This window comes from Filicampus tigris, chromosome 16 (assembly GCF_054856515.1).
Source record: "Filicampus tigris isolate MCC_2025a chromosome 16, RoL_Ftig_1.0, whole genome shotgun sequence".
NCBI classification, from domain to species: domain Eukaryota; kingdom Metazoa; phylum Chordata; class Actinopteri; order Syngnathiformes; family Syngnathidae; genus Filicampus; species Filicampus tigris.
Genome location: NC_141232.1, coordinates 16,392,549 through 16,464,637, shown reverse-complemented (window position 1 = coordinate 16,464,637; position 72,089 = coordinate 16,392,549). Strand labels below are relative to the sequence as shown.

General features: G+C 40.8%; 2 protein-coding genes across 4 annotated transcripts in view; one reads left to right on the top strand and one right to left on the bottom strand.

Annotated features, from left to right (window-relative positions):
* The window catches only part of LOC147135006 (oxysterol-binding protein-related protein 7-like), a 51,697-nt gene extending 15,890 nt beyond the window's left edge, over positions 1-35,807 (top strand). The window contains exons 1-25 of one of the 3 annotated variants that reach the window (XM_086054767.1): positions 818-854; positions 4,114-4,221; positions 4,339-4,395; positions 7,441-7,641; positions 8,000-8,143; positions 8,246-8,299; positions 9,801-9,914; positions 10,500-10,667; positions 11,218-11,359; positions 13,637-13,755; positions 16,599-16,688; positions 16,864-17,005; positions 17,366-17,499; positions 22,248-22,340; positions 24,112-24,289; positions 25,644-25,715; positions 26,017-26,231; positions 26,301-26,438; positions 26,523-26,586; positions 26,665-26,743; positions 31,451-31,595; positions 31,667-31,817; positions 31,899-32,025; positions 34,552-34,674; positions 34,824-35,807. In XM_086054767.1, the coding sequence (XP_085910893.1) occupies positions 4,189-4,221; positions 4,339-4,395; positions 7,441-7,641; positions 8,000-8,143; positions 8,246-8,299; positions 9,801-9,914; positions 10,500-10,667; positions 11,218-11,359; positions 13,637-13,755; positions 16,599-16,688; positions 16,864-17,005; positions 17,366-17,499; positions 22,248-22,340; positions 24,112-24,289; positions 25,644-25,715; positions 26,017-26,231; positions 26,301-26,438; positions 26,523-26,586; positions 26,665-26,743; positions 31,451-31,595; positions 31,667-31,817; positions 31,899-32,025; positions 34,552-34,674; positions 34,824-34,932 (2,892 nt within the window). In that variant the 5' untranslated portion in view covers positions 818-854; positions 4,114-4,188 and the 3' untranslated portion in view covers positions 34,933-35,807. Of the gene's footprint in view, positions 1-817; positions 855-4,113; positions 4,222-4,338; positions 4,396-7,440; positions 7,642-7,999; positions 8,144-8,245; positions 8,300-9,800; positions 9,915-10,499; positions 10,668-11,217; positions 11,360-13,636; positions 13,756-16,598; positions 16,689-16,863; positions 17,006-17,365; positions 17,500-22,247; positions 22,341-24,111; positions 24,290-25,643; positions 25,716-26,016; positions 26,232-26,300; positions 26,439-26,522; positions 26,587-26,664; positions 26,744-31,450; positions 31,596-31,666; positions 31,818-31,898; positions 32,026-34,551; positions 34,675-34,823 lie in introns of those variants that run through there. The other 2 variants (XM_086054766.1, XM_086054768.1) reach the window with 2 other exon arrangements.
* A 3,548-nt stretch (positions 35,808-39,355) lies between these two features.
* Positions 39,356-69,364, bottom strand: LOC147135005 (TANK-binding kinase 1-binding protein 1-like). The gene is made up of 13 exons (XM_086056538.1): positions 69,179-69,364; positions 57,458-57,698; positions 57,202-57,330; positions 55,403-55,507; positions 55,170-55,320; positions 54,613-54,812; positions 52,529-52,590; positions 52,351-52,457; positions 48,862-49,046; positions 48,513-48,788; positions 48,355-48,435; positions 48,059-48,271; positions 39,356-42,259 (listed from the first exon to the last, which is right to left on the bottom strand). The coding sequence occupies exons 2-13, from the start codon at positions 57,686-57,688 to the stop codon at positions 42,131-42,133; spliced, it is 1,869 nt and encodes a 622-aa protein (XP_085912664.1). The 5' UTR covers positions 57,689-57,698; positions 69,179-69,364; the 3' UTR covers positions 39,356-42,130.
* Between the last annotated feature and the right edge of the window lie 2,725 nt (positions 69,365-72,089).

The following is a 72,089-nucleotide window of genomic DNA, read 5'->3' as shown; positions in this document are numbered from 1 at the left end:
CATCGTTATGTAATGTAATGTGCAGTTTGTCCTCCACCAGTGCATTGTAAATGCTTACTTGCATTATGTGCTACCCCAAAGCAGTATTGTTGATACTCATATATTAGCCTTCATTCAATGTGCATACAAGGTAAATAAACTAATACTCTCTTGCAGTGCATACATTATCATTGACCAACCACCGTAGGACTACTTTATCTTTTTAGCAGACTCATTGCCACAGTTCATTTATATTTTGGGGTGCTGTCTGTCACGGGTTCGTTTGTAAAACATAATGGAAATGATGGCACAGTCGAAAAAATGAAGTTGAGTGGTTTTTGATTACCCCAAAAGTTCCCAACACGTGAAAAAGATATTTACAGTGATGACCAAAGTGACAAAACAACAAAAATAAAGCAAGCCAAAACAAAGAAAAAAAATATTTACAAATTCCAAAGAAAACAATTTCAAAGTTTTGACAAATTCAACGTTAACTTGTTTTGCTTACGCTCTGCCCCAACGTCACTAAGCTCAACTGCCCCACAAATGGATGTGAAACCCCTTAAATATGCTTAGCCCCTCCCTCCGGGCAAACCATTTAAGAGCATACTGGGTATCAATAGTCCAGATTCAATGTCAGTTAACTAACTAGTAAAAAAAAAACTCACATAAATGATATCTGCAATATATATAAAAGTCTTCATGTCATATCGGTTACATTTTTTAATCAGAATACAAAACATTGTAACAACATGCTAAAAATGGTTCAGCCCCATAGTCAGGTGACGTCCTCCTCCGCCACCAATCGCTATTTAAGGCACAATAAGGAACTGTCTTGGTTTGGTTCAGTGTCCAACCGAGGCGGCAGCATGCAGGTGAGTGTCTGACGTGTATGAGCGTGTGTGTGTGTGTGTGTGTGTGTGTGTGTGGTGGGGGGGGTCGAGCGATTGTCGAGTGTGCACCCCCGACACCAGCCGTGAGGGTAAACAAAAGTCCAGGCAACGGTGAAAGTCTTTCTAATAAGAATGACCGCGAGACTCCTGCACGGGTCGCAGGGAGCAGTCACAATGGAGCGTGGCTCCGTGGAAACAAAACGGCTGATGCACGTTCATGTCAGCTGCACCCCCCAGCTAACGACAGCGCACCTGTGAGGGAGTGTCGGGGTTTAACGGCGCTCCTTCACACTGTCTAATAAAATGCTACAACAAAAATCACAAATCCAATGTGTATTTTAGTAGCAGTGCCAATGGTAACAATGCTTTACTATGGTAACTATGGTAACATGCAACAGACACCACCGAACAAATATAAAGTGCATGAATCGACATTTTTATGTAACTTTTATGTAATTAGCAGCGTCTTCCTGAAATGGGCCAACACAGAACAGAAAAAATATAAAGTGCATGAAAATATATAATTCACCATGACGCTAAATCAAGAGCCTGAAATCTGATGGTAAGGGCTGCGGAGTGTGCCCACTGTTAAGTGTTCCCACGAGTGCACACTAGGGATAGACCAATATGCTTTTTTCAGGGCCGATACCGATTATTAGTCAAGGAGGCCGATATTTGAAGCCGATATTTATTTGTTGAGGAAAGGGGTAAAATGGTGTCAAATTTCTGAAAAATAAAAACTCCCAACACTTGACTTAGTTTAAATGCCTAAAGCCTATGTTTATTAAACAACTTTAGTGATGTGCAAGATGTTAAAGCTTTTCTAGATCTTAAAAAATAGACAACTTTGTTTTAAGTCTCACAAAAAAGTGCAGGGAGCTCCCGGGCTCAGCTGCATGTCTTTATAGTTTAATGAAAACAAACATCTCCTTACAGTAAATCGTTTTCTAAAAATCCACTATAACTGAAATGTTTATCTTTCACACATCTTTGTTTTAAAGTTCAAAAACACAAAAGTGAATCCTCAACGCAGCTACTAGCTAGAAAAATAAGCATGTTTCCAAGACCGGACTTTCACATGCAGTACCTTGCCGTCAATCTTTGCACCATGTACAGCACTTGGAGCAGTGGTTATTTTAAAGGGCTCTATAACTAAAGTTGAGTTTAGCTTTTCATTATGTGGCTTACACACAGACACGCACTCACTCACGTCTTACTTTTATCACCATTTCCCAATATTATCAGCAACTTCTCTCAGGAGCCATGTCATTCACAAAGCAAATGAACTGTTGTAACATTGAGGGAGTGGTTAGCTTGAGCCTCAAGGCAGCTTACTGTGGCGAGCAGAACTGCCCCGTGTGTTTATATGACATAGAAATGTTACAAGTAAATTATAGGAGACTGACATTTACTAAAATTTCGGCAAAGTCTATTGCATTACCCTGAACTACTAACTCGCCGACTCCCGTCGTGTATGTGCCTAGCTCGTCCAGGAGACCGAGAGAGGGAACGAACAGGGAGCAAGCAAGCAAGCTTTACGCTGATTGGCTGTTACGCACTGCGCAAGGAACCAATCAGATGGTGCTTTGGGCAGGCCAATCTCCCTATGGAGGCAGGGCCAGTCATGCAGCAAACAGAGAGAGAGAAGCACGCTGTATATCCGAATAATGCAGTTTTTAATTTATCGGCTTTAAAATGAGAAAAAAAAAAGGCAGATGCCGATAATCGCCGAATTGCAAAATATCGGCCCGACCGATAATCAGTCTATCCCTAGTGCACAGCAAATGATTGACACCTTGTCAGTCACGCCGTCAAACTCTGACTTTTTGTTTTACCTCAAGCTTGGTGGTTTTATTTATTTATTTATTTATTTTTAATTATTGAACGTACAAGATGTGGCCAGAGAGGGCTGCTTTTTTGGTGTGTGTAATATATGAATTTACTAACGTACTGATGTCAGGTGATAATGACAGTTTTAACAAATTTGGTTAACAAACTAAAATGATTCTTTGAACAATTCCAAACACCCCTTTAATCGTCATACTTTGCTGTTATTAGCAGCAAGATGTCTGTCTGGTGTTCTGTGTGAGATTAATCTTCTGTCAACTGTTCAGGTTGTGTTCAAGAGCAGCTTGGTAGAATGTGTTTCGACATGTTGGGTGGGTATGTGGAGGAGACGGAATTTGGAAACGAAGTGGTGTGTGGGAAAGTTGAATATAATTGCTGTGATATATTTGTTAAACATGTTATCGATCTGATTCATTGCTCCCTCTCATTTATTTTCTCATAACCACATGCTTGTCGTATTCCCGCATTGAACGGATGCTGTCTTAAGCAAAGTGGAGCATGAAGCAGTGGCTGCCACCTCAATGTAGTTTATAGATGGGCTGGCCTAGCCCTTTTGCTTATTTTGTTTTTCTCAAGACATCCCAACCCAAACACATTTTTTTCAAGAATATGTTCCCAGCAGGCCCCCTCTTTGAAACACTGCATTCTGATTAATATTGCATTTGTGGAATATGAGTTGAGCAGAAAAATCCACCCCTTTTTAGCCATATCAGGGGCAGCCATTTGTCAGTTCTTTCGACTGAAAATGAAATCAAAACTGCTCAGGGCTCAGATAACGACCAATCACAGCTCAGCTTCAGAAAACAGGTCATCCGCGATTGGACGTTACCTGAGCCCTGAGACAGTGATGTCATTTTCAGTCGACGGAAGTGACAAAATGGCCGCCCCCAGAGATGGTTAAAAACAGGTGGATTTTGCTGCTTAACTTATGTTCCATAAACGCAATATTTATCAGAATTTTTTGTTTCACCTAATGGGCTTGCATAGAACATATTCTTGAAAAAAATATGTTTGGGTTGACTTCCCCTTTCAAACACTCACTCTGCTTTTAGCTGGTTTATTGAAACCTTGTAAAAAGTAGATGTCACAGATTGTTCTGAGGTTAATAATGCTGTTCACTGGTCAATGCTTCATTTAAAGTCAACACAAATATGATTGTAGTCACATTCTTGTGACCTGTAAGAGAAAAGAGCAATCATGCGTACACTGGCACATATTTCGTTACTTGGACTTATAGCAATATAGTGTATGCGGGAATGAAATGTGTGTGATTGGTAATTAAAACACTGTAACTGTTATTTTAGTAATACCCAATTTTGCTGGAATTCCAATATGTCATTCTTAATTCATTTGTATGTTGTGGTGCTAACTTATTTTGTTCCCCTGATGACAGAGCTGGCAGGCCTGTTGGGTAAGGTGAAGAAGTTGTCGACTTTCAGCCCCACCCAGATACTTGCTCCTCTGTGATATGCACCTGTCTGGCAAGCACATACCCACTCAGGTGTGGCTTTGCTCTTTATGTTGCATTAATGATCATTGTCAAAGAACTATGCTGTAGAAAAGTTCATGGAGGTATTGTTTTTCTGGTTTTCTGCTCTACATTTATCCTGGGGAAAAGCTGAAGGCCTTTTGTTTGGACTGTTTGGAGCACAGATCATCACACAGACTTAAAAAGGTTTGTTTTAATTACATATAGCAGTCTATGAGTTAATTTTAAGTTGACCTCAATTTGATCATTGTATGGTTCAGTTTTAGTGTACTTGCTAAATGTAGTTTAAATGTTGTGGGGTGGGTACGTCCCAGTATTTGTCATAGTTTAAACCGTACTTTCTGTATGACATTTATAGAATCCAAACTTTGACAACAGATGCATAAATCAGAAATGTGTCAGTAGAAAATCTTCGCTTGATATATATACCACCATTTATACAGATTTGTGTATCTATTCTTTATATATCTTAAAGTGGAAAGCATGCATTTTAAATAATTTGGTTTGTTCGTAGCATTTGGAAAGGAAGCCTAAATGATACTTAGATCTAAAGGATAGGACCTAGGGTGAATCTAAATAGATGACGTTAAGGCATGTACTGCTATGAACGCCTGCCTAGTAAAATTCGCTTACTTTAGTGTTTCTCCCCTTTGGAACGTAGCCTCAGGTATTTGTTGGAATTTTTTTTTTAAATCAATACCCCTCTGTCTCTTTCAAGTATATTTTGTACTCTTAAAGCAAAAGCTCTGACTAATTAAGGAGTAGTTATTGGTATCAAGGTGTGGAGTTTGCATGTGGAGTTTCTCCCGTGCCTGTGTTTGTTTTGTTTGGGTACTCCGGTTGCCTCCCACATTCCAAAAACATGCTTGGTGTGATAAATGAACGCTCTTAATTGTCCCAAAGTGAGGAGAAGCGGTTCAGATAATGGATGGTGGTATATGTTGCAGTGATGCAGCTCAATTGTTTAAGATACTTGTATGTTGGGGAGGAGTCTAGCCTGGGTTGTTAATGGAAGTTATGCAGGGTCTTTGCAGCATTTGTTTTTGCTTTGCTGAGTCGATGTTAAAAAGCTAATTTGTAAGATGTTTATTTTTAAAGGGGAAGGCAACCCAAAAATGTTATTTACAATATGATCTATTCACCTCCACTGGTCTCAACACGGCATTTTGATTAACAGAAGACATCACAGTTACTCATGGCTAACAACCAATCATGGCTCACCTGTTTTATGAAGCTGAGACACAAAACACCTGACTGCTGAGCAACAGTGATGTCGTTTTCAGTTAACAGCAAGTGACTAAATGGCCACCCCCTGAAATGAACAAAAACGGGTGGATTTTACTACTTCACTTATAGGCCCAATCCCAGTACCCACACTTTCACCATTGTGCCCCTCAATTGCACGAGTGTGTAGGGTGTCCCAATTCTGTCCAAGTCCTCTGTCCCTTTTGTGCCCTTGTTCCACACTTCAGCTGAGCCCGCATCCACGGCCCCTCAGCCAAAGCGTATTACCCACAATTCATTGCGGTTTTGACCAAAATAGCGGGGAAACTGTCGACATTCTGTGGAATTCCCATGCTGGTGCCGAAAGTCCCTTCAAGTGTAACTATTGAAATATTACATAGTTTATCATTTGTATATGTGTAATTTCAATCGATGTTATAGTCACCAATGTATTTTCCGTACTTGCCGACCTTCTGCGCATACGGCGCATAAAGTGCAGGTGCAACAAGTAGTACTAATAATGGAGCCATAGCGCCCATCGACCTGAAGACTGAGCCGAGTTTCACTTTACTCCTACGTTCTTGAAGTTTTAATTCAATTTCAAACAGCAAAATTGAAAAAACAACAACCCGTGCCACCATGCTCGATGACACAGCGGCAAAAGTCGATGACGTCACACGCACTGTCCCAATTCTGTAAAAAAAAAAAAACACTACGTACACTTCCACAGGGTGTAGTGTAGTTTGGGTATTGGGATTGGGCCATATTCCACAAACACAATATCAATCAGAATGCCTTGTTTAGATAAGTGGGGCTGCATAGATATTATTCTAAAGAAAATTGTGGGATTGAGTTTCCCTTTAACCCATTAAGACCTAAAAAGCACCTGGCGAAACTGGTGACTTTGGAATCACCCTCAAAGTTTTTCCGGAAATTCAACACCTACAAAATAATTATCTTATTGATATCTTAGCCCCTTAGCAGTTAGAAACAGAATTCAAAAAGAGTTTGAGACATTAGACCTGGCTTTCACATAGGCCAGAGTTTAATCTTTACTGTTTGAAGCAAAGATGTAAAAATAGTGTTGGTTCAACAGAAGCACATTTTTTATTAAAAAAAAAAAAAAAAAAAAAAATCCTCCGTCCTCTATTCTGCTACAAAAACGTCTATCGATATTGTTTACGAATACGAACTTGTCTTAAAAAACACGTCCGACTGTTTTCACTGGTTCAAAGTCCACAAGCACGTCGTCTATGACAACCGCCACTTATTTCAGAGCTCCCGTGATTGTTTGCGTCCACTATTACTGCTCAAAAGAATTCCGGAACATCCTCTGAGGGCTCATGACACAGTTACATGTATATTCTGATGCATTTCATTGGCAAAGAGAACGAGAATCGGTTAAAAAAAAAAAAAAAAAATTACATGTACTGCTCTAAAGGTAGAAAGACGCAACAGCGCTCCCGGCTCTAGAAGTAGAAACGCAGTTTTGCGCTCCCGGCCTAAATGGAATAAGGGAAATGTTGTAAGATAAGTTTTTGTTTGGTATTCTAGTTTGTGGTAGATTTAGCTAGCTATACAGGCAGTCCTCATATTACGATGTACGCGACCTACGACATTTCGACTTTTCGACGCCGGTGCCTCCCCTTCCATTTTGTCCCCAGCACCATAGTGACACATGGAGTCAATATTTGGGTTAAAGTCAAAATTCTGATTTCTGAATCATTCTGAATATCCCGTTTACATGATTGAGCGGACAGACTTGCTGTGGCATTTGATTTGTGTGGTATCACAACCATCACTTTTTATTGTAGGCAACTTATTTTGAGTTAGAGTAGACTTATTTGTCTAGTCTCCATGTATGGCATGTCTATTTATTTAAATGATTGAATATCTCATGGTTTCAGAAAGAATATTTAATGTATCAGTATATGTAATGAAAATCTGATATTTTGTCTACTAGTTGTAATTCTCATCTGTTGCCTTTTTTTTTTTTACCCTCCACAGTGCCGCTTACTGTGCTGTGACACACAGCAAGTCCTCAGTCCTGTCACACTAGACATTACAGCCATGGACCCTCAGGTGTGCCCACCCCCGCTTAGTAGCAACCAGTCATTGATATCAGGCCTCGACAAATCCCCAGCCAGCGTATTCAAACCTGGCCACTCCAGGAGCAGCAGTACTGCCTCCTCCAAACAATCAAAGCAGGTAACTCGACTGCAAAATCTGGTTGGTAATTCACTGAGAGATTTAAGACCCCTGATGACACTTTCAAGGTGTGGCGTTTCTCCCTCTCTCTGAGTAAGGTGATTAAAATGTAAATGTACTAGTAGGGATGTCACTATCGGCAATATTGCGATATTAAAATTGCCACAATATATTGTCGTCACCATATTAATAGCAGCAAATTTGTTTAAAAGGCGAAGTTTTCCATTTGTGCAGTTCCAGTATCGTGAGCTTTTTACACATTGCCAACCTCCCCACGATATCATGATTAATTATTGTATCGTGATATCGTATCGTGACATTTGGATATCGTGACATCTCTTATATCCACTGTATGCAGTCTCGTAACTGGGAAGTGATGGAGGACTTGCAACAACTGGAGCAGAATTCTGTACCTGGCTCCTCTCTGGATCAAAGTATTCCTGGGATATGTGAGGGCTTTTTGATGAAGAGGAGGAAATACCCACTAAAGGGCTGGCACAAGGTATGTATAGCTCTATGAAACCTTTTCTTGGCTCTAAACCCACTTCAACATTGGCTAAAAATTAGGGGATTTATTTTGAAGATGGGGTCTCTTATATTTCAGAGATACTTCATGTTGGAGAAGGGAATTCTGAAGTATTCAAAGACACAGCAAGATGTAAGTAATTAATACTGTTAGTCCCTGTATGAAGAGAGCCAGCCACAAACTCTTTTTCACTAAGGACAATGGAACTTGTGGTGTGTTGTTGCACTATATACTGTATCCCTCGGCTTTTTGCTTTTATATGCTTTTTAGTAGGGAATGGACTTTTCCTCGTCCACTTCAGGTCTGATGTGGCCTCACCTTTCTTTCTGTTCACACTTGGTCCATTCCGTGCTTGTCTTTTACATTGGTTTACAAATGATTGAAACAACTGCTTAGTTGCATGAGCGAAGCTGTTTTCAGACTGTCACTGAATGCAACATCATATGGAGACAGGTCAGGGATGGGTGACTTAAATGCTGGAGAGGCCATCATTTTTCATCAGTGCTACTAGGGGGCCCACATCGGACCACCCATTTCCTAACCAGATGTATGACAAAATGTAATTTTAAATATGGACAAAATACATGCATACGTGCAAAATATGTGCAAAATATGTGCAATATCACTTAATGTATACTTTTTTTAAAATAGTTGTATTCGTAAAAGCACATGCAGCAAGTTTCAGTCAGTCATCAGCAAAACGGGAGTCGGTCGGTACTGACCCGGTTAGTGATGATTACGGTGACAAATGAAAACGCACTTCAGTCTTCGCCTTGCCACTTATTCGAAGTTTCCTGCCATTCGTCTTTGGCCAGCAAACTGGACGTCCCTCAGTAACGGACTGACGGACTTTGCATCAGTACTGACGGATTGCCCACCTCTGGTAAAAAGAACCTGCAGTGCTTCATGCTCATACTTCACAGGTTGAAGCACACCACATTTTGGACTGAACTGAGACCACCTTGCAATCAAATGCTGACTACTATTTACAATAGTCAAGACCAGCGGTCACCAACTCCGGTCCTCGAGCGCACCTGTCCTGCAGGTTTTCCTTCTCTCCTCTCTAAATGGTCAGCTCATCAGCAAGCTCTTGAGAAGCCTGATTACGATCCTGATCATTTTAACAGGTGTGTTACAGCAGGGAGAGATGGAAAACCTGCAGGACAGGTGCCCTCGAGGACCGGAGTTGGTGATCCCTGGTCAAGACGATCCATGTGCAGCTTCATTAGAGCCAGAAAGCATAATTGATGGCGCAACAGTTTATTTTGTTTCATCCATGGGTTGTCAATATAAAGAGCTACTTCTTGGGCACTGATTGCTAGTGGTTTGATACACACTCCTGAAACAACAAATTTGCTCAAAATACCTTGAATAATGTTATAGTTGTACATTATTATTAATGATCATTTCTGTGAAGACACTGATCATGTTAATGATTTCTCACAATAATTAGGTCATGCATAAATAACTCTCTGCCAGTGTTCACATTTTTCAGATGATGGCTATTTTTATTAACGGCTCGTGGGCAAGTCATGTGCTTCTTGGGGACTACCTGGTACCTGCGGGGAACATGTTGTTTTCTCCTGGTAAAATGGGTAGTTCGATTCTTAATTCTGTTTCTCACTTTTTATAGATTCAAAGAGGAAAACTTCATGGCTCGATGGATGTTAGTGTTGCTGTTATGTCCGTTAATAAAAAGTCTAAACGTATAGACTTGGATGCTGGAGACAATCTCTACCACCTGATGGTAATTTTCAAAGAGCAGCAGATTGTCACATGAATTCAGAGGAAATAATATCACCACCTGAGACCAGAGAAAGCTGTTTAAATCTTTTTAACTCTGTAATACATGTAGAGTTCCAATGATTAATTATGAAAGTAATCCATAGATTAATTGTTTAAATACTTTCTTAATTTAAGATTGCCCAAATCTTTGGAATTTCATCCTCTCAACAGACTGTTGTCTGACTTCCATAAAAGAATGTATTTGCAAACCTCTGCTTTTATTTTGAAACAATTTTCTGACATGCTATAGACCAAACAACTGAATCATGATCAATTTATTGATGCATTTTCTCCACTGTCAATTTGAAATGTCCTATTTTTGTATAATGGGATGAAAATTAAAATGTTTTCCGGAATCCAATTAATTGACAAAATTGACTTATGAATTGAAGTTTTTTTTTACGATAGGATACTGTACATAAGAATAATCTAAACAAATAAGACCTAAATAAATGTATTTAAATCCAGTTCTATTACACTTGTTTTCTTTCTTTTTTTTCTTTTTTTTATATAATGACATAATACCTGTTTTCTTTCATTCTGTTAGGCCAAGACCCATGAACTATTTTACATTTGGTTGACTAAGCTGTGTGCCCATCGTGTATTTCGAAAAAACGAAGCTATGAGCGTCCATCGTGGAGTGCTTCACGCAATCTCTCTTGGCCACAGTTCTCTGCCAGCTTTAAACAGTCTGGCCCAGAAAAAAAGAACCTCGGTGAGTAAAAATCTTGAAGTGTGTGAGTGCCTGCATGCATGTGCCTGCGTGTGAACGTGGTACACACAGTTAAATGCCCTCCATCACAGGTTCAAGGTTCGCGGTCCTGGTATTTAGTTTTTGTTGGTGTTTTTTGGGTAAATGTTAATGTTGTATTTCTGCCTGCATTTTGCGGCATTGTTTTTAGTTTTGATCCCTGTGTCACAATAAAATACGCGTATCTACTAATTCAGTCAATTGGGGCGTCACCATGGTTTCAGCAGCTGATTGGCGATTGTGTTGTGTCAGTAGACTTATAACGCACTGATAAACATGTTTAACACTGATAAACGGATCACCGTTATTTTTGGATCCTATGGAATGATGAGACAAACATTAAACTTTGGAAAAAAGCTTAGAGAAAAGGATTTGCTTATTATCCCAAACACAAAGTAATGTATGAATCTCGGTGTAAGTCACTTTCTTATTTTTGACAAGTCACGTTCTACTTTTTACTAGCTTATTTTTTTATTACAGTACGTCACACCTGTGATTGTGATATTTTTTTTAGTTGCCCATCTTTGCCAGCTCGGCATCAGTGTTCCAAACAGAGATGGAAAGCCGCTCCCAGACCACTGCCTCCCATCCATGCGTGACCAACAAGGTATCAGCCTGGCTGCAGCAGACCAATGACATCGATGCAAGTTCCAATGGTGAGAAACTTTCTGTATGCTTTACATCCGTGACACAATGTGATGCACATACAGTTCATCACCTGCAGATTCGCCCATTAAATGAGTTTATTGTAGAAATCCATATCAGAGGTTTATCAGTTTTTTCAATAATTTTTAAGGTATAAAAAAAAAAAAAAATTGTTTCAATTTATTAATAATGCCCATCAATTAATTATATGTGGATTTTCGCTATTGACAGGCCGGCCCGGTCCCTGTCCCCTGCGAATATTGGGGTTCCACTTAATAGTTTTTTCCACCTACTGTTTGGTTTGCTGATCAGCAGTTTTGTGCCATCCCTGATTGCATATTTTTTTATTTTTTTTTAAATGCAAGCCCCCTTGCTTAGAACCCTTTGTTGTTGAATAGTGGATCTTTTATATAATGAGGAATCTATTATAAAAATCTGAAATGTGTTAAGAGCATGTATTTTGTCCATATTAACCAATTAAGGCCTAAAGCACCTGGCGAAACATCTCTCTAAGGCCTAGATAGACCAAAACGACGTTGGCCAACGGTGACATTTGCTTATCCCCGGCTGGCTGTCGGCACGTCAAGCTGGAAAAATACACTGCAACAACAGACAGCAGCGCTGACCATTAAAGTACCTTCTGCGCATGCATAAGATGTAATACCATTCCATACCACCGGTTTATTATACTATATTCACTCGAATATGTAAAAATAAAATGTCATTGTAAGAGAAGCACTATTTTTTTTTTTATTTATTTATTTTTTTTTTAGAAAATGAAGTGGTAACTACCATCCTCTATTCTGTTTCAAAGCTGTCCATCGACCTTGTCTACCAACATATGTCTTAAGTCCACCACATATCACGATCAACTAGTTCCACTGGTTCAAAGTCCACAAGCGCGTCGTCTATATCATTACACTTGTCATTATCACTTATTTCAGAGTTCCCGCGATCGTCTGTGTCCGCCATTACTGCCCATGAAAATTCCGGGATATCCTATGACGGCTCACGACACAGTCAGATGTCACATACAGATGAATTCTGATGCGTTTCATTGGTTAAGAGACAGAGAATTGGTTTTTAAAAAAAAAAGAAAATGACGTATCTGCTTTCCCAGCTGTATAGGTAGATAGACGCAACAGCTCTCTCGGCTTTAGTGGTAGAAACGCAGTCATGCACTCCCGGTCTAAATGGGTTAGAAAATCTATCACACATCTGATTAAGAAGTGTGTGTGTGTGTGTGTGTGTGTCTGTGATGGAAAAAATGGTGGCCCCTCCATCATTTAAGTTGCCCATTTCTGATCTAAGCAGTACTATTTATTTATTAATTACTAATTTATTTTTTCAATCCAACTGCCGCACCTTTTTGAAGACATCGTCTTAAAGCTGGTTGCTACCTACGAAACAGTAAATGAACAGTTGGTCTCACTATTCAGACTAGTGCTGCTTTTCCATTAGTCCCAAATGGCCCCGCACCGCTCCGAGCTCACTGTCATTCATTTGGCTCCCTCTCTGAGTCAACGGCTCGTCGTCTTCACTCTGTGACATCCAAAGCCGTCATCCTGGAGGCGAGAGCCACAACTGTTGGGCTGTTGCTTAGAGAGGAGGAATGAACAGGAATTGTCAGAGATGAGGGAATGGAGGAAAACACCACTTTGGGGGTGTTTTTGGTGCAGAATTTGCATCTTAATATGGCTAAAAGCTCAAAGTACATTTAGCATGATATAGCCCTTTAAAAAAAAAAAACCTAAACTGATGGAAAACCAGTGTCACTGTTCACAGTGAACTGAGTTTCTGTACGTTACCATGGGGTCACGAGGCTGCTGACAAAGAGACCCTTGTTCCGAAATCAACACCTTCAAGGTCAATTCAATTAAGGGCATCTAGAAAACCATTTAAATGAACTTGATGGTTTCTGGCAATAAATACATTTCAAGCCAGGATAATGGCTGAAGCTTGTTGATTGGTACAAAAGTCTTGTCAAGGTGAAATGGACATTTAACTATCAGTGAGAGTATTTGAGTCTTTGTGTAATTTTGACCCTGAGTGTTTTCGAGAAAATTCAAGATTGTTTTGCCAAATCATTGAAGTTGCATGTTATAAAATCATCAAGCCAAGGAAGAAGTGTTTCAAATGAGCGAAGTTCACAATGAATGCAAGTAAAATTGAAATGCCAGTAAGCAATTACGTAGCCCAATGCCGCAAAAGCTTTCAAACTGATTAGCAATTAAAATATTTGCGAATATAGTAAAGTTGATCTTATAAAATTGACCCTTTTCCATCAGACTTGACTCGTTGTCAGGGAGACCTGACAGAACTGGCCCTTCTCATCCAGCGACTCCATTGGCTCGAAGGTGGCTTTCCGATCACAGACACGGACCTGGAGATGCGCATCAGCATGCAGGTGAAGCCTCTTTTTGCCCTTACTCACATAATGTGCTTTTTAAATTTATGCACATGTACATAATGTATTGCGTTTTTTATTATTAAATTATAATATTAAATATTACCATATTTATGGTGTGTGAGTTATACAGTGTTTAAGCAATCTATAGACGGTATACGGTAGAATGTTGATTAAATGGACTAATAGGGCGGAGATGTCATCCTTTAGAGCAGGGGTGCTCACACTTTTTCAGCATGCAAGCTACTTATAAAATGACCAAGTCAAAATGATGTACCTTCCGGGTAGAGTATGTTTTGCATATTTGTAGTGGGTAGGTCCTACACACTACAAAAATGCAAAACGTATATTTATTTTCAAATATATTGAGGATTCTTTATTTACAATGTATATTGATGTACCTTCCATAACCGCATGAACCAATGTTGCACAACACACCATAATTTACGATAAATATCTTTTTTTTTTTTTTTAATGTTATGCCTTCAATTGATTGGATGTGAGACTCCAGTTCCTTATATAGATGTTTATTGCTCAGCAAAACACCGTAAAACAGCAACACATCGTAAAATTAAAAGTTCACACATACAACATTTTACATTTATGACAAAGATAGCTTCTCTTAGCGTCAAAGCTATTCACGATAGACAATGCAAAATGGTACAGACCACGTAGGCCTGCTTTCAACCAACGGCAGTCTTCTCCCAGAGATAATCATTACTGTCAAAAATGTGCTGCTTCACCAAACTTGTTATATTAACTTAGTATATTCACTCGTCTTTGGCAAAACAACGAGGAAAAAGTAAGCAACACGCATTGTGAATGTCGCTACGGCAAGTTATTCTCAGTCTCTGCGTAAAGCATATGGAGAGTCTGTAGGATGCAACTTCCGGTATGACATTTTCAAAATAAGAGCATCGTATTTCAAAATACAAATGGCAGCCATTACAAATGTCATGCGATCTACCAGTACTACCTTTTCGATCGACTGGTAGATCGCGATCGACGTATTTAGCACCCCTGCTTTAGAGCCTATTGTCCGTTAAATTGAAGCACTTTTTGTGGCCTAAAAACACCCAATACAGTATAAAGTAATGGTTTAACGGTACGTTAAATCATGTTTCGGTTCGGTTTGTTTTTTGGGGAAACTTCAGTTCGGCATATTTTCGGTACTAAAAAACGGATTTAAAAGAATATATATTTTTTTAAATATTTATTTAGAAAAGATGACAAGTAAACTGTACTTTTTTTCGAAAAAAAATAAAAGCGAACCATTCGGTTGATATTCTAAGAAATGACACCATAATGAAAAAATAAACTAACACTAAAGATCTCTTAATTTTGTAAATTATTAAGACACTGAAATCTTTAAACACTCAGCAGCAACAGAAAACTGTTTGCCACAAGTAAAAACTGTTTGGGAACACTTTGCAACCTTTTAGGAACCCTGACGGAAACCCAACATGAGCTACATTCCCAAGCATTTGCAAGCATTCGCAGCTTAGTGAGACATAGGCTTAAGGTCTTGACAAAAAACACTTAGATCGTACCAAAAATAGTATGTTCAAGAAATCTGTATACGTACTATATGACGAGAGCTCACTCCGTTAAATGGCCATAAAAATGAATGAATACGATGCGCTCCTTATGAGCTGCATGCCTACAGCAATGTTAAGCTAATGGCCATTGTTTCTGTTACATTTTCTGGCATAGCCGTCCCTGGCAACATGGCTGCAACGTATATCGATTCATTGCCTTTGGTGGGAACGTTGCCCCTGCCAACATGGCAGGCATGTTTTACTGCTCTAGTCTTACTGTATATCTGTGACTACAGCGGCACAACCCGGAAATACATATGCCAGTCTGTTTATATACTGCAGGGGTGCCCACACTTTTTCAGCATGCGAGCTACTTATGAAATGACCAAGTCCAAATGATCGGCCTACTTTATTTAAAAATGAACGTTGAATTCTTTGTATGTTCAATATATTATTGGTGTAACTGCATTAACCATATTGCACAATACAACTACTGTACATTTTCTGTCATTATTTTACTCTCATGACTTGCACTGATTGGAATCAGCCAGGAAAGAAGTCAGAAGAGGAGCCCCCGTTCGCGAGCCTTTAACACAACTCCCAATGAACATCAGTCATGTTGGAACGGTACTTGCATCAATTTTTTTTTTCAAAGCCCCAAAAACGCTGCTCCTCATTCCCTCCTTTGACCGACCAGCATGACACACTGGTCAGCTGACGTCTCAGTCGCCACCACCACTACCACACCAGCAACCATTGGAAGGCCTCGCGTCGGTGTTCTGGTGGACAGCTCTTCTGTCCTACGGGTCATTCTCCTGCACTGGGGAAACCGCGAGCTTGTGCCCGAGCCCATCACCCCCTTCCTCCTGGCCAGGCTGGGAGTCTACTTTTTTTTTGTTGTTTTTTTTTAACTCATTTACTGCCATTGATACGCAGCATATCAATAACATAAAACTGGGTGTGCTGGCTGTAATTGAGTTGAAGCCATGCAGTCGACCGACACCCCCTTTGTGAGCTACTGGTTGATCGTGACCGACGCAATGGGCACCCCTGATATACAGCATCAGTAAACAAAAACGGACAATCCTGGCTTTAACAGACTTTTACTAATACTGTACAAAGGGCCATTTTGAGTGGACTGAACACCATTTTCGCAGTTAAATACAGAGTTCATTATTTCAGGGTCTGCAAATTGAGTTTCCACTCTAGATGTGCTTACCTGTTATAAGACCTTTTGGGTGAAAACAAAGTTAACACAATTTTAACAGTTGGGTTTTTTTTCTGTCTTTCTTTAATTCCACCCAGAATCTTTCTTTGGAGAAACCCAAGAAGAAGACTGGAAAACCATTTGGCCACTCTAGGACCTTGTCCCGTGTGGAAGCTATGGGAGGAGTTGTAAGTTTTAAAATAAGTTTATTTTCTTTATCTGCTGTCCAAAAGTCTGTTCTCAAGTGGAATGAATTCCCCATTAAAAAAGAAAAAAGGAAAGGAACAGGCAATCAGTCCCATTAAAAGAGATGAATACAGTTGTGATATGTTTTGGCTGCCTTTGACTCTTTGTTTTCTCCAGTTCACTTCCAGCCACCTTCGTACCAACTTCAGTTCTGTTCAATCTATTCCGGACTATGTGTACTCGCAGCTGTCTAATCCTCAAGTCACTTCACCAGAGGCCAAGAAACTCCAACAAGACATCTGCATAGTTTCGCAAAGGGGTGTGTGTCTGTTCTTGATGAATTTCTATGAAATATTAAATACCATTAAAAATCTTTTTATTTTTTATTTCTTGCATTAAAATGACAATGTATTTTTCTTTATTTATATCACTTTTCTGTTTTTCAAATGGGTGAGGTGCTCTTTCGCACATCAACTGAGGTGTGAAGGCTTAGGAAAGGATAATTATTTGGGCGTTGCATGCAGCAAATACAATAATACCCATTGTTGGCACCGGTTTCTCAACTTCATTTAGCATTCTAAATAAGCAGTTCCAGATTTAAAATGTTTTGTCCGTACCTGCTATTTTGAAGTTTTAACTTTTGCAATTTTTTTTAATGAAAAGGCTCTGTATGTTGCAGTTTTTACCGCTCTCAAGTCCGTTCACGATGTTTTGACCTTGGAGAGAGAACGCCTTAGACAGGCCTGGACTGGCCCAGATCTGAGGCAGGACACCTCGGAACAGCTCGCTACTCTGTGCAGCACACTGTCAGAGGTAATAGTTACCCACACAATCCCGAGCCAGTTAAATGTTGTACAGTACACACATACAAACACGTGTATAAGGCACATGCACTCACACACATATAGTATATACTGTACATGCACACACTTGTATATGCACATACATGGACAACAATACACGACTCACACAGTCACTTAATTTGACCTTTCCTGAACTTTTTTGGAAGGCACATGTTCAATGTTTCAGTACAAGTTTGCACAACTGACTGTTCTTTAACAGATAATCAACTATAAACGTGTCAAACTCGTGACACACAGGCCACACCCAGCCGAGGTTGCAATCACACCCAGCCGTTAACATTTTTAGGCCTTAGTCATATGGTGTCTTTGCTTTTCTCACTGACACATTTTCTATATTTGAAACACACACATATATTAAGCTAGGTTCACACTGCAGGTAAATGCGACCCAGATCGGATTTTTTTTTCCCCCTATGCGAGCTTTATCTGAATTTTCTTTAGTTTTTTGTTTGTTTGTTCGGATACATCGGATACATATCAGATTTTTTCAATGCGACCCTAGTCTGAACCGCCAGGTCGCATATATCCGCCATTGACGTCATCTGGAGCCCAAAATGCGCTCCGCTCGGGCGGAGGGAAAGTGCTGGCCGTGGGGAGATCGAATCTGCGAAGTTGTTTTGAGTAACAGTATTGACTTTATGTAACTTTAATTTAATCCTGTAAATCAGGGTGCCAGAATTACCGTGGTAATAAACTTTACACAGCTAGAAGCATCATCACTTTAACTATTACACAATGTCCGAACAAAATTACGCATTTAAGAAATATCATAACAGTCAGTGATAATTGTGAATACAACTATGCATGCTGGGAAAGGCCCCGATTCCCCAAATTGTCCTAATATAATTTTACATGTGTGAGGTGTCATTGTCAATCATAAACAGCTGATCATTTGACAATGACATCGTCGCCTCACATAAGTAAAAATATATTACTACAAATTCCATAATGCAGCGCAATAGCTACCTTACACAGTGATTGGCTACCTGGGTCATTCTGTAACTCCACCTACATGCGGGCTCAAATGGTGTCTCTTCAGTTGCACACATACAGTATCTGTATGAGCAGCTGTTCTGTGATGAAAACATCACATCCAAGGTACCTCACTGAACACCTCCAGTCCATCCTCAGGATTTCTACAAAACAGAACTTTTACCCCAAACAGTTTTGTCCCCAAAAATGCCAAATATCAAGTTCTGACAAAATAGTATAGGAGCAAAGAAACTTAAGTTTGGATTTATGAATTGTTTTACCTTTTCCTTTTTTTCCCCAACATGTTCATATCTTGACAGATATTTTCATACAAAGCAACATATTTTACATTTAAGTTTAATAATATAGTATCCTGTCTGTTTTGGTTCACATTTATGCGGGGAAATGCTTATCTTTAGTCTGTTCAATAGATGTGTATCCTAGATATCCCAGATATAGACCAAAAGTGTGCTTTCTGTTTTGACCCCCTATGTGATTGAGTTTAATACCCTTTATTATACAGTATCTCACAAAAGTTGGTACATCCCTCACATTTTTGTAAATATTGTATTTTGTTTTTGTGGCAATGCTAAAGAAATGACACTTGGCTGCAGTGTAAAGTAGTCCGTATTCAACTTTTCTTAAGTGTAAATTTACTGTCCCCCTCAAAGTAACTCAAAGGAGCCATTGTCTAAACTACTGCAAACAAAACGTGAGTACACCTGTCCAAATTAGGCCCAATTAGCCATTTGCAGGAGGCTGATAATGATCATGATAATGAAATCATCATCAGTACTTGGTGATGAACTGATCATTTGAATCAGGTGTGTTGGAGGAGGGAAACATCTAAAACATGCAGGATAGCAGCCCATGAGGACTGGAATTTGACACCTGGGCTTTGTAGCATCTGTGAGGTATCCTCAATCTGAAAATGGAGCGCCACAAGGTCTCCAACATCCACCAGCTTCGTGATGTCATCATGAATGAGTGGAACTAGATTCCCGTGGCAATCTGTGTAGCTCTGGTGTACTCCATGCCCAAGACAGTTAAGGCATGGCTAGAAAATGATTGTCAGACAAAATTTGGAAAGGAATTCGGGGTGTACTCATTTTTGTTGCCAGTGGTTTAGGCATTAATGGCTGTGAGAGGACCGTAAAACCACCGTTATTAAAGTTGTGTACAAGCTGTACACTAACTACTTAACGATGTAGCAAATTTAGCAAAATTTCTTCAGTGTTGTCCGGTGAAAATGTATGTTTTTGAGGCGGCAAAATGTTAAATGTTCACCAAAGTCGTCTTCCTGTAGCACTTAATTTGATTGACTTTCACATTATTTTAACCAACATTGTATAGTATCATAGTACTATGTTAAATGTTGCCCACTCGGCATACATTGCAGCCTGATCATCCTGGAAGGGGGATTACCCATCTCTGGTCCCTTCTCAAGGTTTCTCATTTTTCCCTGGGTGTTTTTTTTTTTAATTATTCTTTTCCCATTTGGGGGTTGAGATCAGGGAATGTCACTAATATGTTGTCAACTATGAGCATGTGAAGCCCATTGAGACTTTCTTGTGATTAATGGCTATAAATAAATCTGACTTAATGAGCAAGTCAACCCTAACATATTTTTTTCAAGAATATGTTCTATGCAAGCCCACTACTTGAAAGAAATAAAGACATTCTGATAAATCTTGCATTTGTGGAATAAGAGTTAATCTACTCGTTTTTAGCCATCTCTAGGGGTGGCCATTTTGTCACTTCTGTCGACTGAAAATGACATCACAACTACTCAGGCGTAGGTTACGACCAATCACAGCTGACCTGTTTTCTGACGCTGAGCCGTGATTGGCCGTTACTTGAGCGCTGAGTAGTTGTGATGTCATTTTCAGTTGACAGAAATGACAAAATGGCTCTCCCCTGAGACGGCTAAAAAGGGGTGGGTTTTGCTGCTTAACTCATATTCCACAACTGCAATATTACAATTAGAATGCCTTGTTTCAACTAGTGGGCCTGCTGGGAACGTATTCTTGAAAAAAATATATGTTTTGGTCGATTTCTTCTTTAAAGAAATGAAAGCCAATATCCTTACGAAACAAAAGCTGAAACATATTACAATCTGTAAGTACACTGAGAAGGACCTATCCCTTCCATCAGTTGGTCTAAGCTGTTAAGGTGCAGTGTGAAACTATCAAGCCAGTTTGGCCTGTTTTTTTGGGGGGGGTGGGGGGGGAGTTGTACCAGTCATCACAGTGGTTGCCTTTTTGCACAACCTGGTCGAGCACTCAATTCTTTCATCACAAATATGCACAGAGTGGACAGTTATATGTGGGTTTATTTAGCTGTTTTCTCTTCACCCTTCCTGTCAGGTTTTCCACAAGGTTTCTTCTGGGCTTGGTAGCGGTCTTACATTGAAGTGGAAGTCAAATCAAGAATATGTTCTATGCAGTCCCACTAGTTGATAAATATTGCGTTTGTGAAATAAGAGTTAATCCACCCGTTTTTAGCCATGTCTGGGGGTGGGCCTTTTATCACTTGTGTTGACTGAAATTGACATCACAGTTGCTCAAGGCTTAGGTAACAACCAATCACAGCTCATCTGTTTTCTGAAGCTGAGCCATGTTTGGCCGTTATCTGAGCCATGAGCAACTGTGATGTCAATTTCAGTTGACATAAGTGACAAAATGGCCGCCCCCTGAGAAGGCTAAAAACGGGTGGATTTTACTGCTTAACCCATATTCCACAAACACTGTATTAATCAGAATGCTGTATTTCAACTAGTAGACCTGCATAGAATACATTCTTGAAAAAACGTATGTTTGGGTTTTTTTTTTCACTTTAATGGCAGAGTTTATGTGTAGCTGTTTTTAGGGCAGTAATTGGTCTTCTTTCCAAGATTGTAATTTGATTATTGCATAGTGTTGTGATGCTGCTTGTCATATAACTAGCAGCAAGCGTGGCTGGCGCCATGAATAGTGCTAGCCCATCTGTAAGGAAAAAAGCCAAGCGTAATCTCTGCTCATGTTTAACCTTCTATTTAATGTCACAGTTACACCCTGTATTCTTCGTGTGAGCTGCATCTTGCACAGTCACACCTCTTTTCATGGCACAAAGATCCAAACTGTTTTTACACAGTATTTAAAAATAGTGTATTCCACTAATGATAACCTCAAGTGGAATCTGACGGTTGAGTTTAGTGCCATGAAAAAGTATTTTCCTTTTCTCCATTTTTTTTTTTTTTGTAGACTTAAGCCCACTTTAATGTTCAAGGTGATCAAACAAACTATAATAACGAACTATCAAACGGAGATAACTCAAGTAAACAAATGCAATTTTTAAAATGTGATTTTATTTATTGAAAGAAAACTATTCAAAGAAACCTGGCCCTGTGGAAAAAAATACTTCTTATTTTTTAACATTAAAGTGAGTATACTATGCAAGAAAAAAAACGGAAGAGGGCAAATGCTTTTTAATGACACTGTATGATAGTTTTAGGATTTTTTTTTTTTCTCAAATTAAGCAGTTCCTTAATATTTACTAAATGGGACTGGAATGGCTCTTAAATTGAATAGGGGAAGAATATTGGTGATAAATACTCATTACATACAGCACATACAATAGTGATATTGTTGGTGTTGCAAGTAATAAGACATTTTTTCATCTCTAGATTAATTTTTTTCCTCCTCACTTTCTCTCTTTTTCCTGTGTTGGGACTGTGCTTGTGTGTTAGTTTGACATACAGTCTCATCTGACCAAAGTCCATTCACTTTCCTTGTCCTCGGAATCTACTGAGGAATCCTTCTGCACTGTCCAAGCAGACCAGGTGTGTACGCTCCCCGAGTTGTGCATGTGTCTGAAGGACAGTAATTGATTTTGCTATACTCATGTCAATTATCCATTGTTGTGTTCTCTCCAAAGTGTAAAATTCATAGCTGACTTTTAAACCTTTTACTGACCTTTATAAACAAAGTACAAGGGTCAAATCTTTCTACCATTTGTCCACATTGCACGTCAGTAATCACTTCTTAAACTGTACATAGTTTACAGTAAATATTCAGCCCTCTCACAATCAGCTGGTTGTATATGCACAGTATAGTATGTAATGTTGTACCCATGGATGCACAACAATTTTGCCCTGGATCTGCACCTGAAGTTGTTACTTGGTGTTCATTATTTTCCTGACCCACCAACCTCACTGATTGTGGCGATTCTAAGATTTATTTTTAGAGGGGGTCAATACTGCACTATAAATGGATGCAGTCTACAGCAATATTTAGGTGTTCTTTACTTGTATTCACATTGCATAACTTAATATAGATCTTACCTTTTGAAATCGATGCAACAAAATAAACAAACTGGAAAAGGTTTCTGCTCAGATCATACTCGTAAAAAATCGAACATACACTAATTGCTACTAGCAAAACCAACTCATGACATTCAAATCGATTCATAAATAATTTGTCTCCATTGAACTCTGAATAGTTGCTAGTGAATCCATATCTTAAAGAATAGAAAATAATGGCTAACCAAATGCGTAAACGATAGAAAGGGCTTTATATTTCCTTGTCTGTCCAAAGAATTTGGAGTGTTGTTGGGCCTTAATTATAAAGTGTACCTAGTATTGTTACCAAAGGCAGGTTTTGATGGACAAAAATAGAATATAGGCTATTTTAAAGTAATGGTATCTTTGCTGTAAGAAAGGGAATAGGGCTGTCTAAAAGTAAAACTTTTGAATACTATTGTTTACCTTTGTTAGTATTTACAAATCTTAGACAACCTGCATGATTTACAACAGCTTGTCTCTGCTGCTTCGATGCTGAGTGGTAAATTGTGACAATTTCCTCACGGAAACATTAAAACAGGATCTCCTTGACGGTTTTCTGCCATCTAGTTGTCATGTTTCTTTAGCATTGCTACCTAATTTTAATATCAACTGTTAGCAAAATGCTAAATGATGAACTAGAGAGAACTGGGAATAAAGTTAATTAGAAAGTTGTGTTCCACCTATTGCACACTTGAATTTGTCATCCAGAGTGTCAGTGCAAAGCGGAAGCAAGGGTAGAGGTATGCTTCCAGCTGCTCCCGCTCCAAACCCTACCACAATACCGTTTCCCCCTCAACATACGTTCATGAAGATACTCTGTAAGAACCGGCTTGCAATCCTCTGAGGGACAGCTCAACTAAAAAAAGCTCAACTAAACTGAGAAAGGAACAAATCAGTTCACTCGAAAGATTCCTTCATTTGAATGAGTTGTACACAACTTGAGCCACCAGCAAAATACTTTGTATTCAAATGCGCAGTGACACACTTGAATCAGGTGACTTAACATTTTCAAAACTCATGCGAACCTCTGATGTGTACCCCGGCTAATAATTGATCACCTGTCACTCATGAGTGATAACAGTACTTGTTGAGGAGTGATTTCTTTCCTGTTATGCAAGCAACAAAATTATGCGCTACAGTTGATGATGGCCATGTTGGTTTCTCCCATAATATTTTGACTACCTCCACGCCACGAATTATACAGAACACCGTATTTGGAAATTTGGAACCACACTTCTCAAAATCAATTTTGTTTTTCTCGTCTGGGCAGAGGACACCATCTTTTAGTCAAAGTCAACGTGCACCCTCTGTGGCTGATTCCATGGCAGAGTATTTTGATGCCAGTGAAGTGATTGTATGTGAGACGTCCTCTGAAGCAGAGGCTTCAGATGAATCAGGTCTGAGTGACATCACCACCACGAGCACATCAGAGCCTGACGAAGGACATGGTGAGTGTTTCCTATCCTCCCGAAGGGAGTAACACCAATAACTCCACGCCCGATAACTTCACTCGTTTAGTTTGAGTGTGAATGCAGGGCCGTCAATCTCCAGTCAACACTGAATACAACACCCTGGTCATAATGTTATTCACACTATTTTTTTGTTTGTGATCATGTAATTGATATAATGAAATGAAAATCAGCACCTCCAAATCTGAGACCATAGTCCTCAGTCGGAAAAGGGTGGAGTGCCCTATCCAGGTCGCGGATGAGATACTGCCCCAAGTGGAGGAATTCAAGTATCTTGGAGTCTTGTGCGCGAGTGAGGGTAGGATGGAATGGGAGATCGACAGACGGATCGGTGCAACGTCTGCTGTGACGCAGACTCTGTATCAGTCTGTGGTCGTCAAGAAGGAGCTGAACCGAAAGATAAAGCTCTCGATTTACCGGTCGATCTACGTTCCTACCCTCACATATGGTCATGACCGAAAGGACAAGGTCTCGGATACAAGTGGCCGAAATGGGTTTCCTCCTCAGGGTGACGGGGCTCTCCCTTAGAGATGGGGTGAAAAGTTCGGCCATCCGGGAGGGACTCTGAGTCGAGCCGCTGCTCCTCCACCTTGAGAGGAGCCAGTTGAGGTGGCTCGGGCATCTGATTAGGATGCGTCCTGGACGCCTCCATGGTGAGGCGTTCCGGACATGTCCCACCAGCAGGAGGCCTCGAGGACGACCCAGGACACGCTGGAGAGACTATGTGTCCCGGCTTGCCTGGTAACGCCTTGGGATCCCTCCGGAAGAGCTGGAAGACGTGGCTGGCAAGAGGGAAGTCTGGGCTTCCCTGCTGAAGCTGCTGCCTCTGCAACCCGACCTCTGATAAGCGGCAGATATTGAATGGATGGATGGATAATTAATAAAATATGATAACCCCCCTTTTTAAAAGGACTAAACAACTTCATAATGTCACATCTGTTTTTTACATTACGACATCAAATTGAAAGCCCCCAAAAAACTAGGATTATCAAAAATAAAATGTAATGAACAAATTGTTGTTGGGCTAAAAGTTCCTAAATACTTCAGTCAAGACGCAACTCCTTATGAAACGGAACTAACAACAGTATTAAGACGACAAACCAACCCAAGCTATTACGGTCTCTAATGAATCATTTCATGAATGTTAAGGGTTTTTTTTGTATTTGGCATGAATTGATAATTTGATACAGGAACGTTTTCTCTTTTGGCTGTTGCTCATCACATCACTAGAGAACCATCCTATTTGATTCAAGAGAGCAGTCAGAGAATCCACATCATTTAAATCAACAGAATTATTGAGAGACTTAAAAACATTAACTTTTGTCTTCTTCAGCCAGTGCCACCCTCAAATACAGAGCCAGTCTAAGGAATGCAACTGACAAACCCACCCCGGTGTCTGACACAGGTATCATTGTCGCTAGTTTTGTTTCATGTTAGTATAATACCATCAATCCACCGAAAGACCCATAATTCACCTGAGTCACTATAAATTACTGTTTAATGAAGCTAGTGCAACACACTGTCATTGCAGTTAACTGTTAGTTGTACGTTTCAAGTAAATACATAAAGTAAAAAATATTTTTTGAAGTTTTGCTTCCAAGGACTGTTCATCCCAGGACTTGGTGTCATTTTAACACTGTGGTAGTTCTGTTTTGCAAATGTTTTTATGTTAAAACAACATTGAAATCTGCATTACTGTGATCCAGGTCGTCGTACGTGTATCCCTGCCCCGGGAACGGACAACAGCCACATTGGCATCATGAGCATCCTGTACAACAACATTGGCAAGGACCTTTCGAGGGTTTCCATGCCTGTGGCTCTCAATGAGCCTCTGTCTTTGCTGCAGAGAGTGTCGGAAGAGCTGGAGTACTCTGAGCTGCTTGACATTGCTAATCATATTGATGATCCATATGAGCGCATGGTGAGGCTGGAATCTATAAATGTCAACCTACCACGGTTTTAAAACTGTCTCTTAACCCTGGGCTTCCAGGTATATGTTGCAGCATTTTCTATTTCTGGCTATGCATGGGCATCCTGGAGGTATCGCTACAAACCCTTCAATCCTGTTCTTGGAGAAACATATGAGAGTCACAGAGAAGACAGAGGGTTCCGCTATATCAGCGAGCAGGTAACCTTACTGTTCTACCGGTAATAGGCGAGGATTATACCACTAATTGGTTTTGGAACATATCTGATGCTCTGTTGTCTTCAGGTTAGCCATCATCCTCCCATCTCTGCCTGCCATGCAGAGTCTACAAACTTCACCTTCTGGCAAGGTATTGAAGTGTCTGGCCAGTGTACATTTCTCTCTTGGCTGTAATGGTATGTAATCAGTTTGCATTTGTTTTCTCTAGATCAACGATGGAAGAATAAGTTTTGGGGGAAGTCAGTGGAGATCCTCTCTAGTGGACCTGTCAATGTTACCTTACCCAGGTGAGATGGTGCTTGTTGACTTCCACTCAATAAACACAACGTTTATTAAGTTGTCAATACGTTTTATTCTAACTGCGCAACCACCTGTTTGTCTTCCACCATGACCAACATAGAATAGTCCCCCACACTGCGCATGCCCAGACCGCTCTGTTTGACTGTAGGGGGAGCTGTAATATAGTGAAATAATGCAATATAGTATTCCAAACAGAAACACAATGTTAACAATCTCACTGTTCTTTCTTTAAATAAAAAAACGTACCGATATAAATAATGGTATGTTTAAGAAAAGTGCATACAACACCAACAATATTAATTCCAATATACAAACCACCCCTCTTTTTTTTTTTTTGAGGGAAAGACATTCAATTTGAATTCCACAGTCCTTCACTGAGTGTTTTCAAGAGCACTAGAGGTTACGCTCCCTTTTTTGTTAAACAGTCCGCAAGTTGAGTTTTTGTCACCGACCAGAGAACCACTTTAATTTTCTTATTGTGAAGAAGTTCCTTGATCCCACTGATGTCCAAATGCAGCCTTTTCCCTGTGACCTGCTTTGTTGATTTAAGGGCGTCATGCAAAGAGTGATTGTCAGTCACACAGACCAACCCTGGAGCATTAAATTCAGTAGTCCCAGTGGTGAGCTCAGAAAAGAGAGTGGTTAGGAAGACGGCATTGTCTATACCGTCTGACATTGCAAGTGTCTCACCTGCAAGAGTGCTCCTGACTACCCATCTGATCCTCTTGGATTGCCAACTAAGAGGACAAAACTTTCCTGTATCTCCCACAAGGGTGATCAACATACCACCCTGTGTACCTCCATCCGGAAGGTCTCCTAGCAAAGCATCACTGAAAACAGTCAACTTTTCGGCTTTAAGTTTACGAATTACCTTATTTGCATCATGAATAGTTTGTACATTGGCATTTTTCAGACTAGATGCCAAGCAACAAGTCAAACATTACATCAGGTCTCTGTTTTGCAACCCACAAAATCTGTCCTATTTTAGATCTAAGTTGCTCTCTTCCTTTTTCATTTAGAGGAGAATCCCTCTGTACAGCACGTGCTGGTTGCTTGTGAATGGGCTGCAAGTTTTCAATATAGCCATGCTGATGCATCTGTACCACACCGTTAACAGAAACAATATCCATTCCAACATAACGAAAATTGTCATGTTCCTCCCTTCCCACGTGAAACGCTAACTTCAGTCGAGGAATCACATCAGCAGAAAGGTTTGATGAACCCGCCCAAAGAAAATCATCTACATGACATGCAAGTACACTTGTAACTTTTCCCTTGTCATCTAACCAATAGAAGACTGCAGGATCTACTTTTGACACTGCACCACCTGCCCTGCATTGTTTCTTTGACTCTCGTATACCAATATAGTGATGCATCAGCAAGACCATATACACATTTTTTCAGTTTCCGTTCCTTGATAACTCCATGCCTTGCAAAAGGCTGATTTTATGTCCATGGAGTGGACTTTTCACTGATTTTGACAAATCACTGTTAGCAGTAACCTGAGTGATTCAGACGCACACGTTGGTCAATCCTTCGGTAGCTCTTGAGTATTTAACTCTTCAAAGCCTCTGGCTACAAGTCTGGCTTTAGGTACCATCCCATTGTCAGTTTCTTTGAGGCTACAAACCCATCGAGTAGATACACTCTTTTGGTTCCTCAAAAACGTCATTCTTGTACCAACTTTTAATCTCTTCCTGTTTAGCTGCATAAAACGATATGTCTTTTGTTATGAGTACATCAGCATCCATGACCTCTGATTCAATGTTGAGACCATCAACTGCTTCCTTTTGGCCAACACTACCATCAGATTGAATGTGTTGCAGATTATACCAATTTTTGTATTGGCCTGTGACTTTGCCTTCTCTGCCAAGCACTTTAGCTTTTACTGGCACACTTTCATTTCTTTTCATAAAGGTTGCAGTCTGTCCCGGTTTTAACTTGATATTGGCAGTAAGGACAGGGTTATCATAGGCATCGTGCTCAATGTCAATTTGTGCCGCTGTCGCAGGTACGGCTTGTTCTAGATCAGTTACTCTATCTTCATCTTGTTCATTGTCATTGCCTGAATGTTGTACACTGACAGCGTTACTTGTCGCTCTGTTTACATTTGTGTTTTTATCATGTGTAGTTTCTGCTACGACATTTTGTGCAATCTTTTCATTACTAGCTTCACTACAAACATCTTGTACAGTTTGTTTATCCTGTTCATGTGTGTGTGTGTGTCTTCTTGAGCCTTAAATGATGTACTCTAAAAAGAATCCCTCCATGTCTGACAAACAGCACAACTCCATCCTGACCAATAACGACCCCTGGTCCCTTCCACTCTGCACTGTCTGCTTGTTTGTAGTATACTTTATCACCTGTCTCGTATTTTTCATCTGTTGGCCTGAGCTGCTTACGCAGTGCTCTCCTTAACCTCTCCGAACTTTCAGACTCAATGAAAGCTTTTCTAGATGCATTAACTGAACTTTGAATAAGCTTGTGCAGTCTGTCTGCTAATGCATGGCCAAATTGTTTGTGGAGCTTGAGCAGGACTTTGTGCTTCTCATCTGGAGGCATATTTTCAGTCACCAAAAGGATCTCTTCTTCTGTTGATGCTGTCAGTAAATCCTTCACTAGATTCCTTATTTCGTCTTTATCTCTTATATCCGCACAGTAGTGTCCTGAACTGGTGAAATCCAGGGGTATTGTTTGCTTAAACATCACTGCTTTGTCATTTTCCATGTCCAGAATAGCTCCAGCCCTCTTTAGGGATGTTTTGCTCAACAACAAATGAATGTTAGCTTTGACAACTTCTGTGTCATTATTACATCTTGTTTGTCCTGTTTTAGCCGGCAGTCTAATTTTTTTGTTAGAACATACTAAATTTCCATCACTAAAACGAAAAGGCAGACAACTGGGGTGCTCTGTTTTCATCAGCTTGTTGACTTGCTCTTGACTGAGTTCATTGACATAGCTCTCCAGCCACTTCTCACCACATACCGTGCGAGTGCATACGGTGTCTATAATGGCTGCTCCCAGAGATTCAGTCAGAAAAAATTCAGTCAGACATGGGATCCTGTGTCCAGAAAGTTATGTTAACTTCATCCACATCTTAATCTTCATCTTTCATCAAGTATTTTTACTTTCTCAGTCTTCTTGTGGGGGCAGTTCTTAGCCCATTGGAAAGTACTTTGACACACCGCACATCTCGAACGCTTGCCAAATTTATCCAAAGGATTGGTACCTGGTAACGGTGTTCTCAATTGAACACTTTTGAACGGCACGTTTCTTTTGTCTTTCATTTCTCGTTGATCCGTGAGGAAAGCTGAATCCTGACTCAGCTGAATAGTGTTTGACGAACTTGTCGCTTTCGTTCCAAAAATCCATTTTAGCGCGGACTTCATTGAAGAGTAATTCAACTCCGTGCATGCCCTGAGTGCAAGCTGTCTGTTTTTCTCGTCGAGACAGGCTGTCTCTAACAGCTTAAATGCTAATATGGCATCCCGTAGCGTCATGTCATATTTTTTCATTCGTTTGTAACACTGTTCAAAGTCAATGATGTAATCTTCCATTGAAACGGAGCTGTCTTTCGTTATTCAATCAAAATGTGAATAGGCCTCGAATGTACGATCCTTTTCCTCTTTTAGAAAAACACCGTCCAGTTTCGCTAACAGTCTCCATACCATCATCTTTATCCAAGTCGTCAGCTGTCATCTCCATGGCGATTTCAAGAGCTCTTCCTTCCAGGCCCAAAGCCAAAGCAAGTGCTTGCTTTTTCTTGTCGAGTTCAGTAATTCGCCTCCAAACGTTGATTTCATTTTTCCAGCATTCATACGGTCTGGTTTCGTCAAACCTCGGCGGTACTTTGTTGTTACAGGCCATCCTCTGCTACCAATCTTGACTTCCACTCAATAAACACAATGTTTATTAATTTGTCAAATCTTTTTATTCTAACTGCGCAACCACCTGTTTGTCTTAATAGTCCCCCACACTGGGCATGCCTAGACCTCTCTGTTTGACAGTAAGGGGAGCTATAATACAGTGAAATAATGCAATATAGTATTCCAAACAGAAACACAATGTTAACAGTGCTTACTTGGACACACATACCATAAATTATGAAGAAATCAAATTTACTTCCTATGAGCTGTAGTGACGTGTCTGCCGCAAACTATACAGTTCTTGGAGCTGGCTCTTTGTAGTGAACGACAGGAACCAGGGCCGATTTGTTTTGTTTAAGCTCCATGTAATTGGTCAAGATGTGTTGCGTCTGTGTGTACTGTACACAAGAAGCAGAAAGGGTAAAGAGGAACTTACAGACAGGCAGCACAGTGAGCTCATAAACTGGAGCGACGGAGAAACATGAGTGTGAAGGAGTATATTAGTGCTCCATACAAGGAAAGGCTCTGCTCACAGCTAATGTGAAAAAATCTGCATCTAGAAAGAGTCAAATTTGGACACTTTTTGAAGTTGGATAGTGGAATGGATAGTTCACCGGTAGTATAGACTTGACAAAATTAAAATTTCAAAATTTCTCTGTGATAAAGCAATATAAATATTCAAGAATTATATAGGTTTAAATTTCGAAATTAGAAATTTGTTGAACGTAGTAAAAAGCAGAGGAGCCACTTGCAAACTATCTCTAATGTTGTGACTGCTCAGTTACTGTATCTCCAAGTGTATGATTTCACCAAAGCAAATGTGTGTAGGTATGGTGATCACTACGAATGGAACAAGGCAGTTACTTGCATTCACAATGTGCTGAGTCAGCAACGCTGGTTGGAACACTATGGTGAGGTGGTCATCAGAAACACAGAGAGCGATGCCTGCACCTGCAAGATAACCTTCGTCAAGGTCAGGAAATCTTTGTTTTTTTAAATCTAAATGTACAGTATCTTTTCTCATTGCTTCTGCTCTTTACACAGTCTCGGTACTGGACCTCCGACAGCAGTAAAAATGGGGTTCAGGGTGTGGTTTTGGACCGAGCTGGAGAGGTTGTCCATCGTTTTGGAGGGTTCTGGCATGAGGGCATCTTTTGCGACACGCTGCCGACCCCAAAGTGCATTTGGAAGCCAAGTAATGTCAAATGCTCATTGAGCGCAAGGATTCATCTTATTGCTTTTTGCTGTGACAACTTGATTTAAATGTCCTTTTCAGATGTCCAGCCCGATGACCACTTCCAGTACTATGGATTCTCGCGCTATGCTAGAGAGCTAAATGAACTTACACCTGAAATGAAAGCTGTCCTTCCACCAACAGACACACGTTTTAGACCAGACCAGAGGTACAGCAGTCAAGTCAATTCCCACTTTATATATGGATACAATCGAGGACCACGCTCCTTACACATTTAAAGGGGAAAATCAACCCAAACACATGTTTTTCAAGAATATGTTCCCAGCAGGCCCATCAGTTGAAACACGGCATTCTGATTAATATTGTGTTTGTGGAATATGAGTTAAGCAGCCTAATCCACCCGTTTTTAGCCTCTCACGGGGCAGCCATTTTGTCAGAATGTGCGAACCTCTGCAGTGCAAAAGTTTGGTTTATTGAAGCAATTAACCAGTCATTTTAAGTATAAGTCATGAGTTTCACGTCAAGCGTTTACTCCTGTTATGATCCTCTGCATTTTATAGATGAACCACAAAGGTTGATTACAAACAATAGGATAAATATTCAAGTTCAGGCATCTACCTGTTACATGGCACGAGAGACACTCACTTTTACATGCACAATAAATGTCTGTTTTAAGATAACGATCGCTTGAGACCCAACTGTCTCAATGTGTTGTGCTTTACAACATTAACAGTATTTATAATTGCTGTAGATTAAATTGATAAGCGCACCTTCCGTCGCAAAAATGCACCGAGAGGATGCACAACATGCACGTCTGTAAAAACGGTGATTGGGAAAGCCGTCTCAAATATGCACTCATCGTCCTTTTTTAAAATGGCAGTATAAATATACAAACTCTGTATTTATCTTTTTATTTACATGGGAAGGATTTTAACTGACTGACGGACTGTCCCAGCAACAGGAGAAATGAGACGAGGCCTAAAGCCGTCGTAGCCACACGTGGAATGCTGTGCAGCTTGGTTTTCAAGTTGGCAGCAGAGGGCAGTGTTTCACTTGTCAGGCGGCTGGCCACTCAATCATTTGTGTACACTGGCAGCCACTGATAACTGACTTTCTACTGCATTATTGTGAGACCAAAAATACTGCAACATTCACAATACCGATACATCACTAATGAGCTGTGTTATAGGAAGTTACATTAAAGTAGCTGTTTAAAGCGGAAGTCAACCCAAACATATTTTCTTTTAAGAATGTGTTTTATGTAGGCCCAATAGTTGAAACATAACATTCTGATTAATATTGTGTTTGTGGAATATGAGTTAAGCAACCAAATCCACCCGTTTTTAGACATCTCTGGGGGTGGCCATTTTGTCATTGACTGAAAATGACACCACACACCCTCATTGGTCAGAAAGCGGCCAATCATAGCTCAGCTTCAGAAAACAGGTGAGCTGTGATTGGTCGTTATCTGAACCCTGAGCAGGTGTGATGTCATTTTCAGTCGACATCGGTGACAAAATGACTGCCCCCTGAGATGGCTAAAAACGGGTGGATTTTGCTGCTAAAACTCATATTTCATATTAATTACCTTGTTTCAACTAGTGGGCCTGCATAGAACATATTCTTGAAATAAAATGTTTGGGTTGACTTCCGCTTTAAAGTTAAAGTACCTAATTTGTTAGGAACACATAGTTAAAATCACTTCTATCGTAACGACTCTGTAGTAGTATGATGTGTGAGATGATGTTAAGCGTTCTATATGTTCTGATGGTCTGTAAGGCGGTGAATGTGTGTAGGCTGAGTCCTGATGTATGATTGAATGAGAAAGCCAGGGGCGCGAATGTGACCGTATTAAGCCTGTTCACAAGCAAGCCTGTGCAATGGGATGTAGCTGTTAGAAACCACAGTGAAATTCTTTGTTGTATTTAACATGGACTAAAAATAATTTTCTTTCAAAATCAAAACAAATGGCACACGTTGAAATGCTGATAAACACTTGTCAAGTCATGCGCTTCAAGTCTATCAGATGGTCTCATGAATGACCAAGTCATTCAAGTCTTACATAGGTTTTAGCCAAGGAAGTCCTGAAATTGGAAACTCGACTCTGAAACTATTTAAAGAAGAATAAAACGTCCAATTCTGGTTTAAAAAAAAAACAACATAAAAATGCTGTGCTGCATTACACACAAGATTCCAAAACTCAGCAACCTTTTTTTTACCGCTGCCCCACGGTCTTCGTGTAGTAATTAGCCATGTTGGTCGCAAACAAAACGGCTCTTGTCACCGTCTCTTTGATGAGAACGTCGAGAGCCGGCTCTTGATTGGGAGTCACCTCATCGTTCACTTCAAAGTTCCTGCAACTGCTTGGTCAACATGTTGTGGCGTCATCCCCGCCAGCTGACGGGAGGGGCGGCACTTAACCCAGCACACCGAGGAATAGTTAAGAAACTGAGGAGCGGTAGAAAAAGGAGTTTTTGTTGTCTTGTTTCACTTTAAATTATTTTAGTAGAAAAAACCTAAAAGCTTAAGTTACTAAAAGGTCAGTATTAAAGATTAGTTTTTTAAAGGATTTTTATAGCACTATGTAGAGCAAACAAATTTCAAAATTAACAAAAAACATTTTTGAATTCACAAATTTACATTTTTGATTAAGCAACAAAAATGACAGTACTTCGAAGTACAGATTTGTATTGAAATGCAAGTATAATTTTATATCACTCAATCTTTCTATCAGGCTCTTAGAGGAGGGAAAGGTAGCAGAGGCGGATAAAAAGAAGGATGAGGTGGAGGAGAAACAAAGAGAGAGGAGAAAGGAGATGGCTAAGCAAGGGAAGCAGCACATCCCAAGGTTCTTCAGGTGAGATAACCTTTTTGATGCATTGAACTGCTACTTTCACCTTTTCATCCCCGACAAAAAAAGTAATTATCCGATTATGATCTTTAGTTTGTTTTAATGCAGTTGGAGTTAAAAATATGTGATTGCTAACTAATTTTACTATTTTACAGGAAAGAGATTGATAAAGATAACCAAGAAGTGTGGCTGTACAATGGAAACTATTGGAATCTCCGTAAAGAACCAGGATTTGCTAATACTGACAACCTAGAACTGTGGTAGGATGTCTGCATTCAACCTAGTTATCAGCTATGTAAAATGAATGAAATTCACCCCCTTTATGTACAAATTTTACACCCACCGAGAGCGTACTTGGGTATAATGCTGCTACTGTTGGATGGAGAGGCTGAGGAAATTTAAAAGCATATGTGAACCTTTGTTTGTTTTTTTTAACCACAGGGGTGAGGTGCCGTCTGTGGAACAAATGAAGACATTTTAAAACAATGTCTGATGTTTTAACCCCACCTTATTGCCTACCTCCTTAGATAATTCTTAAAGCACTGAAATTCTCTTGATTTAAAGTTTACCTTTCATACCATTTAGTAGTGTGGGTAAAAAAAAAAAAAAATATCCCGGGTGAAATGTTCATATTTTCCATGTTTGTTTTAAGATGTATGTTACTGAAAATATTTATTTAATTTTAAATAACATCTTTTGTTTAAAGCCAAGCCAAAATCATATTTCCTGTAATTTTTAGGCGGGCTAGGTGTGGGAAGTTTTACACGAGGACTGGGGCTGTCCTGTTTTTCCTCCAGTGGGTCCCACTAAACTTTTTACCTACGAGGTGCACACTATATTTTAACATTGTCACAAAGGTCCTTTGTAAATGTAGCACTGTTTCTTGATGTTTTTGCTCACTTCAAAGATGAATGTCCGAATGGACTTGAGTATATAATCCTAGACTTTAAGATTTTCACTTGATAAATCATATGCCAGAGTATTTTTAAATGACATCTCAGTCATAGCTTGTGAAGGAAAATACTGTTGAACCCCAGTCACATTTTCCTCCAATTGTTTAGCTTGTAATAAAATGTTTGATAATCAGCTGTTTTACATCTTGATTTTAATTAATTAAATGAATCTCGATTCCGTCTCAAGTTATGCAGTTGATTTATTCAGGTGTGTGATTGCTACTCTATTTTTTATATTAACTCATCAGTTTCAACCCCTATAATGTTCCAAAGTTGGGCTTTTCATAGACTCGGGCTAGGTTCACACCGCAGGTCTTCATGCTCAATTCGGATTTTTTGAAAAAAAAAAAAAAACACTTTTTTGTGTGTAAGCGTTCATATTACATTATAAATGCATCCTCGGTCATGTCTGCTGTATGAACACATGCGTCGGCAAAGTGACGCGCATGCACAGAAGGAGAGATGACGTCACTCCCGACGTGTTTGCGGGAGTGAATGTGGTCCAGCGTGTCGGGGCATTTATACAGTGAAGCGATTAGGTAGGAGGTAGAAATAAATACAGTATTTGGGGGAAATTATGAGGCGAGGCTTTAATATCTCATTTCATGGAGACATCACTAACAATGACATCACGTCAGAACCGTGCGTAAAAAATGAACCGCGGCTGACTTACTGCTATCACCATAAATGTCCACTTTATGCGTCATGTTTCAAGTGGGATTAAATTAAAGTGAAATATAAAGTCAATAGTGTTACTCAAAACAACTTTGCAGATTCGATCCCCCTGCTGCCAGCACTTTATCTCTGCCTCCATGGGGCGCATTTTGGGCTCCCGATGACGTCATTGTCGGATAAATGCGACCTGGCCGTTCAGACCGAGGGTGCATTGTTAAAAAATCGGATGCGTATCCGATTTAGGACCACATATGAAAGCGACCCAGGTCAGATTTGAAAAAATCGGAATTGAGCCATTTAGACTGTCATAAAAAAATCTGATACAGGTCGCATATGGGCAAAAAAATCCGATCTGGGTTGCTTTGCCTGCGGTTGGTAATTGTGTTCATGTATCAGAATTTCAATGACATTTTTGTGGATGAATATTGAATAGAAAATATACTCACCAACTTGAAGTGAAAATTTTATATTAGCAATTAACTGACTTTGATTTGTGGCTCTAAATAATTCTACTGTAATTCTTTTGATTTGGTACAAAGGGTCCCAGTAAAATTACATTCTAAGAGGACTAAACTAATAGAGGGTTCTTGATTAGCACATGTGAAACTGTTTCCTAAATATGCTTAATACATAATGGACATATGTTAAATATGGAAGCCTGGATTTGCAAAGCAGCCAAAAATATTTATAAACTTGGTGACAATTTTGGTTTAGGGAATTTAGAAAATAATAGAGAGAGGATAAGCGGATTGGATAATGTATGGATAGAAATGTAATAATGTAGGACACTTTCCATGACAGTCTACCAGGCCGTGCAGGCAAAATCTTCCCTACATGTGAAGGGTACAAACCAAAAACTATTGATTCGATAAAATTCTTATCCATTTTGGTTCTCTAGTCTGTGGTTATTATTCATCCATCCATTATGAGCCACTTTATCCTGACGAGGGTCGCGGGTGTGCTGTAGCCTATTCCAGCCGTCTTCAGGCAGTGGACCATCTGATACAAATGGAAAAACATTTGTGGCTACCGCTTTGTTCCTCTTGAGTGTCATGTGACTTTAGAATGTGAGGATCTTGGAATGGGAGGATGGCCCCCACACCTCTTCAGACAGAAATTCATGCCCCTTTTTTAGGCACGCCGGTGTAATCTTGATGTTAACCGAAGTTTCTTGAGACTTGTAAAGGTGTTCAAACGGGCGATGTTCCTTATGCTGCAATGACGAGCACCGACCACCTCATGGCTAACGCTCCAGTCGTCTACTTCAACAATTGAGTCACGGAAGATGGGACCACTCTGACTCAATGTGCACTGGCTTTCCCGGGACATGGATGATGTTAAGCCGGTTGTTAGTAACAATACATTTGGTTTTGCATGGTCAGACTGGCAACCTTCTCTCCATCGGAGCCACCACTTCACCAGGTGGTGATCGGTTGACAATTACACCGCTCTCTACATCAAAGCGTCCAAGGCCAGTCTAATGACAAGACTGCAAAGTAGATCATGGAACTGCAGAGAAGGTCTAGAACCACACTCCTCGTTTATTAAAAGACAAACTGAACACCACACGTGTGTCAGTGAGCTTCCGCCCTCCCTCACCAAAGGTTAGAGCAATAGCATCTATGCAGGCAGCACTTCCAGATTCGAGCTGAGGTGAAACGGCATACTGGGTTGTACGTAGGGATGGGCATTCCATCCTAGGGACGCCAGAAGTCTTTTAAAAAGGACGGCCTATAAGCAAGGATGGAAGTGGGTTCTCGTCTGTCCCTCTAAACGTGCCTAACCAGATCAAGTATCGACTAACGTGTTGTGTTGGGTTCTTTTATTTAGAAAGCAAGACCACTGTTCTCTTCTGCGGTACCACAGAGTTTAACTGCTTGCACAAAACTTTTCATGTGTTCCCTGCAGTAACATTGCACAGGTGTAGTCTGCCCTGTAGTGGTTCAACACACGTAATACCATAGATTATGCTACAGGACGCCACACAGAAGATTGACAGAAAAACGCCCTGCCTGTTTTGTTGTAATCTGGGATAAGGTATGTTTTGGGCGTTGGATAAAAGTGGATAGCAAGTTTGTTTTAACTGTTAACATTTACATACCTTATCCCTTTGCGTGCAAAGTATGTCCTTGGCTGGGACTGGAATTTCTCTTTAGCGTAAAAATCTCTGCCAGCGCCGCCGTACAACCCGGAAGTAGAAATCTTGTTTTTTCCTAAAATATACCTTACATTATTTTTCAGTAATTTCATTGCGAAATAACGCAATAAAAACTGAAAACGTATTGCGTAATGCAAAAGTATTGCTATAAAACGCAATAATATTGAGTTAAAAAACATCTTAAATAATTTTGTTATGTCCCCAGGCGGTCTAGTGACCGACGTGGATGTGTTGGCAGCTAAATGCTATCTTGGTTAAAGAGTTGTAAACAATTCAATCCCCTCATGATACTCCAGCCGGTAAATGGATGTGCATTGGAAATTAGCCAGCTAATGAATCCTCCTCCGTGAATCCTTTACCCGTTAGCATATCTCCCACCGATGCTTTTTTTTTTTTCTGGGACGGTAAGGGAATAGACTGACTGAATGTAAGGACGGAAGTGATTTAAACAGACGAGGACAGATGGGCTGGAGGACGATTATATGAATAAGGATGGAGGGACGAGGACGGAAGGGTGCCCAGCTCCCGGATGGAGGACGGACCTTGCAAAATAGGGTAAAATGCCCATTTCTGGTTGTATAATTTGTCTGTGGTTAAGAGATGAACTTGAGAAAACTAAATTCCTTTGAGACAACAGTTTCTATCACGCACTGCCAATCCCTCCCTAGGGGAGTTGCCAGATGGCCCAAGCCTGCTCTCTGCCTATGTGTGGGTGTGGGTGTGTCAAAGCAAAAAAAAAAAAAAAAGGACCCAGAACTAAATTTATGAGACATTCACAGTTTCACTGCACAGATCCTTATCAACCTGCACTTGCATTGGCTTAATTTTTGAGACACTCAACTTTCAACACAACTGTAGATTAGAATTCTTTAAAAAAACAACAATGCAGCTTTAACAAAGCGCTCTAGGCTACTTATTGAACATGAATAAAATAGAAAGCCTTTATTGTCATTGTATATTGCAGATACAGTGAAATTGGGGTTATGAAAACAAAACAGAGAATAATAAAATCATGACAAACACATACAACTGGTGGGATGAATGCACTCACTGCTTGAGAGCTTCTCAATGCTAGTGTCAGGAGTTTGGTAAGGGGAAAGGCTGGCTGAGCCAGCCGGCACCAACACCAAGAAGCAGAGAGGGAGATGGCGCTTCAACCACCGCTGACTCTTGTGTTAGCAATGATGCTCATTTCTATCTCCTTTGTACTTTTTAGACACTGGGAAATGTGTGAAAACTCATAGAGTTGAATCGCTGAGCACAGTGGGTGGCACTTTTCATTATTTGCCAGATGAGCTATCACTGGGTCTTTAAAAAGTAATATTTGATGCCATTTAGTTGTAGGTACTTGCACCTTACGATTGAATATTTATATTCACAACCTCAAGATATCACACATTTAATGAATGAGGTTGATTGCTCTCCCCCGTCAGATGGAGTTAGTGTGACATTTCCACTGGAAATGGCCTCGCATATGGTCAATCAGCTTGATGTCATTTCTCATGCTTCAGGTAGCTTGAGTGAAAAAGTGATCACTTTTTTTCCTTTCTTCCCTTAAAACAGGGATGAGCAACTTCGGTCCTGCATGTTTTAGATGTTTCCTTCCTGCAACACAACTGATTCAAATGATCAGGATCGTTATCAGGTTTCTGCAGAGCTTGCTGATGAGCTTATCATTTGAATCTAGTGTGTTGGAGGAGGGAAACATTTAAAACATACATCCTGCATGTTTTAGATGTTTCCCTCCTCTAACACACCCGATTGTGGCCCTGGAGGACCGGATTTGCCCACCCCTGCTCTAGATGGCTAGAAGGTTTTTTGTATCTGGTTTGTGTGTTCAAAGACACATCTTTGACTAATTACTATTTTAAATGTCTGCGATAAAACTAAATCATACCCTCAAAAAGCTTTGTAATTTGGTCATCAAGAGGCAGGTACGGACAAGACAAAACAGCAATTTTATGTGGTGCTAAAGAATTATTTGGTACTTTAAATATTTACGAATCACTTTTACTCATGCTAGTTAAATTTTGTCTCGGGACAGTTGTAATTTACACAAGTGCATGTCTCTGTATTCTCTAGGTTGATATTTGTTAAATGTATTTGTTTATTTATTTGTTAATTTCATGGATGATACAGAAAATGTCCTCCAATTCTGGATTAATGGCTCAATCTCAGAACATAATTACAATTTAACTCTTTACTCCCTAGCAGTCCCTTTGAGTCACTACTATTTCAATCCACAATATATTCAGAACTGTAGATGTACAGTAAGTACTTCAGGCCAGCTAATAGATATTTCTTTCTTTCGTACTTTGAAGGGTAGTACTAGTATCATAAAATGCTATGCTAATGAAACAAAAAGATGAACTGTTAAATTTTATCACAGATTTATGCCATTGTCGTGACAAAGTACATACTAAATTGATATACACTGACCATTTTTTAATGTATATAATTGTGATAGCATCAATCAATTTGGGAAAAAAACAAAACGATTTCATTAATTAGGTTTTTCTAGCCTAGCGTTTCTCTACAAAATACTAAATCCTAATCTAAAGACATGTAGGCAGTGATTTATGTGTTATTGTCAACATTTAACTGAACACAGCACAAGGACAAGTTGGTCATGTTCAAATCCAATTCCTTTTGTAAATATACAATTGTTCTAAATGCAATACCTGTATATGCAGAGGTGGCAAATGCAGGTCCAGGAATAAATAACCCCGCTACAGTGTAGCTTTAGCCACAGGTGCTTCAACTCAACTGTCAGGAGCTCTTTTACCAGCCGGTTGAGTAGAAGCACTTGTGGCTAATGCCATATTGTAGCATGGTTATTACTTTCTGGGCCTGCATTTGCCACCTGTTTGGTAATAGGTGGATATGACCACAAATACCACTGTGGTATGACGTACTTCTGCCAACTAAAGGTGAATTTAGTTTAAACCAAGGCACTTTCATTACAACGCCAGGAAGTGGAAGTTACAAGTATTTTTTTTCTTTTTCTTATTTTTTTGCTGTAGTTTTTTTGTTTGTTTGTCTTTCCCCATTTCAAACAGATATTGCCAAAGAAGCAGTGGGCATATTTGTATTCATAGATAGTTTGCTTTGGTGCCATTTGGATACTGGTCCCATGTACTGGTGAATATTGCCCAAACCTGCTTATTGGTTACATTTTCATGGCTTCAAGAATTCACTTATTTGAACCCATTCAAATCTGATCATAGAGACAAAAGCAACTGCTTTCTTCGTACTCCTCTTGCAAGAACTTGAGTGGAGCTTGACTTCAGACTCGTGAAGCAATTGCATCTTTTCCACATCTGTTAACTCATAAACTACGACAAAATTGCATTATATTAAATAACATCCGGTCCTCTTTCAGGGTGGATTATAATACGTTTTTGGTAACGTGATGTATATGCATGACCTTGGTGTACAAAACACTGACGAAAAGAAGAAGAAAAGGATTTTAACCAGAAAATAACAACCTGCAAAGAAGCCTGTGGAGAATTTGCTGTAAAAAGGTTGCTGGTTTGATTTTAGAGTCTGGATAAAAAGATAGAAGCCCTGTTCAAAGTATGTAAACTCAATCAAGACTATGCACTATTGCTGTAAGTCTGTAAACTTATCAAACAGACACAAAAAGTCTAATTGGAAATGGTGTTCATTGGGAGAGTCAGATCTTGCTGTTCTCCAAGTGTGAGTCGATGTGTCGAATGAGGGCATCGTCCGGGTAACCAGTTGGGAAGGTCCGTTGACACAGAGGACAGCTTCGCACAGCACTCTCGTCTGACTCCATCCATAACTGCAGGCAAAGGAAGAGGTAGTCTTTAAAAATAATCAGCCTCAACCCCAAACAATAATAAATAAATAAAAAAAGTTGGATTAAAACTTGGATATAAAGAATGTAATTCGAAACTTCATATGACTTAAACTTGACCCATTTTAAAGTTTCTTTCAATGTTTGGGTGACAGTATTTTCAATTCCTCTTCAGGTTCTTTCCTAGCACCAAAAATGTCCAGCTGAATTTTATGACCATGTTTAGCAGCTCTGACTATTTCTTATAGTTGACCTTTAGTAATTTCTTTTATTTGAATAGTTCCTTAAGTCTGCCTCCTCAAACGAACAAACACAAAAAAGGCACAGGTCTACTGTATTGAACAGTGTTTACATTTTGTTTTTTTAATGTTGTAATTAGGATAAAATGCTGCCCTATACATTGCCACTACAATTAATCATGTTTTTATGATGGCAGTTGGTGGTCCAATATCAGATTCTGGAGTAGCAGTGTGTTTTTTTTATTCCCTTTCCTGGTCCGTGAAACTGTGACCCAGTCAGAGGAGAGCCGCTGCTCCTCCACATCGAGAGGAGCCAGATGTGATAGCTCGAGCATCTGGTTACCATGCCGCCTGGATGAATCCCTGGCAAAAAAAACCTCTTAATTCGGCATAAGTGACTGTCACTACCTCAGATCTATATTTTATGTTTGAAATATTTAAGAAAAGTAATGTTCTAAGTTTATTTGACTGCCATTACAGCTGATTTCAAATTTACATTAAAAACAATACCACTGTTGTCACTGAAAGTTAGTAAATACCCTTGGTATGCCAACTGGGCAGTTTCATCCAAATCTGATGTAGTATTTCAAAATAAAATCTCTTTGAAATAGTCATGTGACTGTTATGTCTGATTTCAAAGTCACATAAAAATGATCTTCCTGTGACGACGCAAACATTCCCGTTCTTCCGAGTACTAAAACATCCAAGGATGCCATCAAGGAAGGTTTATTTAGCGCTGACATGCCATTTCAATATGAAATATCCCTTTGTCGACTATCCACCGACCTGTGGCAGGACTCCTCCAAATATTCCTCCAAAGAATTTCTCTGACTAGCTTTCACCTGGCCAAAACTCCACTACCAGTACTACACCTCCACTTGAATATCACTTGCATCCCATGCCGCAGTTACATCCACCGAGCAGTTCGCTGGACACATCACCCCATTCTTTAAACGGCTCCATACTGGCTACCGGTTCATTTAGAATTTGAAAAATCCTTCCACTTGCAGCCATCTGTAAACTCACCCCACCTTTCCTCCTGTCGACCATTATCCAAATTGCCACCAATTCGATCCTACTGCTCTCTTCCCCTCAATGTCATGTCTGCTTAATGAGCAATTGTTTCTAATCCCCTCTGGAACTCACCACCATCTAATGGATGAAACCGATACGGTACTCCACTTTCCTCTTCAAAGACTAACACAAAACATGTCTGTTCAGATTCTCACACTTGTCTTGTTTTCAAACTGTTTTTTGTTGGGATTTTTTATTTACTGTATTTTCATGTTTGGACCGCAAAGCGCTGACTGGCGAGCTGAACATCCTAGTTAGAAATGCATCTTAACACCGTGTTAAAAGGTACTGGAAGTGGACACCGCACAGGTCAGTCATCCACATCGAGAAGGTTGGGAAATTCATGAGCAGCTGTGTGCTTCACGATGGTCCCGTAGCTGGTGGGACAGAAAGAGTAAAAAAGCCGCGGTTGCTATGTCATCCATTGTTGTTTAGAAAACGAAGAAAGTTGTTCTTTTTCCCTTATTTAAACCAGTAATGCACCGCCTCTTCTCTGGTACATGTGATGCAAAGGACACGCAAATACACAAATGAACACCCTCGATCAAACTCACGCGAGGCACGCCACAGTTAATTTTGCGTCCGGTGTGAACGTAGCATTACAGCGCTTTTAAAACATTTCAAGCTCCCCTTTTACCTTGCGGTTATTTATCGTCCCCCTGGTCTTTACTAAGATGAATTTCATGAACTTGGGGCGGACTTGGTGACTCACGCAGATAATATACTAATTATGGGTGACTTTAATATTCATATGAAATCCCCGTCGGAATCACTTACCGCAGCCGTTCAGACAGTAATTGATTTGATTGACTGAACATATAAACACATGAAAGACACAAAAAAAAAATCAAAATAAAGGATCAATACTTATCTTAATTCAGTAAAGTTTATATGTTCAAGGGGAGTAGGAAGAAGTAAAAAAAATGTCGAGTCCTACCCCCTGTTCACTATAAAGCATTGGGAATCATCAGAGCTGGGCACTTGACCATTTTTTGCCGTTTTTTTTTTTCCTCCATCCTTGACTTGGGTACCTTCCGGCCGCGACCCTCCGGCCATATTCATAAACATTGTCAGCCCCCGCCCCCCAACCACAAAGAAAAAAAAAAGCGTCTGATTTGTGATTGACGTCGCTGCGGGAGAGATGCTAATGACAGAGGCTTTTTAAGGATTATTAGCTGGATAATTTACTATTCGAACCCGCTGTGAACACACTTCAAATGTGCCAGTCGTATTTACCCAACTGCGTGCTACCTTGCATTGTGAGCCCCGGGGTAGGATTTGTTGTATTGTATAATTATTTGGGTCCAATAATTATAGAGAAGAGTCGTAGAAGAAGAAGTCGCAAAAGTCGTAGTCTAGTTACTTATTTATTTTGCACATTCCCCTCCTTCCCGGCTTTCAAAATAAAAGCATACCAGCGAACCCAATCGGAAGTAGCAACGGGCGGTGTGTACAAAGGGCAGGGACTTAATCAATGCGGGCTCATGACCTGCGCTTACTGGGAATTCCTCGTTGGTGGGAAATAATTGCAGTCCCCAGTCCCTATCACGAGCGGGGTTCAGAGGATTACCCTACTATACACTGCAGTTTTGCTATGGCGTATTTCCGGAAGTAGTGAACGCCAGAAAAAGTGCATGAACTCCACCTTGATGTGCTAGCGTCTGAATATACTCGTGGACAAATTGTTTTGAAACAAGTCGGGGGGTGTCGCTTCAAAAAGACAACTATGCATATCGTGCCTGCTACAACCATAAAGGGACCGAGATGACTAGACGATGCATTTAATTTTATTGCGAAAACGATCTGGAAGGTGGCGGCTAAGGGGGAACGTGGGTGAGTAGCTTGTTTACTTTGAGTGATGGGACTTTGCAGCAGCAGCAACGAGCTGCGTGGCTCATCCGTCTCCGTGTGGGAAACTGTATGTCATCGCAACATGAGACAGCAACGTGCACTCAAGCGTGTTTGTATTTCCTGATTGTCACATCACGTAACCCCCGCCTCCCACCTGCAACTGGGGCATACCATTACAAGAAGGGGCGGGGGGGGGGGACAATACCACAATCCCTATAACAGCAGTTGTCGCTCGTGCCGACGCGGGAGTAGAAAGAAGCCTAAAAAGAAGCCTTTCACAGAGTAAACTGAGATGATTTTTGGCTGCCCCGCGAGCACGTCACATGCATGAGGGCCGATTAGTGGGCCGGACTAAAATCAACTTCTGGCCATGCTTAGTCCAGCCATTTTTTAAAATGTGTCACCCTCTCTACCCCTCCGCCCCAAAAATGGGCATCCGGCCGGGCCGGAGGATCGACCGGTCCGGCCCAGGGACGGACTGCCCAGCTCTGGAAATCATGTTCTTTTAATATGAAGGTGGGTTATTCATAAATACATACACACATATACCCGAGCATAACCCATATAAAAACTAAACTAAAAACGCGTATTATACATATATACAAAGTAAAGTGCTATAAATAGAAACAAAAAACAAAAGCATAAATATAAACAGGCATGCCCCTATTATACACGTCTATAGATTATCATATTCATAAACCAAAAACTAAAGACAGTAAATCAAGAGATTCACTCTGTCTATACTTGATTTATATATTTTTGCGTACTATATTTTTAAACCTTTTTTTAAATATTGAAAATGATTGACAACTTTTTAGTTGTATTTCATAATTATTTCTTTTGAAGAAACACAGTTGTCCTTGATTTTTTTAAAGACACTTGTACCCCTTAGCCTATAACAACCTTCTCTGATTTTGTACAGCTTCTGGATACTGTGGAAAAGTTGATTATTGTAGGCTTAATACATTATTTGTGCTGTTTTAAATTCAACTAAGTCATGGAATTTAAGAGTGTTTAACTTAATGAATAATGGATTTGTTGGTTCTATATAAAATGCGTAGTTAATTCGTATGGCTCTTATTTGTAAAGGTAGAGTGTTTGTTTTATAAGTGTGACCCCATATCTCCACAGGTATGGCAGTAATAATGAGCAATATAATATAATATAAATAAAGATGCCTTATTTAGGATATCCTTGGTTTTATAAATGTACCTATAATTTTTGAATTCTTTTTCTAACATTTTCTATGTGTGATTTCCAACATAATTTTTCATGTATAATAATTCCAAGAAATTTGGTTTCATATACTCTTTCTATTTCAATAGAATTGACGATTTTGATTTGTTGTTTAATTTGTTTGGTACTAAATATCATATACTTTGTTTTGTTTAAATTCAAAGATAACTTATTGGTGTCGAACCAGTTTTTTAATACATTTAATTCTTTTTCCACAGTCTCCAGAAGCTGCTCAAGATTTTTTTTTCAGAGCAGTACAAAGTTGTATCATCAGCATATAGAACTTTTTTTTTAATTTTAGAAACACAGCAGATATCATTAATATAGAGTATAAATAGTTTAGGGCCAAGCACTGGCCCTTGAGGGACCCGGGGTCGAGTTGAGTTATCTTCAACTCATTAATTGATTCGTCTCATTAACCCATTAAGGCCTAAAGGACCTGGCTAAATATCTCTCTAAAACCTGAGCTCGTCTTTGGAATCAACCTCGAAAACCTGAAGTTTTCCCGGAAATTCATCACCAAGAAAAGAATAAATATCTCAGCCCCTGTAGCAAGATAGAAACATAATTCCAAAAGAAATTGAAAACTTAGACATGCGGCTTTCAAATTGCGCCAAGTTTATTAATCGTTACTGTTTCAATCAAAGATGTAAAAATAACTTTAATCAGTGCAAGAGAAGCAGTATTTTTAATTTTAAAAAAATCGAGGGGTAAATACCATCCTCCGTTCTATTACAAAGACGTCGATATCGTCATTGTCTACAAACATATCTTAAGCATATATCACGTTTGACTGGTTCCACCAGTGCAAAATCCCAAGTGCGTTGTCTTTTTCACTTCGACGGGGTCCGCCATTACTGGCTCCTCCAAGGCGTAACGACACCGTCACATGTATATTCCGATGCATTTTATTGGCTAAGAGACCGAGAATTGGGTTTAAAAAAAAAAAGAAAAAAAAAAGACATATACGCTCTCCCGGATTTAAAGATAGAAACACGCAACAGTGGAAGAAACGCGCATATGTGCTCCCGGCCTTAATGGGTTAAATGAACGCTCGCACTATTCCAGTCAACATTGAATAGCACCACATTATGTTTTAATTGCTGCCCACTCTGCAGCCATTGTATCTTGGTCATCCTGGAAGGGATTCCCCCATCTGCGGCTCCTTCTCAAGGTTTCTTATTTTTCCCCAGACATTTTTTTTTCCTTGCCCTACTGTGGGGTTATTAGATTAGATTATTAGATTAGGGGATGTTATTAATATCTGTCAACTGTGGGTCTGTGATTGCCCTTGGAGACTTGTTTGTGATTAATGTATTTATATAGATAAATACATTTGGCTTGACTTGACTTCATGTAACCCTTCATCCTGGTTTGTACTCACATTGATGGAGGGCCATGACTGAGCATGCTCAGTGTTCATGTAGGCAGGCAGATGGCAGGAGAGTGTGGTGGGGCCCTCGGGGGCTGAGAAGGATGGAATTTGACCAGGTTTCCTCGGAGACAAGAACGAGGGATGGAGTGTTTTTTCCCTAAGTGATAAGGGTCCAAGTATTCGAGGAGGACTGGTAGCCGCTGAGACGTAGGTGCCAACATCCTGTAAAAGGCCACGTTATTAATTCTTGCATGCTTAAAAAAAACAATAGGGAGCCACCAAGTTTCACTTGCACTGGCAATTACCTCTTCATCATCTGATGAATGTGGGGGCGTCACCAGTGGGGTGGGCTCTGGTCGATCATCCAGGTGACAGAAATGATGTACCTATACAAGTTGGGAAAGAGAACATGATGATTAATGATGAACAGTGTGAATTGAGTCCAGACGGCTCTCGGCTACACCTCAGTAGTCAAAGGGAAGCCCAGATCCAGCGCACGATGATGAGGACTGCTGCTCAGACTGCTGCCCCCATTTCTGTCGGATCTCACTCTTCGGTCACCACCAGCTCCATGAGCCGATGCGGGTCTGACCAAGCCCACCAAAGGGGTTCGAAGATGGGATTTGGATTGTCCATATGTATGTGTCTCCCCATACAGAGACCTGGGCTTGGGCAAGGTGGATACTGGGTCTCTCATGAGGCGAGGTGGGAGTCTGTGTATGCCTGATGGGTCAGAAACCTTGGACAGATACAATTATAAACCCTCAAAAAGTGTATTTACGGTAAGTACAACAATTGAGGTGCTAATTTACCTCTGAGTAACTACGGCGGCCTTGGAACTTTGCTCGAAGATTGCTGCTAGTTGGCTGATGGGAGTAAGAGGCAGGGCCATTGTGCAGGGGAGGTGGGGAAGAGGGCAGCAGCCTCTCAGGGGTGAGGGAAGTACACTGAGGAGATGTGGGAGAGAGACGCTGAGGAGCCGAGGGAGGACGACACACTGGAAAGTGGGAGAATATACACAGGGAATGTATTATCATGTGGTGGGAAGGAAAAATGCATTAAAAAACAACTGCTTTGCTTCAGATCCAGTTTTGTGCTGCCCTCTGCTGGTCATTTTTCCTTCTGTTACATTTTCCTTGGCGTGTGTCAGTGGGCGGAGTCTCCTGTCTCTCACCAGCTAGCAGTCATAAGGTATTTTGACGCAGGACAAAGGTTGTCTCGTGCTTGTCGCTGTCGCCACAGCATTTTGTTTTATCTCATGATTGTTCCTGTATTCTCCTAGTACCAGCCAGGAGTACTTCTCATCTTCCATTTGTTTTCAACAAGCACAACTGTCATTTTCTGTTGTTGATTTTGACTTTGTCTGTTGTAGCTATATTACACTAATGGTTAAATGAAGCTTCATGAATCGTTGAGGCTTTCCAGCCAATTGGGTCACACAATGGTTTAAAGCTTTATTTGCTCTGTGGCACCATCAAGTGGTCAAGAGGACCAAACAGAAAGCTACTGTGTATGTATACACAGAATGAAATAAGATTGTAGGCTAAACAGCGACCATAAGGAGCATTATTGCAGTTTTAGCAGAAAACGTGTAGTGCAAATATGGAATAAGTACGAAACAATATTGTGAGTAAAGTCTTTATGAATAAGCCTAAATGACTGCGTTTAAAACTGTTGAATTTATTAAAGACAAATCAACCCAAACACATTTTTTTCAAGAATATGATCCCAGCACGACCACTTGTTGAAACATAGCATTCTGATTAATATTGCATGCTCAGTTGTCGCCGTCTACTGCTTTTCATTTGATTGATTAATGTCCATGTCCCTAAAATTGTTCCATCCATCCATTATCTATACTGCTTCTCCTCACAAGGGTCGCGCGAGGGCGTGCTGCAGCCTATCCCAGCTGTCTTCGGGCAGTAGGCGGGGGACACCCTGAATTGGTTCCTAAAATTGTTCTCATACAAAAATATGATACACTGTAATTATGACTTTACTACTGCGTTAGTGTAAGTCAAAAATCATGTTATGTCAGTCAAATAAATTATTATTGTCTATTTTTTTTAATCAATTATTCTTAAAGAGGGAAGTTAACCCCAAAAGGTTCTTTTATAGGAATATGTTGTTTAGATGATGCATAGCACAGGGTCAGCCCTGTTACGTGTTTTAACGATATCCTCTTGGCATCCCTTGGAAAATGACACTGGAGACTATGTATGCTTTGTTTTGGTGGATTTAAATGCAGTGATAAATACAGAGAACCACAGTATTCTGCTGGCTCGTCTGCAGCACCAATTGGGCATTAGAAGAAGTGCTCTAAAGTGTTTAGGTCCTATTTGGCTGTCAGGACTTTTTCTGTTAGCCTAGGTTGCTCTGAGTCCCGCTCTGCCCCTCTGTCATATGGTGTTCCACATGGTTCTATTTTGGGGCCCTTGCTGTTCTCATTGGATCGATGCCCCTGGGTTCCATCCTTCGAAAATGTGATATTTCCTTCCACTGCTATGCGGATAACTGTCAAATCTATGTCCCGCTGAGCAAAAAAGACACTTTCTCCATAAGACCACTTTTGTCCTGTCTAGAGGACATCAAAGCCTGGATGTCACAGAAAGAAAACGCAAGTTTTGGTCTTCAGTCCCAGTTGCTCCTCTGGATATCTGTCTTCATATCTAAAGGCAACAGTCTCGAACTTGGGTGTTAAATTGGACAGTGATCTTAATTTGGACCAGCAAATCAGCATTGTTGTTAGGTCAAGTTTATTTCATCTTAGACAGCTGCCCAAAATAAAGCACCTCCTTTCTCAACAGCACTTAGAAATAGTAATCCATGCCTTTGTTACATCTCGGCTAGATTACTGTAATGTCCTTGGAGTCGCCCAGTCCTCCCTGAAGCGTCTCCAGTTGGTCCAAAATGCTGCTGCTCGCCTCCGAACTGGAGCTCGGAAGAGGGAGCATATAACCCCAATTCTGGATCCCGGTTCATTTTAAGATGCTTCTGTTTGTTAACAAGTCCTTAAATGGCTTCGCCCCGGCGCGCCTCACTGAGCTCCTCCACCCCTACGCACATTCCCGGTGGCTGATATTGTGTTAATGTAAAGTGCTTTGTTACAGCTGTAGCTGTTATGTAATGCGCTATATAAATAAGGTTGTATTGTGTTGTAGATTTGTGGACTATAAGTTAAGCAGCAAAATCCACCTGTTTTTTAGCCATCTCATGGGGCGTCCATTTTGTCACTGTCAACTGTCAACTGAAAATGACATCACAACTGCTGAGGGCTTAGGTAACGACCAATCACGGCTCAGCTTCAGAAAACAGGTCAGCTGTGATTGGTCGTTATCTGAGACATGAGCAACTGTGATGTCATTTTCAGTTGACAGAAGTGACAAAATGGCCGCTCCCAGAGATGGCTAAAAGCGGTTGGATTTTCCTGCTTAACTCATATTCCACAAACGCAATATTAATCAGAATGATGGGCTTGCATAGAACATATTCTTGAAAAAAAATATGTTTGGGTCGACTTCCCCTTTAAGGGGATTAAACCTGAGACCCTGTGAATGTAAGAGCAAAGTTCTATCACCTGCGTCACCTGAGCATATGTGTATAATGACATGCAACAGTTTTTTGTTGTTTAGTTTCAGAGATGAGAAATTCAGGTCCAGAACGTAAAAACCCTGCCAGTTTGTCTTGAGCCACAGGTGCTTCTAATCAACTGAGCTCGTTTACTTGTCGGTTGAGCAGAAGAACCTGTGGCTCAAGCGAAACTGTGGCAGGGTTTTTACTTTCGGGACCTGGATTTCCCATTTCTGTTTAGTTTAGTATCTTCCTCCCATGGCACTCCGTCCACCTAACTTGATTGTAGTGATTTTCATTTACTTTACACATCGACCTTTTGTCAGGTTGCCTTGCTTTTTGTTATTTGTATTTATTCATGTATGCTCATTTTGTTCAATAAAATCTGTAAAACTTGCTATTGGTTAAATTACAGTTTAATCCACCACCTGCGATTTTACACATTCCTGACACAGTGAGGATAAGTGATTAAAAAAGATTACAATTTAGAGTGCTGACCAACTAAAATGAACTTAGTCCCGAGCATCCTACATAATTTTAAAAACATCTGTCTATAATGCTAAATATTTCCTGAAAGATTGGTGGCAAATGGAGATTGGATGGAGATGGAGGTTTCAGAATGGAGGTTTGAGAAGTGCTCATACATACAGTACGTGTAGTGATTACATCTGGTGTCAGATTATTCTTGAAAATCAGATGTCCTGTTGTGGAAAGCAGTGGCAGACACTTACTGGTTTCCTGTGGGATTTGACGCAGAAGGTCGCTTTGTTTCGCTGTCAATTTTCGGACTTGACCCAACTCCTCTGTAAGCTCGGTGTAGGCCAATGCAAGGTTAACTCTGAAACACAACACGATGGTGGCCCCAATATTCAGGCATTCCAATGATAAGGTGAAAAATACAGAACTTACTGTTCATCCCCAGCTTTTTTTATCCATTCTACATCGCAGTGCTCACAGTGTGGCGGCAACTCCTGTTACAGAGAGATGTGAGCAACAGTATTTTAGTTATTCATCACTTTATAAACAATGGAGCTGAGACATTCTCAACTGACATTTGGCAGGGTAAACTCAGGATTTTATGGTGTTCTCATTATGACACATGCTGTGGTCTTATTAAAGTGGAAATCAACCCAAACATATTTTTTTCAAGAATATGTTGTATGTAAGGCTGCCTCACAGTTCAGAGGTTGTGGGTTCGATCACGGCTCGGGCCTCCCTGTGTGGAGTTTGCATGTTCTCCCCCTGCCTGCGTGGATTTTCTCCGGGTTCTCCGGTTTCCTCCCACATTCCAAAAACATTCATGGTAAGTTGATTGGACACTCTAAATTGCCCCTAGGTGTGAGTGTGAGTGTGGATGTTTGTTTGTCTCTGTGTGCCCTGCGATTGGCTGGCAACCAATTCAGGGTGTCCCCCCGCCTACTGCCCGATGACACCTGGGATAGGCTGAAGCACGCCCGCGACCCTTGTAAGGATGAGCGGTATGGATGATGGATGGATGGATGGATGTTGTACGCAGGCCCACAAGTTGAAACAAGGCATTCTGATAATATTACATTTGTGGAATATGAGTTAAGCAGCAAAAGCCACCTGTTTTTAGCCATCTCAGGGGGCGGCCATTTTGTCACTTCTTTCGACTGAGAAGAACATAGTCCTTCAGGACTCTGCTAATGCCCAATCATGGTTCAGCTTCAGAAAACTGGTGAGCTGTGATTGGTCCTTACCTGAGCCCTGCGCAGTTGTGATGTCATTTTCAGTCGACAAAAGTGACAAAATGGAGGGATAAAAACAGGTGGATTTTGCTGCTTAACTCATATTGCACAAACGCAGTTTTTATCAGAATGACGTGTTTCAACTAGTGGGCCAGCATAGAACATATTCTTGAAAAAAATGTGTTGGTTGACTTCCACTTCAAGCAAAAACAAAAACAAAACAAAAAACGCTTTGTTTTAAATAGATGATGGATTAAAACCAATAATCCACAATCTGATGGGTGATGTAGTTCACAGGTTTGGAACAAACTAACTTTAATTTTATTAAATATTAAACATCCTCCAGACCCTAAAAGGTTCCTCCTACTTTGATAACTCTCTAGTATATCCACATATTCTATTCTGTTGAGGCAGATGGTGGCAGTTCTTTATTTTTGGGCTTCTCTTCTTTTCCATTTAATTTATGTCAAACAATGGTGTGATAACTTGTGAAGTAAGACATGACAAACAGAGATGGGCAGACACTGAAAGGCAAGCCTTTGGCACAAGAGACTGATTTACATGCGTACACATCCCCTATTCTCAGATCCATAAATAGAGGACTGTGGCTGCCAAAACTGAAACAGCATCCAACAGTAAAAACAGGGTCCCAGCGTTTGCTGATGTATTGGGCTAAGACAGTGCTTCTCAATTATTTTCTGTTACATCCCCCTAGCAAGAAGAAAACAATTCGCGCCCGCCACCCCACCACCCACTCAAAATATTTTCATGTTGTCTAAGGGTTTGTTTACTGCACTTCACTTCGCCAGCTCATTACAAAACAAACCTACACCGTAGAGTTAATACTCGCTGCGCACAATGGGCAATTAGAGCACCACTGCCAACTACTGGAGTGGATGTGCAATTACACTTTATTGTAGTATGGTGGGAAAAAAGCATGTTCCCGAAGGGTCACATGCGCCCCCCTCAGCATCGCACCGCGCCCCCCCAGGGGAGCCCGCCCAGTATTTGAGACTGGGCTAAGATCACGTGTTTGAATTTTCACCTTAAGATTTTGGAACACATGAAACAGGGAAAAAACAACACAGACTCAGCGCTGTTGAGTACAGTTAGATTTACTCACTCATCTTCTACCTGCAATTGTTGTCATGCAAATGTTTAATTCATTTGTAGATAATCTCCAGCACCGCATACTCCTTTTTATTCCTGTTAACGTCACACCCCTGAGTACCCCGAAAAAATATCTGAGCAGTTCTAAAAGTTGAGCAATTGTAAAAGGCCTACCTCTTTGTGTCTCTGCACCTCTTGTAGCTGGGCTACTTCCTTCTGCAGTCTCTGAAGCTCAGCTCTCAGCTCCTTCTCTCTCTGACACGCTCCCTCAGCCTGATGCAGTGCTCCCTCCAACTCGGCCTCGAGACGCTGCAGCTTTAGGTCTGAGAGCGCGTCCAGACTGCGGGAGCTCTGCAGTGTTGGCAAGCGGCCCTCTTTCAACATCGCACAGACAAAACACTAAGTATGGATTACACAATCAGTGGTAACGTTTAGAATTTGTTGTTATGCTGCCAGAAACGATTTATGAAGCAAATTGGACTTCTTCTCTATGGTTGAAAGAATAATTCCCGTTCCTTGTGTGTGCCATGGCAAGGGTACAGTGGCTACCTACTTTATATTACTCAAAAACATTGGCATCCAATCCAAACCACGTTACCCATGGTACCTAATAGGTAATAGGTACCTTTATTGATGTATCAATCAGTGATTGATTGATAGATTCATAGAAAGACCTGAAGAGCATTGCTTATCAATGTTATTGAGTGCTTGTTGAGTTGTTACTGACTCACCTCTAGGTACAACCAGGCTTGCATGTGGTTGACCTTGATGTGCATCTTTGTTATGGAGTTGAGCGTTGAGTTTTTGAAGGGAATTTTCTCTTTGTCTCAAAGCTGCCTCCAGACTGCAGATTCGCTCCATATGCTGCTCTGCTAGAGTGGTCTGAAATGTAAAATATATCCAAGTGCTACCCAGACTGATCAGAGCCACAATAAATAATAGAGTATGCAATATGTGTGTTAACCATCTTATCAAGATCTCTCTGGACATTGCTTTTCTCTAGGTGAATCTTCTCATAGGCTTGAATGACGTCCTCTAACTGCTCCTCCCTCTCCTTGCTTTGCTGGAGCTGGGACAGAGAGAAAGAGCGACAGAGACGGGCAGAGAGAGAGCAAGAGAAAGAGATAGAAGTGCCCTTTAAAATTATTTAAATCAGTGGTTCTCAATATTTTTCAATCTAGTGATCCCTTCAGGGGATGTTTTTTTTCCCAAGGACTCAAACATAACCCCAATGCCAAGTAAACATAACTACCATATGTACTCCCAAATTCCAAAGGAATTATTTATTTTTGGAACATTTTAACATTAAGTATTTATGATCGGTTTAGTAGAAAGAAAGGACACAACGAAAAACAATGCCATAATGCGTCGCAGAAATTTGCATGGAGTCTACCAAAAACAGCAAACAGGTTGCACGCTGGCATGTTATTCCACAATTTTTTCAAAAAGTGTATTTATGAAAGTTTTTTTGAGCCCCGTGTGCACAAGGAGAGGCAGGTAGCGCGCGTGTGCGGTGAACATTTTCAGCGAAGAGGAGTCATTGACAGTTTGAGAGGGAACATACCACGCAAATGACGTTTAAAAACCGAGTGTTTTTAACAAGCCAAAGGCATGTTGGCCTGCACAAGGGAGGATCTGTGGTTCTTCTGAGTCTCAACCCTTCGCAATCCCCGCAGGTGCCGGCTTTTTGACGCCTCTCAAACCATCGCCATATCCTCGTGAATTAAGCCAATGAGGAACCCAACCAAAGAAGCACTCTGTTCATCGTAGACATATTGGGTTAATTCCAGCATTGTCCATGCGTGGGTAGCTCACGAACGAGTACCATGTCTGCTGCACTTCCTGTATTCTGCACTGCAGTCTAGTCTAAAGTTGAAACACAGTTGACGGTTGTCTCATGACGTGTTCATTGAATATGGCGGCCATTTACATCATTTTAAAATTTGTTTTGAGTTATTAAAGAGGAAATCAACCAAAACATCCATCCACAAATCCACCCCTTTTTAGCCATATCAGGGGCCAGCCATTTGTCAGTTCTTTCGACTGAAAATGACATCACAACTGCTCAGGGCTCAGATAACGACCAATCACAGCTCAGCTTCAGAAAACAGGTCATCCGTGATTGGTCGTTACCTGAGCCCTGAGACAGTGATGTCATTTTCAGTCGGCCGCCCCCAGAAATGGCTAAAAACATGTGGATTTTGCTGCTTAATTTATGTTCCATAAACGCAATATTTATCTGAATTTTTTGTTTCAAATAGTGGGCTTGCATAGAACATATACTTGAAAAAAATACGTTTGGTTTGACTTCCTCTTTAAATGTACCTGAAAAATAATAAATTATCAAAGTAATTATAGACAAACTACAGTATTACAGTACTCTGTCCCCACAAGTGAACAAGGCTGCATGCACTACAGCCTGGACTGCTCACTAGTCAATCAGAATGTAAAAGAGGGACATTGTAAAGAAAGAACAGAGTGGGAAGCCATCCAATGTTGAGGGGTCATCATTGTAAAGCACAACACTACCAATTGCCCTCATCTGCGTTCACATTTTTAAAAATATGACTCAAATGCATACATAGACATGAAAAATTATCCTTTACATTCAACACATGTAGAGCAACACAAAGTATAGTGGGGAAATTAAGGCAATAAGAAGAACTTTGTACAAACTACTACAGGTAGAAGATTCTCATTGTAATTCAAATTGAATTACAAATTGTATTAGATGGTTGTAATAACATTAGAAGCCAACTGTACCTCTTGGGTGAGAGAATTGATCCTGTGTTGCAGGTTGGATGTTTCTGATTGGATGATATTGTTGTCTTTGACAATGGGTTGACAAGAAAAGTACACTCTCTCCTCACCAAACGTATTGATCATTGGAAACTATATGCAATAAGAGTATATTGAAAGAGAGGAGAGAAAACAAAAACAGTGACTGTATTGGCATAAAGGTAATATATTTAATGTATCCATATTTTTGCATGTACAGTGTGTGTATTATGTACTGCACCTTGACCTCGTAGTGTTTGAGTTTTCTCTTGATGCTGCTGTTCTCCCTCTCCAAACTGGCAAGACGGGTCTTAATGTCATGATAAGCCGCAGCCACGGCCAATCCTGACGCTGGGTACATATCATCTTGGACATGATCAGCTGACCAGCTGATGGCCGACATATCTATGTCATCTCGCAGCCCGTCGCCACCTCCCAACAGCCCGAGCTCTGCTGTGCCGAATACCTCCATCAACAGTTATCTGTAGGAGACGGAAATAAAAAAATGTTTTAAAAAAATAGTTATGCTCAAGGAAAGACAATGAGGAATAGGCCGATCAGCCGTATGTTTGTATTCTTCACCACACAGTAGAGCCTCAATGTATCGGCAGGCGATCAAGTGAGTGTTTTAATAATGTTTCACTTTGTGTCTTCAGAGATTACTGCCATTGTTTCAAAACAAAGTTAAGATAGACGGTTAAGCCTAAAATTACCCATACCCTAGTGAAATTTTGAATGAAGGTGAATTTTCATTTCATTTTCATTTAGTGACTCTTAATCTTAAAATGTATTAGAATTACATTTTAAAGGAGTGACTGATGATATGTGGTGGTTCACCTTCCTGGCTTCCATGAAGGTAGTGTGTGTTCAGTTCCCACTCACTGATGATATGAATCTGGTTGCTTGTCTCTATGTGTTTTACAATTGACTGGTGATTGATCTTAAACACGATACATTGTGATAGAAAATAGATTGTGATATTTAAAAAAAAAAAAAAATTTAATCTGTTTTAAACATTTTTTTTTCAAAATGAGCCTATATAGGAATAGGAACTTTTAGGAATACTTGATGTTACACGGATCCTAAAGTTATCTCAATCCTGCAGTTTGAAACAACACAAACTGAGGGTTTGATCCAGATTAAAACCAAAATTGGGTTACGTGATCTAATCCGATTTGAGAATCCATTTTTGGTTTTGAACCGATTTTCAAGAATTGATCCAATCCATTCTTCAAAACTTCCAAACTGGTCAGATTACCTTTGAACTGGTATTGTCCACTGTGCCAGAAGATACCCATTCAACAGTGCGTGTGCGTGTGTGTAATCACAGCCGAAAACAACAATAGCCATAGAGGGGAAGAGGTCAAATCATGCATGTGGCATGTGCATAACTCCCACTCCCACAGCCCACACTGTCTTTCTCTCACATATCCACTTCCAGCCCACACACTGCAAACGTGTATTGCCTCCTTCCTTCCTTTAATTTTCCTGCTCCACTTTCAGTCAGCATTATTGCATTACACATACTCGGTGCAAGCCAAGGGCAGATCAGAAGATGGCCATATGTTTTCCTCACATGCTGTTTTTTCATTTATTAATGGGCCAACATATTATGTTGCACAAAATAACTGCCTGCAGTCATACACAAAATTCAAGAGATCAGTGTGTGTAATTACTGCTCCCCTAAAAATAGTCTATTTTTACTCTGACTGAGCTGTACAGTATGCAATGTCTGCTGTATATAACAAGAAAAAATGAAGGGAATTCATATTGTAAAATCAGAAAACATCAGAAGTGTTAAAAAATGGGATGTTTTTGAGTTTTTGTACATTTAGAATGGATATATATGTTACTATCAAGAAATATAATATCTCCGAAGAATTAACCCGGCAGTACATTGAGGTAGTGCTCAGCACATTTGCTTCACATTCTGAGGTTCTGGGTTCAAATCTTGGCTCCAGCCTTCCAGTGTGAAGTCTCTTCCCTGCTGGTGTAGGTTTTCTCCAAGTACTCCAGCTTCCTCACACATTTCAAAAACATGCATGCTAGGTTCATCGAATACTCTAACACCTGTGACCCCAATGAGGACAAGCTGTACAGAAAATGAATGGCTGGAAGAATAATTAAAGCTTAATCCCTCTGACCTCATTTAGTTACCAGGAAGAGTGAACATTTTAGGCTCAGCGCTCAGTGTGATGCAGTGCAGTTCTCCAGCAATTTATAACAACACTAATAAATCTGGTGGTAAATTAATGCTTAAAGTGGAAGTCAAACCAAACATTTTTTCAAGCATATGTTCCCAGCAGGGTAACTAGTTGAAATACGGCATTCTGATTAATTTAGTTTTTTTGTGGAATAGAAACTAAGCGTCAAAATGAACTGTTTTTAGCCGTCTCTGGCGGCGGCCATTTTGTCTTCTGTCGTCTGAAAATGACATCACAACTGCTCACAACGACCAATCACGGCTGACCTGTTTTCTGAATCTGAGCCGTGATTGGTCATTGTGAGCAGTTGTGATGTCATTTTCAGTCGACAGAAGACAAAATAGCCGCCCCCAGAGATGGCTAAAAACTATTGGATTAACACTTATTCCACAAACGCAATATTTATCTGAATGCCCTGTTTCAACTAGTGGGCTTGCATAGAACATTCATTCATTCATTATTCATACCACTTATCCTCACAAGGGTCGCAGGTGCTGGAGCCTATCCCAGCTGTCTTCGGGCAGTAAGCGGGGGACACCCTGAATTGGTTGCCAGCAGGGCACACAGAGACAAACATCCGCACTCACAATCATACCTGGGGGCAATCTAGAGTGTCCAATCAACTTACCATGCATGTTTTTGGAATATGGGAGGAAACCGGAGTACCCGGAGGAAACCCACGCAGGCACGGGGAGAACATGCAAACTCCACACAGGGAGGCCGGAGCCGGGATCGAACCCACGACCTCTGAACTGTGAGGCGGACTAGCTAACCAGTCAACCACCAGGGTGCCGCCCTGCATAGAACATATTCTTGAAAAAAACATTTTGCGTTCACTTTCACTTTAATGACAGTGTCAGTCAAAATGGAACATTTGTTTCTCTGTATAGGAAGAAGGTTTACACAGCTCCTAGAATGCGGAACTCCACCCCAAGCAGCCACTTCATGGTGGTGGAGAGGCATGTGTTTCCCAGTTATTTGGGGATCTTATTAGTCTGGGCCTTTATGCTCTGGGCAGGGTCAATCAGGACAAACAAGTCCTAGGTGAGGGTCCAGACAAAGCAAGGCTTAGAACCCTGTGTGATGAACATTTATAAGGAAGACGTTTCTCTTTGCCCAGACATGGGCCATGAGGCCTCAATGGAGCCAGGCCTAGAGATGGGGCTCCAAAAAAAACCCAAAGCAGTTGTGTGAAAGACAACAAGCATGATGGATATCAAATCTTCGACGTGACCACTTTTCACCATCACACTTGCTCCAGAGATGGGAAACCCAGGTCCAGAAAGTAAAAACCCTGCCACGGTTTGGCTTTAGCCACAGGTGCTTCTACTCAACCGGCAGGTAAATGAGCTCAGTCGATTAGAAGCACCTGTGACTCAAGACAAACTGTGGCAGGGTGTTTACTTTCTAGACCTGAATTTCCCCATCTCTGACGTGCTCTGATTATTAGGGAGTTTACCTAATAATTAACCTTTGATTTCAATTCGAGGCAGATGTGATGCTGATATAAGAGGTTACAGTATATTATTAATTTCCCCAAAACACTTGTATTGCTGTTGGGATTGAATGTATATTTTCTTTATTTTGTTACTGTTTGTATGTTCATACCTGTACATTAATAACGTGAGCTGATCTGCGTGCTGCTGGGAGCGATCACGTAGGGACGTCACGCTACGTGTGCGAGCCTGGTCGCTCTCGTACTGTGGCTGAGGTAAGATACATGTGTCGCTCTCTCCTGATAGCCGTACTAATTGACGTGGTAGAGCTCGGTGTTCCGACAAATGGGTCGTGCTGTGGTCATTAGTGCTGCTATTGGAGATACTCTGGGTGATTTTGGGCATTTGCTGTATTCGCAGGGAGACATTTGGGACCGTTGTCCATCGCAGACTAAGCTAATACTGCTAACGCCAATCAGCACACACCTTACTCGCATTGTTTATCTCCAGGGGAGCAGCAGGGCTGTAGATGCATGTCAGTCTCACGCGTCATTATGTGTACCCAGGTGGACTAGTAAAACACCGCATGAGACCCAGTCTGAGTCTACTTGACCAACGCACAGAACACAACGCAGAGAACCGGTCACACTGACCTGTTTGAATACCCATGCAAGTTTTAGTTCACATTGCTTGTTTTTTTCTCCTCCCCCTTCCTAGTATTTTTCCTTTTCAAATCTAAGAGCTTGGGGCGCTCAAAACCGAATCGACGTGCTTTCCCGTTCTGTTCTGTCTTCCCTCTGTTGGTCAAAGTTTTTCATGTTTTTGGACGGATTTTGCCTGGAAGTACAATTTGTTGCTCTGTACTCTTGTGCAAGTGTGATATGAATAAAGATCAATTCCATCCATTCCATTCCAAGAGGATTAATTTGGTGTACTTCAAACTTTGTCTGGTTCATCTCAAGATATTGAAAATGAAGTTTCACTGGATTCATGTGTTAGTAATAGTGAGTTACCTGGCTCGTGGAGCAGAGGAGGAGATGCTTATGTGTGTCCCACTATCAATCAATCACATTTTATTTATAAAGCACTTTTCATACATAAAAATTCAACTCAAAGTGCTGTAAAACATCCAAAGATCCGTTCACGCCCTCCCTCCCAACAAACCCAAGACAGATATCCACTAGTACATCAGCACTCACTCACACACACCCACACAAAGTGCACAACCTGATAAAATGTGTTAAAAAGACATGACAAGGCACAGAGAAACCATATGAGGAAAGGGTACCCAAGGGGAGCTCATCCGCGCTGAGGGGAATGACAGCCCACGGCCACAGGGGTGCCACCACCACAGAGACCCCCAGCCCGGATTAGACAGGCGGACCCCACACAAAGTGCAGAGGCCGCCGGCCACCCGGACCCAAGGAGTCCCTGCAATGACAGCCACCCTTCCCTCAACGAGGCCCCGGCCATGAGGAAACACTGGAGCTAAAAGCTGACACCAGCAGAGAGCCACAAAACTAAAAGACAGAACAGTAGTATAGTCTAAGAACTAAAATCAGTGAGATAAGATAAAAAATAATCTTCAATCAAAAGAAAAGTTGTTAAAAGCTCAACTAAAAAGGTGTGTCTTGAGCTTCCTCTTAAAAATATCAATAGTCTCTGCAGACCTGACGTCCTCTGGCAGGCTATTCCAAAGGTGAGGACCAAAATGGCTGAATGCAGCCTCGCCATGCATTTTGGTCCTCACCCTTGGAATAATTAAAAGGCCGGCGCCAGAGGACCTCAGGATCCGCGAGGGTTGGTATGATAAAAGCAAATCAGATAAATAAGATGGCCCAAGACCATTAACACATTTATAAACTAATAAAAGTACCGTAAAACTAGTGTCCCTGTCCCTGTCTTCTAGTCGCTACACTGCTGTGCTGAGTTCACTTGACAAAGGAAGAGGGAATTATATTCACGCTTTTCATCATGTGCAGCTTTTCTATCTGATCAACCTCAGTAAATTGTTTAAAAAAACAGAACTTTTCAAAGAGCACTTTTTTGAGGGAGGGCGGGGGGTCAGGTGCTTCAGCACCACCTGAGGTCTAAGTGTGTACACCACTGCTAGTACCCCAAAGTTGCCCAAGCTGCCAGGGCCTTTCATAACCTCTCTGCTTTCATCAATGTTTCTAATACAGCAATAATGGTGGAGATTTTTTCACTTTAAGTAATCTCTTATACTTGGAAAATTTGCATAAAGACCTCTACTATTAACGAATGAACCGACTATCTACGAACCATTTCAATCCGTTTTCAGATCCCATCACAGCACAGAAACAGCCCTTCTCAAAGTCACCAACAGCCTCCCACTCACCTCCAACGCCCACTTCCTCAACATTCTCATTCTACTTGACCACAGTGCTTTTGATACCATAAATCACTCCATCCTCCTCACCCGTCTTGAGTCCTCCCTCAAAATCACAGGCACTGCCCTCCCCTGGTTAAAATCATACCTCACTGACGTTTGACGTTTGCTCGTTTGCATTACCAAATCGCAGTCCTCCAAGGTGTCCCCCAAGGCTCGGTGCTCGGCCCCCTCCTCTTTATCCTTCACATGCTTCCCCTTGGTCACATAATATGCCACCATGGTCTTAATTTGCATTGCTATGCCCATGATACCCAGCTCTACATCTACACCAAATCCATCACTGCTGCCACTCACTCCACTCTCATCAACTGCCTGCTGGACATAAAAAAAATGGACGTAGACCAACTTCTTCAAACTCATCAGTAACAAGACAGAAATCCTCATTATTGGCCCTATACAAATAAAGTGTATCATTATTTTATTATTATTAAAATGGATAACAGATAAACCATGGTTATATTTAATAGCAGCATTTAAACATCTGTGTAAATTCATCTCTGTAGTAGCAACAATTTGCATTTGTGTTGGTCGTAATCATGCCAGAACAACATTAACGTAGTACTTTTCTGTTCGGTAATAACCAGCCTACGTGTCTGAATAAAAACACACACTCTGTCTGCTCCTCTCTCCCCAACACTTGACTCCACCAGCCAATCACAAATTACACTCAATTGGTTGCCTTTAGGGCCTCCCAGAAAAAATGAAATTACAGAATTTAAGAACAACAAGTAAGTGCTGCAAGGGTGATATATGATATATATATTATTGATTGACAGTGATTATTTTGCACACCACCAGTGGGAACCAAACCTTCGGAATCCCTCTTCTCAATTTATTTTTCAGCACAATCAAAGCTATATCATCAACAAGCTAACAAGAACCAATCGGCACCGCCAAATTTGCGGAACTACGTGACATGAATATGTATGGGCTTGTGATTGGCTCAAACACAGATGACAGATCAAACCAGATCCAAATACATATGGTGTTTGCCGTTTCTGCAAAGAAACATTAATTTTTGATGAGTCTTACGTAGCATTTGTTTGGTTTTGAAGTGTTCAAAAGTTCCTGAGGGATCCTTTGCCGGTTCTTTTATCTATATGTGTGACTCCACACCCTTAATTGATTCCAAGTAGATATTCATTCATTCATTTATTCATTATCCATACCACTTATCCTCACAAGGGTCGCGTGCGTGCTGGAGCCTATTCCAGCTGCCTTCGGGCAGTAGGCGGGGGACACCCTGAATTGGTTGCCAGCCAATCGCAGGGCACACAGAGACAAACATCCACACTCACAATCACACTTAGGGGCAATTTAGAGTGTCCAATCAACTTACCATGCATGTTTTTGGAATGTGGGAGGAAACCGGAGTACCCGGAGGAAACCCACGCAGGCACAGGGAGAACATGCAAACTCCACACAGGGAGGCCGGAGCCGGGATCGAACCAATAACCTCTGAACTGTGAGGCGGACTAGCTAACCAGTCGACCACCGTGCCGCCCTCCAAGTAGATATGTGTGCCAAAGTGCAGAGAGGAAGAAGCCAGAGGGAAAGGTCACAGCACCACAACGGCTTAGCTCAAGTCACCAATCTAATTATTTGTGCCCAAAAGTCTATTTTAACAGTGTTAAGAGATACACCATATGCTGTGATAGGCAGTCTGCTTATTTTTGTCCAAATGAAGCTTGCTACTTTTGTATTTTATTTCATTTGTCTGTCCTGCTTACAATGCCCAGTTGAAAATGTTTTAGGGGAGAAAACAAAAATGGGGCACTTGTCTTAAACAATATCATGGGAATCCAGCCTTTGATATATTCAATAAGATGAGGTACTTCAATTGGAAAAAGAGCTCATTCCTGACAAAATGAGAGTGTGATTCACCTCTCTCCACAGACCAACTATACACAAACTGATTAGGCAATCACGATTGGAATTGCGGCACACTACACACTGACATCATAACCAAACTGAGGAAGATATGATAGCATGACAGTTACACTAACAAAACTAGCCATTAACAGGGCAATTATCTTTCTGAACAGCATTCACTCATGATTATTTTGTTCATAATCAACCTGGATTTACACACAGAGTAGAAGTAATGCATGCTTTTTGTGAATTGGTCTGGGACAGTGGGGCAATATTAGTCCGTGAACATGTGTACGTTTGCGTTAGGCTTTCTTTCCTCTTCTTGGCCAGAGCCAAATTTCATTACTCCAAAAAATTCAGCACAGCCGGGATGTTTCAATTTCTTTCAGGTGTGGATTTGTAGGCATGCACTCTTGTTTCATCACCTTAAATCTCGTCCTCCTACAACTGTATATGCAAATACCATTTAAAACAGCATCTGTCATTTGATATTCTCCTGACAAACTGAGCCAAAAAAAACAAGAAGGCAAAGCTCAGTGTTACTCTTCAATAATCTTGGATGTCATCCAGCTTGTGTAACCTAAAGAAGATGGAGTAAACCACCCACCTCAAGCTTGGTGGTTTCATTTGTGAGAGAGACAGGGATGTTTGATTTGAAACTAAGAAGTCTCCTTTATCATTGGAAATTATTTAGTGAGACGAATAAAACATAATCTTAGCTCTTTTGTCAAAGACAAGACACAAAATCCGATATTTTTTAGCCACAATGAAATTGATTAAAGTTGAATCTCAGATTCAGGAGAAGCTGTGTGCTTGTTATCCCGGGCGTTGAAAATTAGACCAGCTCTACACTCTCAAACGGGTCCTCGAAGATGCAGGGAGTCCTGTGGGTTGTGCTCCAGGAGTATGAGGTACCAGACCCCCTGATATGGTCTGTTCCGTCTCTGTCAGAGTTTGGTCTGCATTGCCGGCAGTAAATCAGATCTTGTTCACTGACATGAGGTGGATATCATTGTATTGCATTCGTAAATGTGACAACAGTTTGAATCGATTCCACTGAATCCTTCCATTCATCGCATTGTTATTAATATGATCATCTTTATTTGATTCATTATTTTAAAAATCATTGCACAGCCACGGCACAGCTATGGATGATGGGGTGGGGAGCAGGGGCCACATATGGACACATACGATCAGGGTGGAAGGCAGTCTCCAAGTGCCAACGTCACAGATCTGTGCTCTTACTATTGCCAACATTACATCGTCTGCTCGCGGAGGTCTCCCGCAGTTCCTTATAAACCTCCTGCATGGACTCCGGGAAATCAGTTCCTCCTTCCGCCATGTCAAGGACTGTGCAGTTTCTCGCGCGATGATTTTAAAGTGAGTGAGAGGAGCCACATCGATTGGCGGCGAATGAAGTCACCTGTGCTCACGCCCCCGACGGTGCAAAAGGCTCATCTCAAAGCATTTACCAAAGCAAAGCCTGCCCTTGTGCAGATTTACACTGTGTCATGCCAGTCTTACGCTGGTCAGGAAATAAAAGCCCTTTGACTTCATTCTCTATTGATATATCAGGTACACAAACTTCAAAAACAGCCTATTAATGGCTTCTTAAAAAAGAAGTTATGTGTGTTGAAACGGCAATATATTGAGCCCTTGCAACATACACTGCCAATTAAAGTATCTTAAAAGCTCTCTCCTCTCTCTCTCTCTCTCTCTCTCTCTCTCTCTCTCTCTCTCTCTCTCTCTCTCTCTCTCTCTCTCTCTCTCTCTCTCTCTCTCTCTCTCTCTCTCTCTCTCTCTCTCTCTCTCTCTCTCTCTCTCTCTCTCTCTCTCTCTCTCTCTCTCTCTCTCTCTCTCTCTCTCTCTCTCTCTCTCTCTCTCTCTCTCTATACATATATATATGCTTATATATATATGCTTATATATATATGCTTATATATATATATATATATATATATATATATATATATATATATATATATATATATATATATATATATATATATATATATATATCCATGATAATATAATATCTAGATTATAATTTTCATACACAAAGGTCACAAAAATGACTAGTATAAGAAGGTAACATGATTACTGAGTCAAGCGTGTCAGAGTTAGTTACCTGTCAGTCCGCTTTCCATCCCTTCCTCTCTGTCACTCCCCTGTACCATAGCTAGCTTGGTAGCACTACTAAAAAGTGACGTTATGTGCTGTCTTTACTATCATTCTGTTTCCCTGGCATAGTGGCGTAAATACATAAAGATGTTGTCACTGTAACAGACCCTAGAAAAAAATAATTGAAAACATATGCTTGCTACTGGTTGGCGCGTCATGAGGTGCTGCCCATTTACTTGTATTGCTTCACTTGCATTTTATGCCTTATCGAGTATAGCAGACACGCTGATGTATCGCAGCAATGGGCCAACCCTGTACTGTACCATCCATAGCTAACCTGCTTAAAGCATCTGCATATGTAGCCAATAACAGTCTAAATGTTTACCTAGAAGAACAACTTATTTCCCATTTAGTCAACCGGTTAGCCGGTTGCTAGAGGTTTTTTTCTCTATGCTTGCTATGAAAAATAAACACTGTGAATCAAATATATTAAACATGTCAGAAATAGACAGGGCAGGTTTCAATGGTCACACTAGGCCAACCACTAGATCTGTCTCTGAGACACGGTAACCAAACCTCTACTGTGACACCCTGTTCCAAAGTAGTGTCCAGAAAAACATTCAGACTTACTGAAGATTTGTGTTGGAGCAGACTAGATCATTTCAAGCAGATCACTCTCTTATTACAATGAAGAGTCTGGTTTGCGCACCACAAATGCTTTCATACTGTATGTCTTCTTTGAACTGTGGTGGTAATTATCTAGCATATTTTTAAAGAGATGTTGTAAGTGAAAGTCAATATTACTGTGCCCCTCTATGCTGATGCAACTGTAGGGAAAACATTCCTATCCCATCTTTTACAGTAACATCTTCGGCTCGCTTTTTTTATGTATATTTATTTTTTGAACCCTTTGACACTTTATTTGTATGTGCAGAAGCATGGCAATGTAATCCTTTTAACTGTATAAGTAGAATAATAGCCCATGTCTTTCATTTGTGAAGAAACTGTGTGGAGTTTAACTTTCAAATTGATAACGACTGTACCTTTACAGTTGGTCAATTGCGTGTTAAAAATTGTTCTGGGGTAAAGCTGATAAGGCTTGATAACTTCCACTTCATCCATAAATTCAAAGATTCAACTCTAATAGTGTTTTAGCTCAAGTAAAACATTATATTGGGATTTTGAGCTCCAATCTGGTTGCACTTCATTAAAAAATGACATTCTTTTTTCCTCCCTTCTCATTAGGCTTGAAGAATTACTATCAGTTTTTAAACAGAAAATTCACATAAAGCATAATATTTGTTCACTCCTTCAAATGTGCTATGATTTTTACTTTTAGACAACAATATTGTATGTGGTTTACGATTTAGTCAACAACAACTAACAAATTGAGTACTTGAAGCATGTGCTCTTATGCATCAAATAGAGGTCAGTTTGTGCAGTGCTTGCAAAAACAGCACCAGGTTCTGCGTTGCCTCGTATTTTTTCAGATCGCCGACAACACGTGAACGCAACACGCCCTGACTGAGTCAGCTGGTTCTAATGAATAACGAACAAAATCATACACATTTGTTGACATTGTAATCCAAGTTTCTCAATTAATAACACTTTGCTCCTGTATTTGTGGCCAAATAGCATCGCATCTGCCGATGATTTTAATAAACCCAAATGTCTTTTATTGTTTTTTTGTTTTTGTTTTTCTGTCTCGCATTTTCACTCCAACGATGCTACTTGTCTCGTCTCCGACAGAGCTGGATTTCACGCCATGGACCGCTGCGCAACAAAATCATCTCAACCCACCCTGCTACATCCTAGCGTATTATGATTGATACATCCAGTAAATTACGAATGTAGACAAAGACACGCAACGGACAATTCGAGCAAGGACTCATAAGTAATTGAGCTTGTTTACTTACGTATGGTGGCAAAAGCAGCGGACGTGTGGTGCTGACTGTGCTGAGGAAGGGTCGACATGACTTGAGTGTGACATCAGCAGTGGATGCTGATGTGAGTAAACCTCCCCCTCCCCATCTCGCTGAGATGGGGAGGGGGCTCGAGTCTTCAGCAGAGCAGCATTTTCTAAGCGACTTACAGATCTCATCTGCACCTGCGTAAAAATACCAAAGGAGCAGTCGGTCATTGAACTTGTGTTTAGTGTATGCCTAAATGTACACTTTAAAGCGTGCACGCATTGTTTGAAAAGCTTGTTTTAAAGGGACAATGTGTAGAATGTTTTGATAGTTCGATGCTTATTCATTTTAAAAACACTATTAATTTCAGTAATATTCAAAAAATATATTATATCACATCAACATACATTTTTTTGTACAATCGTAGGTCTAGTATTTGCTGATTGTATTACATAGTGGCAGTGCACGCCTCCCCTGCAGGAGGCTGACATGTTTCACTGCCATCTTTCTGCTACGCACATCCGAAGGAGACAAACTTAGATAATATTGTTGGAGTTATTGGTTTGGGTCACCAGGGCGCAAGCCCAATTATCAATTCACAAAAACAACTCAATGCGCGTTCGTTTTATCTTTCAAGAAGGCAAATGAAAAATCTGCAATGCACTGACATCCTAAAGTTGACACGCGAAGTAGCGAGGGATCACTGTATACTGATTCACATAAAACCATGATTATCCATATGCAATACTGTACAATAATCACTTGACTAACATCTAGCTAACATACTGCCTAATATAAAGTCACCTATATCCTTGGCATTGTGACTACAGCATGTGTAGCAAATGCAATGCACTTACTTCATCACTTAATAGAAGTCGTTTGTAATGACATTTTGCTTGCACCTCTGCTGAAAAAATTTGTGGTTGTGGTTTTCTGAAGCACCCTAGTTCGTGTGTTTCAACTTGTACAGATTTCGAACTTAGGTCGTTGCATTCTTTTAATTCACCACTTGATGGTACTAAATTCCACACAATGTCCCTTTAAGCCTAAAGTAACAAAAACGGCAGGTGCATTTTGGGGCATTGTAAGCATAATAGTATATATCATGATTCTTGTGTTAGATGTTTATTATTAGGCTTGTTAGCTTTATTAGCTTGTAGGTTTAGCTTTAGATTTTCCATCTAGGCCCAACTTGCTTGGTGTGCTTTGCTTCCACATATGTATGATAAAGGCTCACACACTCACATACACACACGCACACACACGCACACGCACACCCGCACCCACACCCACACACACCCACACACACATAGACAAAAAAGTTCAGAGTATTTCAGCTGCATTTCGCTCCCCTTTCCCTTAGATCTGGACCACCTTTGTAATCAGGGACTCCTAAGAAAATAAAAAGAGAGGAACTGTAATAGTACACTTCCCTGCGCTCTCCTTGCAAGAAAAAAGACAATATTGTGTTGAGTGTCTTCTCTCCTCATTGTGTGCGTTGTTTACTAATGTCTCACTTGGTGTGAACCTGACAGGCATATTTTAACGGAATTTAGAGGCTTGAAAGTTGGTGGACAAAAAACGCCACGTCAAATTTCCAACAAGTTCATCCAAAGATGGAAAGCGTAAATGTGGTTGTAAACCTCCATTAATTCTTCACAATTTTCGGACACAAAAAAAGATCTAGACAGAACAGACAGAGGCTAAGTACAGTAAGATAGCGAGCGGTCAGAGAAAGTAATGGAGAGATCAGAAATTGAACAGAAATCGAAACAGAAATCGTTTTCTAGTCACTGTCACTTTCCATTTTCCAACGTTTCCACATTGTGTTGGTGTTAAATTATATACACATTGGTGATTAATTCGCTGCGAGTTATGCTGCCTTCAGATTACTTCACTCACGTTATGTGGACAAAACAACACTTCAATTTAGGCCATTTGTGTTTTGTTGGCAGTGGCAGTGCAATACAAAACTACATATTTACAGAAACATTTGGTTTCTCAGCAACTAACTAACAACCACCCGAGCTTATTGTTATAGGTGGTATTGCAGTACCACCGTGTGGAGATTGAGTGTTATTAATCGCACCATACTTCCAACACCTGTTCCCGTTCCGGCGGCGCGGGCCTTGTGGCCGCCACCCAAGCCTTTTCCCTTTCCGGCGGCGCCTACCTTGCGGCTGCCACACAAATCTGTAACCGTTCCGGCGGCGCGAGTCTCGTGGTCGCCATCCGACCTTGTTCCCATTCCAGCAGCGCCAGCCCCACAGCTGGCACTGAAGCCTGGTCCCGTTCCGGCTGCACGAGCCTTTCGGCCGCCACCCATACCTGTTTCCGTTCCGGCGGCGCAAGCCCTGCTACCTCCACCCGCACCTGTTCCCGTTCCGGTAGTGCGAGCCCCCCTGCCTCCACCTGAGCCCGTTTCTGTTCCGGCGGCCCAAGCCCTGCTGCCTCCACCTGCACCTGATTCCATTCCGGCAGCGTGAGCCTTGCGGCCGCCACCCACACCCGTTATTGTTCCGGCGGCGCAAGACCTGCGGCCGTCCTCCGTTCCGGTGGCGCAAGACCTGTGGCCGTCCTCCGTTCCCGTTCCGGCGGCGCAAGACCTGCAGCCGTCCTCCGTTCCCGTTCCGGCGGTGCAAGACCTGCGGCCGTCCTCCTTTCCAGTTCCGGCGGCTTAAGCGTCCTCCGTTCCTGTTCCGGCGGCGCAAGACCTGCGGCCATCCTCCATTCCAGTCCCGGCGGCGTATGACCTGCAGCCGCCCTCCGTTAACGTCCAGGCGGCGCACGTCCTGAGGCCGTTGTTGTTTCTAGGGACGTCTGGGATCCGTCCTTTGAGTGGGGGGTAATGTTATGGTCTGTGTTTTGTGTTTTGTTTTTGAGTTTAGTTTCATGCTTTTCCTTGTGTTCCTTTCTC

Excerpts from the sequence above, each read along its gene's own strand:
- LOC147135005 (XM_086056538.1), bottom strand. The coding sequence starts at position 57,688 with ATGGAGGTATTCGGCACAGCAGAGCTCGGGCTGTTGGGAGGTGGCGAC. Across the intron at positions 55,508-57,201 it reads TCAATTCTCTCACCCAAGAG|CTCCAGCAAAGCAAGGAGAG; the intron begins GTACAGTTGGCT and ends TCTCTGTCCCAG. Across the intron at positions 54,813-55,169 it reads AAGCCTGGTTGTACCTAGAG|AGGGCCGCTTGCCAACACTG; the intron begins GTGAGTCAGTAA and ends CGATGTTGAAAG.